The sequence below is a fragment of the Prionailurus bengalensis genome, chromosome E4 (assembly GCF_016509475.1).
Source record: "Prionailurus bengalensis isolate Pbe53 chromosome E4, Fcat_Pben_1.1_paternal_pri, whole genome shotgun sequence".
Lineage (NCBI taxonomy): Eukaryota > Metazoa > Chordata > Mammalia > Carnivora > Felidae > Prionailurus > Prionailurus bengalensis.
Window position 1 is genome coordinate 41,941,812 of NC_057360.1, and position 59,283 is coordinate 42,001,094.

General features: G+C 42.0%; 2 protein-coding genes and 1 non-coding gene across 24 annotated transcripts; all 3 read left to right on the plus strand.

Moving 5' to 3' along the window:
* The first annotated feature begins 11,119 nt into the window (after window positions 1-11,119).
* ZC3H11A (zinc finger CCCH-type containing 11A) lies at window positions 11,120-55,166 on the plus strand. 22 transcript variants are annotated; one of them, XM_043567628.1, is made up of 21 exons: window positions 11,151-11,283; window positions 11,797-11,858; window positions 11,953-12,104; window positions 17,148-17,201; window positions 18,623-18,682; window positions 26,143-26,341; window positions 27,456-27,575; window positions 35,551-35,674; window positions 36,648-36,851; window positions 36,969-37,085; window positions 37,349-37,429; window positions 38,253-38,363; window positions 39,443-39,505; window positions 40,611-40,709; window positions 42,633-42,701; window positions 47,342-47,845; window positions 48,172-48,251; window positions 50,390-50,720; window positions 52,138-52,304; window positions 52,668-52,735; window positions 53,173-55,166. In XM_043567628.1, the coding sequence occupies exons 6-21, from the start codon at window positions 26,288-26,290 to the stop codon at window positions 53,429-53,431; spliced, it is 2,451 nt and encodes an 816-aa protein (XP_043423563.1). In that variant the 5' UTR covers window positions 11,151-11,283; window positions 11,797-11,858; window positions 11,953-12,104; window positions 17,148-17,201; window positions 18,623-18,682; window positions 26,143-26,287; the 3' UTR covers window positions 53,432-55,166. The 22 variants fall into 22 exon arrangements, with proteins under 22 accessions (XP_043423578.1, XP_043423557.1, XP_043423566.1 ...); XM_043567635.1 differs by having other exon boundaries at window positions 11,153-11,283; window positions 18,220-18,682; XM_043567626.1 differs by having other exon boundaries at window positions 11,158-11,302.
* ZBED6 (zinc finger BED-type containing 6) lies at window positions 12,111-16,183 on the plus strand. The gene has a single exon (XM_043567618.1). It carries the CDS (start codon window positions 13,037-13,039, stop codon window positions 15,977-15,979), a length of 2,943 nt encoding a protein of 980 aa, XP_043423553.1. The 5' UTR covers window positions 12,111-13,036; the 3' UTR covers window positions 15,980-16,183.
* On the plus strand, window positions 51,108-51,212 carry LOC122476682. The gene has a single exon (XR_006295594.1). It is a non-coding gene; the product is annotated as a U6 spliceosomal RNA (small nuclear RNA).
* Window positions 55,167-59,283: the final 4,117 nt, after the last annotated feature.

A 59,283-nucleotide genomic window follows, 5' to 3' on the forward strand; every position in this document is an offset into this window, starting at 1 on the left:
CCTTCCAAACAGCACACCTTTATGAGAGGAAATGCATTCTTGATAATCCCAGATCAAGACATAATTCTTCAAGGGTATTCTAATTTTGCAGAATCTTACATGAAAAGAATGTGTGTTCAGCTGCCATTGAATGGAATGCTCTGAATACGCCAGTTAGGTCAAGTTGATGGACAGTGTGGTTCAGGTCATCTGAACTGACTTACTGACTGAACTTACTGATTTTCCTTCTGCTGGTTCAAGCAATTACTCAGACAAGAGTGCTGTCGTGTTCAAATATAAATGTTGACTTACCCTTTCAGTTGTACTCATTTTGTCTTCATGTATCTTGAAGTTCTCTTGTCAGTTGCCGGTACATTTAGGATTGTTATGTCTTCTTGGTGAATTGACTTCCGTTGTTACATAATGACCCTCTTGATCACTGATAATATTCTTTGTGCTGAAGTTTACTTTATCTGACATTAAATAGCCACTACCCCTTCCTTCCTTCTTTCCTTCCACTTAAAAAAGTTAAACCCTTTTTATTTTGAAATAATTTACAACTTTCCGAAAAGCTCCAAAATTAAGGCACCAATTCCCCACATACACTCCTCCAAACACTCCCTAATGTTAACGCCTTACATAAATAAATGATAGGATGATGGAAACGGAGCAACTGACATTGGTACAGTGTTATTAACCAGCTTATACGCGTTACTGGGATTTCATCAGCTTGTACCAATGTCTTTTCTCTGTTCCAGGATCCATCCCAGGACCCCATAGAACATGTAATTCTACAGCTTCTTCACCTCCTCCAGTCAGTGGCAGTGTCTCCTTTTTGCCTGTCTTTTCTGACCTACTATTTCTTCTAACATTTTTCTGCATCAGTCTGTCTCTTCTCTTCTTTGGAACTCCAACGACATACACATTAGAACTTTTTTTTAAAGATGTTATTAATTTTTCTTTTCTTTTAGAATTTTTTTTTAGAGAGAGAGTGCGAGTGGCGGGCGGGGTGGTGGGCACCTGGGTGGCTCAGCTAATTAAGCATCCAACTCTTGATTTTGGCTCAGGTCATGATCCCAGGCTCATGGGATCAAGCCCCATGCGGGGCTCTGCACTGAACCTGGATTCTGCTTAGGATTCTCTCTCTTCTTCTATCCCCTGTTTTCTGTGTCTTAAGGCCGATTAAGTTGCACCGTCTGGGTGCCTGGGACCACTGGGACCACCAAGCAATTCATTAGGCACTCAGTTTCTTTTCCTGGCTTTTCATCTCTCCGACTTTCAGATGTTGGCACCCCAGGGCTGGGACCTGCATCTTTTTCCTCTGCTCCTTTTTGGTACGTTCTCTGTACAATGGCTTTTATTTTTATTTTTTAAATGCTTATTTATCTATTTTTTAATGTTTATTTATTTTTGGAAGACAGAGAAACAGAGTGAGAGTGGAGGAGGGGCAGAGAGAGAGAGGGAGACAGAGAATCCGAAGCAGGCTCCAGGCTCTGAACCGTCAGCACAGAGCCCAATGTGGGGCTCGAACTCGCGGACCTGACCTGAGCTCGAACATGCGGATCATGACCTGAGCCGAAGTTGGACACTTAATCGACTGAATCACCCAGGTGCCCCTATTTTTTTTTTTTTTTTGAGAGAGAGACTGAGTGAGCAGGGAAGGGGCAGAGAGAGAGAGGGAGAGAGAGAATTCCAAGCAGGTTCCACACTCTGTGTGGGTCTCGACCCCATGAACCGTGAGATCATGACATGAGTTGAAACTAAGAGTCAGACGCCTAACCTGCTGAGCCACCCAGGTGCCCCTGTACAGCAGCTTTTAAAGCAGAAATCGAATCACTCTCCTGCTTACAACCCTTAAGTGGCTTCCTTCAGCAACTAGAATAAAACCCAAACCCAGATGTCTTTTTGTAGTCTAAAAGGTGCCACGTGCCCTGGGCCTGTCTCCATCCTCCTTTCTCACCGTCCTCCCATGTGCCCTGGGAGGAAGACCAGGAGAGTCTGCTGCCACAGAAGCCATGTGGAGAGAGTGTTTCCAAGAAGGACTGGTCACTGCAGCCAGTGAGGCTGAGAGGCTGAGTGAGAAGGGACATACACACGGTCTCTGGATTTGCCCACACGGGGACGTAGTGACTTCACTTGCTCCATTAGCAAAGTGGGTTGTTCTGGGGAGTACGGATTATGGAGAGACTGTATCCAAGACATCATTAGTCTGAATGTAAATAATTCTACTTTGGTAGTGATATTCTATTATTAAAATACAGGTTTTCTGATTCATTAGGATTGAGAATTTGCATTCCTAACAACATTCCAGGGATCGCCGAGCCTCAAGCTGTTGGACACACAGGAAGTTAACAGTCTTTTCCAGGAATTACCTTCTTCTCTTTTTTTTTTTTTTTTTGAGAATCCCCATGGTGCCTGTGTGTCCACGAATAGCCTGGTCACTGCTCGCTACTTCAGTGCCCTGGTGAAAAGGAGACCAGAATACCCTTTGAGCTAGGCTCTGCAATTCCTGGTCCCTGATAGCTCCCTGGAGATGCCACTGTGACCAAGTCACCCGTGCCTGCTGGCCTCTGCCCAGCTGTGGGCAGCCAAGCACCTGCTGCCGCTGCTAATAATGGAACCACAGATCCACCACTCAGGAGAACTAGAACTCTGTTAATGTCACTGGTGTCAGTTCCTTGGCTTAAATCCCAGGAGTCCTGAAGGAATAAAACTCCAGTTTTCAGACTCCTGCAGGCCTTACTATAGGCATCTGTAGGTTTCCCTGGACAGTAAACTCTGGTGCCATGGGAAGGAACATGCTCTGTCTCCTGTAAACCCAGTCAAAGCCATCCCACTGCAGAGCTTCCCGGCTTTCCGAGGTGTGAGCTCACTCAGTTCACACACATACACTACTCGAGGGTCACCTCCCTCTACCTCCAGCTGAAATCACTCTCAGGGCACACAATATACACTCTTAAAGAGGCTATCCCAGGGGCGCCTGGGTGGCTCAGTCGGTTAAGCGTCCGACTTCAGCTCGGGTCAGGATCTCACATTTCATGAGTTTAAGCCCCGTGTCAGGCTCTGTGCTGACAGCTCAAAGTCTGGAAGCCTGCTTCGGATTCTGTGTCTCCCCCTCTCTCTGCCCCTCCCCTGCTCGTGCTCTCACTCTCTCTCAAAAAATGAATAAACATTAAAAAATTAAAAAAAAAAAAAGAGGCTGTCCCATAGGGTGTTGAGCTGAGTCTGGGTCACTGGCCCCAAATCCATTTTCCCTCATAGGGATTTTTTTTCTTGAGAAACTGACCCTCCTTTCCTGAAGTCTGACTTTGGCTGGGCCTTCCCCACCCATCAGTCATGTCTTTGTAGCCTTAAATCTCGGGGGGGGGGGGGTGGTCAATGTTCCTGGTCCCTCTCTTTTGTGGGATGGGTTAGTTTCTGTGTAAATTTGTGGCTGCTAAAAGGCACAAGGGATTGCACCACAATTCACTGATGACAGCAAAGAAGCCCCCAGAGCAAACAGACACAGCGGAGGCAGGGCACAAAGTCCACCTAGAACATTCATCCTTCCCCCCAACCCAGTTTCCCCCCAGGTTTCCCCGCCCATCCCAGGGCCACAACCTTGATCTCCACTCTCATTTCTTCACACCTGGATTGTGCCCAACACTTGACTACCTAATCTCTGTCCCTCCAGCATCTCTCTCCCCAAGTCCATTTCGTCCTGCCCTTCCCTTACACAAGAAACAACCCGTCCCTATTTGTCATCATCCAAACTCCTCTCTCTGACCTTCGAACTCTGCTCCCTTAACTCTCCAGTCTTAGCATGTGTTCCCCCAAACTCATCCAAACACATATCAAATGCCTTCACGCACTGCAACTATAAGCTCTTCTTTTGATTTTTTTAAATGTTTATTTATTCTTGAGAGACAGACAGAGAGACAGAGCACAAGCAGGGGAGGAGCAGAGAGAAAGGGAGACACAGAATCCAAAGAAGGCTCCAGGCTCTGAGCGGTCAGCACAAAGCTAGACTTGTGTCTCTAACTCATGAGCTGTGAGATCATGACCTAAGCCGAAGTCGGAAGCTCAACTGACTGAGCCACCCAGGCACCCTTAATCTTTTTTTTTTTTTTAATGCTTATTTATTTATTTTGAGAGAGAGTGGGAGAGCGCACACAGGCGCACCTGCAGGGGAGGGACAGAAAGAGAGGGAGAGAGAGAATCCTAAGGAGGCTCAGCTCTAACAGCACGGAGCCTGTCTTGGGCTCTATCTCAAGAACCTTGAGATCATGACCTGAGCTGAAATCAAGAGTCGGACGCTTAACCGACTGAGCCACCTAGGCACCCTGTAAATTTTAATCTTAATATACAGGTTTGGAATTGTTCTGATTCACAGATAAGTCCAAATTAAGGGACATGTTTAAAATGTGTTCTAGGGGCGCCTGGGTGGCTCAGTCGGTTGAGCGGCTGACTTCGGCTCAGGTCAGGATCTCACGGTTCGTGGGTTCGAGCTCCCCATCGGGCTCTGTGCTGACAGCTCGGAGCCTGGAGCCTGTTTCAGATTCTGTGTCTCCCTCTCTCTCTGCCCCTCCCCCACTTGCGCTCTGTCTCAAAAATAAATAAACAAAAACAAAAAAAATGTGTTTTAAAGGTCTTATAATATAGAGACATCATGTATTTGTGAACATGGAAGAAAAGCTAAGAGGAGTGACCAGTATAGTTTCAATTATACCCTATGTGTCAGGCTCTGTCCTACATAAAACAATAGTTAGGCAGTTCATCAGGGAATGCAAGAAAGTCATTACTTGTACAGTCTCTCTTCATTTTTCATAATACTGTATATCTACAAAGAATCAGTATTAATTCATTCATCACAGTGATGGACAAGCTTGAAAAGCATTATGGCTTCCAGTCAGTGTAGGACAATACAAGTAAACTCTGCCTCCTCTCATGAGATGGATTATATTACCTATTCACATTATATGCATTAAAAAAAATGAGTAGATTAGTTCGTAAACACAGTATAAAATTCGAACACTAAAAGCCAGCGAAAAGTAAGTTTCTTCCCATACCTGTTCCCTTGACCCTCCCCAAAGCAACTACTCTTCTTTTTTGTTGTTGTTGTTTTTTTTTTTTATTTTATTTTTTAAAAAAAATTTTTTTTTCAACGTTTATTTATTTCTGGGACAGAGAGACAGAGCATGAACGGGAGAGGGGCAGAGAGAGAGGGAGACACAGAATCGGAAACAGGCTCCAGGCTCCGAGCCATCAGCCCAGAGCCCGACGCGGGGCTCGAACTCATGGACCGCGAGATCGTGACCTGGCTGAAGTCGGACGCCCAACCGACTGCGCCACCCAGGCGCCCCTGTTGTTGTTTATTTTTGAGAGAGAAAGAGAAATTGTGTGTGTGAGCAGGGGAGGGGCGGGGGGGCACAGAGGATCCAAAGCAGGTTCTGCACTGCCAGTACAGAGCCCGATGCAGGGCTCAAACTCACGAACCATGAGATCATGAGCTGAGCCGAAGTTGGATGTTTAACCGACTGAGCCACCCAGACGCCCCAGAAGCAGCTACTCTAAGAAACCCTTCCAAAGACCATTCTATATATACAAATGGTAACATTAAATAATGTTCTTTTGCATGCCTATACACATTAATACACAGTATAAAGTACATAGTATAAAGCACATCATTGTTCTTCATGACAGCATAGAACTGCATTATAGAGCTGTACTACTCTAAATTTAGCCATTATCATACTTATAGGTAGGTGAAGTCATATCCATGTACATATGTCATTTTCACGTGTAAGTACAAGTATGGGATAAACTTCTAGATGTAGAATTGCTGGGTCAAAGTATAGAGGTGTCTTTTTGAAGCTAGTTTTTATAACAAAAGTAACATATGTACATATATATATATATATATATACAAAATTCTAACTAGTACCATTTTGTCTCTCCCTCTTGCTGACCCTCCACAACATCAGGGCAGAGCCAGATGCTGGGCTTGAACTCACGATCTATGAGATCAAGAATCAGATGCTTAAATGTGCCAGCCAGGTGCCCCTAGTGTTTATTATTGAGAGAGACAGACAGAGCACGAGTGGGGGAGGGGCAGTGAGACAGGAAGACACAGAATCTGAAGGAGGCTCCAGGCTCCCAGCTGTCAGCGCAGAGACAGAACTCACAAGCTGCGAGATCATGACCTGAGCCAAAGTCGGATGCGTAACCGACTGAGCCACCCAGGGGCCCCATAATTTTATTTGTTTATTTTAAGTGATCTCTCCACCCAACGTGGGGCATGAACTCGCAACCCCGAGATCAAGAGTCGCACGGTCTTCTGACTGAGCCAGTCCGGTGCCCCTATACTTGCATTTTAGAAGAGAATTCTGTGGTTGTTTAGAAGGGAGACATGAGAGGGCAAGATGGGAAGGTAGTAAAACCAACGAAGAGGTGTGGCAGAGATCTGGAAAAGAAGCAACAAGCGATAAAAGCCTCAACTAAGCAGAGGCAGTGGGAATGGAAAAGAAAAATGCAGATTTGAGAGATAGCAGGAGGTAAAGCCAATAGGATTGCTAAGTATTTGGATATGGAAGGTGAGGAAAAGGGAAGAGTCCTCGTTAACTCCCAGATTCCTGAGCTCAGTAACTGGGTGGATGGGGGGTGATGCCATCTGCTAAGAGAAAGACCTCCGGAAGAGGAAGAGACGTTGGAGAGGTGATGATTTCGTTTTGGTATGCTGAATTTCAAGGGACTCAGGAACATCCAAATGAAGATTCCTGTAGGCAGTTGGACAGAGATCTGGGTCAGAGATACAGATCTGAGAGTCGCAACATAGATCTAATTCCTAGTTGAAACCAAGGAAATGGAGGGATAACCCAGAGAGAATGCAGAGTGAGAAAAGATGAGGGCACAGGACTGAATCCCGGGGACCATCAATGATTAAGTGAGGGATAGAGAAAGAGGGAAATGCGACAAAACTAGACCACAGGCAGCCAGAGAATTTGGAAGAAAACCGATAGAATTTTGTCCTTTAAACCATGGGAGGGGGAGTTTAAAGAGAGAAAATTGGCGAACGAAGGTCAAATGATTGTATAATGATTTGGAGTTGGACAGATGTGGGTGTGGTTAGTATTGCCACATACCAGCAATGACCCCTTGGACTCATCAGTCGAACTTTATAAATGTTTGTAAAAAAAAAAAAAAAAAAAAAAAAAGGTTAATAATATTCCTTAACTGGGGCTCCTGGGTGGGTCAATTAAGCGTCCAACTTCAGCTCAGGTCACGATCTCATGGTTTGTGAGCTGAAGCCCTGCATTGGGCTCCGTGCTCACAGTGTGGAGCCTGCTTGGGATTCTCTTTCTCTCCCTCTTTCTCTCTCTGCCCCTCCCCCACTCGCTCGCTCTCTCTCAAAAGAAACAAACTTAAAAAAAAATAGTATTACTTAAGTAATAGTGATAATAACCGTAATCCCACAGAGTTATTTTGAGTATTAAATTGGATGATGTATATAAAACCATTGGCATAGTGCCTGGCAAATAATAATGACAATAATAATAATAGTCTACTAATAATATAAGTTGGTTGCAAAGAAGAAGGAGAAGAAACACTGAAAAAGAGCCATTCGATTTAAGACGAATGAACCCACTGCAGTAATTTCAGAGAAGCCGTGAGGATATAAATCTAAATGAAATACATTGAAGAGTGTATGTGAGGTGAAAAAGTAGCCAAGGAACTTGGCAATGAAGATAAGGTGAGAAATTAGGTGTGCCAGAGGAAAATAAGGAATTGAGCATAACACTTCCTCACCTCCCTTTCTTTTCTTTTTCCTTTCCTTTCCTTTTTTTTTTTTTTTAATTTTTTTCAACGTTTATTTATTTTTGGGACAGAGAGAGACAGAGCATGAACGGGGGAGGGGCAGAGAGAGAGAGGGAGACACAGAATCGGAAACAGGCTCCAGGCTCTGAGCCATCAGCCCAGAGCCCGACGCGGGGCTCGAACTCACGGACCGCGAGATCGTGACCTGGCTGAAGTCGGACGCTTAACCGACTGCGCCACCCAGGCGCCCCTCTTTTCTTTTTTTTAAATAGAAGGGAGAGTCTTATATGTTACTCGGCTTTGGAGAACAACTATGGAGAGACAGGTTTAAAATACAAGAGACCGAGTATCACCACTATTACAGCCTTTCTGACACAATTTTGCAAACTTCCTACCTTTCTACAAACTTTCTACCTTTTTGTTCCTGTTCCAAAGCCTAGGGATCCAAAGGGATCCCTACTATGTAGGCAATAGTATTCAAATACCTTCCCAACATTCAGGGTCTTCTAGAATCTTGCTGCAACCTACTTTTGCGGGGTTTTCTCTTTCTATAACCTGGAGACTCCTCCAGCTGATTTTCTCTCCTCCCCCCCCTTGAGGGGTTTTCCCTTGTCTTCACTTACCTCTCACCTCTGGCCTCTTTTCCATTCACTCAAGTCTCACTCCCTCCAGAAAGCATTTCCCGAGAGACCGCACTTTTCAATGGTCACCTCTGCCTTTCTAACCCTCCTAGAACGAAAGTAGAAGGTGCAGACCGGCCCACAAAGTGGTTGGTTGTTGTTTGTTCCATTGGAATTAGCTTCCAAATTGACAAATCAGAAATTTTCACATAACACCCTAAATTTCTAGTTTCTCTTAAACAATCAGAAGATGTGGTGACACTGTGTCTGCATCCCCTCCTGGCAAGAATGGGCGGGAGCTGAGTGGTAAGAGCTGGCCCTTTTGCTAAGGCGTGCATTCTCAAGTTTTATCCTTACAGCCACTCGCCATACTCATATACACATGCGCCTGGCTCATGTAAGTATTTACGCTTGTAACCCCAAGTCTGAACCACGGTTGGACACTTGGGGTGCACTACCTGGTATTTACCTTTATATTTATCATGTCTTCCAGGAAAGTTCCATATTGGCCTTTCCACATCTTGGGCCCATTTGGGATGCCCCACAATGCCTAGCACAGCAACTTAAACTTAGGAGTGCATTTGGTGTAAGGTAAATGAGGATGGTGATAATAATGAGAAGTAGTCTGCCTTTTCTTAAATAATCCATCACCCAATAGCCCTATTACCCACGATGTGGACTCATCTGGCATTATGACCCAAAGCCATAGGGCCTGAGGTCCCATCTTGATGTAAGTAGCATGTAGATTGCGGAGGAGAGACAAGGTTTGAAATGTATGGAGTTAGAAGCTAGTCTGTGGAAAATTCAGTCATCACGTGTAAAATTGGAAGGGAAAAATTCAGTTGTCACTAATACCTACAGTAGCAGGCGTCCAAGATAGACCCCGGTGATGTCTGCCTCCCATTATTCATACCCTGCTGAAACTTACCGCAAAACAGCTTTACAGAGGCATTGGGAACTGTTAAAAAGAAGCCAGGCCTCTAAGCGCTGACAACCATTAAAAAATATTCAAGATACATTGTAAAGTGGGGGGGAGAAAAGCAAACTGCAAAACAATATGCATAGTGTTGGCTTGTTCATGTCTCAAAAATACTGTGTTTCACTCATTCTAAAACATATATCCTTTCAGCTGTTCATATCTCTGATCAGTGGCCGGTCAGAGTTTAATTGGCAGGTTTTTTTGTCTTAGAGTTCCGTAAAATAAGATGTGTCTTGGGGCGCCTGGGTGGCTCAGTCGGTTAAGCGTCCGACTTCGGCTCAGGTCAGGATCTCGCGGTCTGTGAGTTCGAGCCCCGCGTCAGGCTCTGTGCTGACAGCTCAGAGCCTGGAGCCTGTTTCCGATTCTGTGTCTCCCTCTCTCTCTGCCCCTCCCCTGTTCATGCTCTGTCTCTCTCTGTCTCAAAAATAAATAAACGTTAAAAAAATTAAAAAAAAAAAAGATGTGTCTTACAATCAAGGATCCCTTAGATTTGATGAAATATGATATAACTATATATAGTATACCAATCAGACCAGGACTGGAGCTTGTAAAGCCCTAGCCTGAAAAACCCTTCAGCTGTGTGGCAAGCCTTCTGCTAAGTTGAAAAACCCTAGGTGTTGTGGCACAGACAGGAATTGGTTACCAGGCACCTGCTTGGCAGGCCTGGTTGACATGGCAATCAGAGTATTGTCATGTAAGGCAGGGATGGGACTGGGATTCTAATGTGCCTTCTCACTATGAAAGGAGATTAAAAGCCCAAGAGCGAGGAGCCCCCGGACTGCTCTGACCTGGACTGGCTGAGGCTCCCACACCAAGCTGGTAGCTGGCAGAACAAGCCTAAGAGGAAATAAAAGGTGCCTGCAGTCCCATCCCTTTACTGTCAAACGTATGCTTTCTTAGTAGCAGCACTGTATCCTTTACCCAAGTTTGGTAAAATGTTGCCATCAAAGGAAGTTCTGTTGAGCCACCAACCCAGAGGGGATCTTGGGCTCCTACTGTATCAAGAGTAATGGATTTAGATATATTTGCACACAAAAGCGTTAGAATATATGCTAAATTAGTGAGAGATGATTTTGCAGGAATGAAATTAACGGAGAGCTAAACGTTCTTCAGTTCTGTGTTATTTAAACATTTTAAAAACGACTCATATGTATTTCTTTTATAATCAGAGAAAAAAAGGTAAACACATTCAAATTGGAAAGTAAAGGATAATGTTAATAATGAAGTGGCCAGATGTTTTTTCCCTTTCCATACTCCAACCGTCATGAACTTTGTAATGAGCATGAATTATTTTTTCAATATAAAAACATAAAGAAACCCACCCAAACTCAATTTCACCTCTTCAAACAAAAATAAATGCACAGATGCTTCCACGCTGCGCGGGGCAAGTAGTTTATTTCTAAATTAAAACTATACACGGTTGAGGCGATTTATTCATGAAGCAAATTCTTTGGTAAGAATATACTGAGGGCCTACTGTCTATAGACACAGTTCTCGCGGCTTTCGCGCTTATTACCTCACTGAATTAAAAATGAAAAGAAAAACTTTTTTTTTTAAACCAAAGACGGTTTCAAGAAACCCGTAAGTAAGTTCCTGAAACGCGTTCCTCGCCGGGGAAGTTACCCCGCGTCCTAGCGCCTCCCCTCTCACGTGACCCTGCGACTCGGGGAAGCCATCTTAAGCCTCGCCTCACAGAGGAAACTACATCTCCCAGAATGCTTTCTCTTTGCGTCGTGCTGGCACTTTTACTGGCCGGGTCCTAGAGCTGAGCCTGTAGCCAGGCGCCATCTTTGACGCTGGCAGTCTTGGATTTCTGCTGGTGTTGCTGCTGTGAGGACGGCGGGCGGTAGCGGCTAAGAAAGAAGAAAGACGTGGCAGCAAGCGGGAGTCGGGGACAGTGTCGGCGGTTCGGTAAAGTTTCTGTTCTCTGGTAACTAGACCCGTTTTTTGATTCCCGGTGGCTCGGGGCAGGGGAGGTGGGGGAGAGGGCGAGGGGAGTGGCCGCGGCCTCCCCTCGCCCCCGGGTTGCGGCCTAGCCCGGGAAGTCAGAGCGGGTCCTTTGGCCCCGCCGTAACGACCCCCCCCTTCCCCCACCTCCGGCCCGCCGCCCTCGCCGGGGCGAGCTGGGAGCCTCGGGCTCCCGCTCACAGTTCCCGTCCACCCCACCCCCACCCGCTGCACCCCACCCCCACGGCGCCTGCTCCTTTCCCAACAACCTTCCTCCCCTCCCCCACATCCGGTGTTGGCGAAACCGTAGGAGCCCGCCGCAGCCCCGGAAAGCCGGCTTGTTCCCGACTCCCGAAGAGAGAACTGACACTAGATCGCTTTCTTCGCGACAACAGTTTCCCCAGTTTAGCGGTTCCCCACTGCCTAAATCAAACTGAGTGCCAGGAGCTGAATTTACCTACTCTCATTCCTCTCCAGGGTCCCACTACTTGGGAGACACTCTCAAACTCCACATACAGAAAGCCACCGACCTTAATCCGGTATCCTACACCCCTTCCTTACCTTAATTAACTCCCACCCCAGCCCTCCGCATCGGAGTCAAGAACAACAGGGACACTTCCGTTCTCCTTGTAGGATTGATGAAACCGTAATGAAGAACACCCCCTAAGCTCCCATAATCGGTGCGGATTCCTATGGGGAAGGCCCATGTTGTTGACATCTTGCAGGCCTTGGTTCTGGACCTTGAGAAGGAGGCTGTGGAACTAGTGATAGCGATGCTTTTTAGGGTAAATGTATGTAGGTATTGGGGGCAGGGGAGGGATCAACCGAAAAGCAATGAAAGTGGTTTACAGCTCAGATTTCAGTTCTTGCTGCTCCCATAGAGTTCAACTCGTGAGTTACTCCTTTACAGGCAGTAAAGCTTCCCCAGTCTAAAAATGTGGCAGAGCGAAATTTGGATTAACTCTTGATACAAACAGTAAATTGAAAATGCAGCTTGTGAACCTTACAAATTTATGCTCCCAAATCCCTTTTTTTTAGCCACCCGCATTTTTAAAAATTGAATTATTGTTATTTAGAGCTGAAAGAGCTCAATTAGCGTATGCTGTTAATGACCAGTATGTGGAGTTTGCTTTATATTTCCCGGATTTGACTTTCTGGGTTGTATTGTCAAATCACAGTCCTAAATGATGAATGTTGAATGATGCACTATGTTTTTGTTTAAGTGAGGTTTCCTGAAATTAAATAATTTCAGAACTAAGGGAAATTGATGTTGCTACCATGACGCATCCTAAAAATACACATTTTAAAAGCTGAAGGCATTTCAAGCAGAGATAGTTCTTGATGAACCAGAGAGAACATGGACCTGGGATTTGGAAGACCTGGCTTCTAGCTGCTGCTAACTCTATGACTCTGGGAAGGTGGCCCTCCGTTCCTTTTTTCTATAACACGAAGAGATTGGACTGTTTGAATTCAGATTCAGAACTCAGAAGCTGGAAGGGATCATAAAGCCCTATAAGAAAGAGTTTGGGAATGTTCTCCATTGCTGTCACTTTTCTTCCAAAAATAACCTGGCTTGGAAGTCATTGTTCCAAAGGGAATTTGATTCCCCATAGAAATTGGAGACAAGGTAATGCGATTAGAGAGGAACAGCTGTATTTCTGCTTGAGTGATAAACCCACTAAGAGATTCTGGTACGAATTTTGGAGACATAAAGAGAATGAGTGTATGTACCTTAAGCGCACCAGTTTCCTCGCTCTCTCCTGGCCGAAGATGCAACACTTTTAGCGGTGCTGGGATTCTGGGATGTGTTCCTATTAATTCTAACACAGATGAAGATGATGTAGTAGAGGGGAAGATGGTGGCCGAAGGAATGGATAAGGAGGCAAAATTGCCTGCTAAAAAGAAAAGGAAGAAGGGTTTACGGATTAAGGGGAAAAGGCGAAGAAAAAAACTGCTCCTTGCAAAAAAGTTTAGTAAGGATTTGGCATCTGGGAGGCCTGTTGCGGATGCGCCTGCTTTATTAGCTTCCAGTGCCCATGAGCAGGATGAAGAAAGTCTTTTCGAGAGCAACATAGAGAAACAGATCTACCTACCCAGCACCAGAGCCAAGACCTCCATCGTGTGGCACTTCTTTCACGTTGACCCCCAGTATACCTGGCGAGCTATTTGTAACCTCTGTGAAAAAAGCGTCAGCAGGGGTAAACCAGGCAGCCATCTGGGGACCTCTACTCTACAACGACATCTGCAGGCAAGGCATTCACCTCACTGGACCAGGGCCAACAAATTTGGAGTCACTAGTGGGGAGGAGGATTTTCCCTTGGATGTGCCTTTATCTCCCTCTTCTGCTGGAAGCAGTGGAAGCTTTGAATATATCTCTACTGATCCATTAGATGAAAACAGAATGGGTAAGAAACGTGATAAATCGGTATCTGATGCCCTGAGGGCAGAAAGAGGGAGATTTCTCATCAAAAGTAACATTGTCAAGCATGCCTTAATTCCCGGGACAAGAGCCAAGACATCTGCGGTTTGGAATTTTTTTTATACTGATCCGCAGCACATCTCAAGAGCTGTGTGTAATATATGTAAACGGAGCGTGAGCCGGGGTAGGCCAGGTTCTCACTTGGGAACTTCAACGCTTCAACGACACTTGCAGGCCACACATCCCATCCATTGGGCCGTTGCCAACAAAGACAGTGGTGCGGTTGGGAATGGATTAGATGAGACTGAGACTGAGAGAAATGATCTCTTAAGCGATCCTCTGCATGGAGAGAAGTCTACAGGCAGCCACAGTTTAACAGCCGAGGACCTTAGTGACTCTGATTCAGACGAACCTCCTGTATTAGAGGTGGAAAATAGTAGAAGATCTGAGAGTCCTAATCCTGTTGCAGAGCAAGACACTCTGACCCATGCACAGGAGAGAGAGACAACATATTCTGAAAATTCAGTCTCAAGTCAAATAAGTCAGGCAATTATTCAGATGATTGTGGAGGATATGCATCCTTACAACTACTTCTCAACCCCAGCCTTTCAGAGGTTCATGCAGATTGTGGCCCCCGACTATAGATTACCATCTGAGACTTACTTTTTCACGAAGGCTGTACCTCAATTGTATGATTGGGTCAGAGAAAAAATTTTCTTAACTTTGGAGAATGTTCAAAGCCAAAAGATCCACTTGACTGTGGACATCTGGACCCACGACCCATCCACGGACTATTTCATTGTGACTGTACACTGGGTCTCTTTGGAAACTGCACCTTCTAGTAATGGCAGGACCCCCAATTTTAGAAAGTGGGCAGTACTTTGTGTGACAGGTTTGGCCAAAGACTGTTTGATAACCAACATTTTACAAGAACTAAATGACCAGATTGGTCTGTGGCTTTCTCCTAATTTCCTCATTCCTAGCTTCATTGTTTCTGACAATTCTTCTAATGTGGTACATGCAATCAAAGATGGTGGTTTTACCCACGTGCCGTGCTTCCTGCATTGTTTAAACATAGTCATTCAGGACTTCTTCTGTGAGCACAAAAGCATTGAGAATATGTTAGTAGCTGCTAGGAAAACCTGTCATCATTTTAGTCATTCAGTCAAAGCCCGTCAGATACTGCAAGAGTTCCAAAACGATCACCAACTCCCGTGGAAGAATTTGAAGCAGGATGAAACTGGCCATTGGATTTCTACCTTTTATATGTTAAAATGGCTCTTGGAGCATTGCTATTCAGTTCACCATAGCCTTGGCAGAGCCAGTGGAGTTGTGCTCACCTCCCTTCAGTGGACTCTAATGACTTATGTTTGCGATATTCTGAAACCATTTGAGGAGGCCACCCAGAAAGTGAGTGTCAGGACCACAGGATTGAATCAGGTGCTACCCCTAATCCATCATCTACTTCTTTCTCTGCAGAAACTCAGAGAAGATTTTCAAATAAGAGGTATTACTCAGGCGCTCAATCTGGTGGACAGTTTATCTCTGAAACTTGAGACTGATTCCCTCCTGAGCGCCATGCTCAAATCCAAGCCTTGTATCTTGGCTGCTTTGTTAGACCCTTGCTTTAAAAACAGTTTGGAAGACTTTTTCCCTCAAGGTGCTGATTTAGAAACTTACAAGCAGATCCTTGCAGAAGAAGTTTGCAACTATATGGAATCTTCAGAGGTCTGCCATATTGCGACTTCAGATGCTTCTGGTCCCTCAGGCATCGTAGGAGCTGATTCGTTTACCTCATCTATAAGAGAAGGCACCTCCAGTTCAGGGTCTTTTGATAGCTCAGCTGCAGATAATGTTGCCATTGGAAGCAAAAGCTTCATGTTTCCTTCTGCCATAGCAGTAGTGGATGAATACTTCAAAGAGAAGTATTCAGAGATCTCAGGAGGTGGTGACCCTTTGATTTACTGGCAGAGGAAGGTGAGCATATGGCCAGCTTTGACCCAAGTTGCCATTCAATATCTAAGCTGCCCCATGTGTAGTTGGCAATCTGAATGTATCTTTACTGCAAATAGCCAGTTTCATCCAAAACAGATCATGAGCCTGGACTTTGACAATATAGAACAGCTGATGTTTTTGAAAATGAACTTGAAAAATGTTAACTATGATTATTCTACATTGGTTCTGAGCTGGGATCCTGGGAATGAAGTTATTCAAAGCAATGAAAAAGAAATATTACCTTAATTTCTTTTTCCTTTTTCCATTTGAAATGGGCAACTTGTTGCTATGTTACTGTATCCGAATTGCTATAGTTGTTAAACATAGTTACACTAATTATTCTTAATACACACATCTGGGGAAACCTGAAAACACAAAGAGTGCTGAAAATTCCTCAGAGGTAATAATGTTGACAAAGTGAAGATTAAAAATTTCACAGTAGTAACTCAATATAGCTGTCACTTGAAATTTTGTTTATACCAATTAAGAGAGAAAAGGTATTTTTTAACTTAAAAAATATAGTGCAGCATTGAAAGGCTTTAGGCTATTTCTGGCTGGTAGATTGAATTGTAATTGGTTTTAAGTAAAAAAAATTTGTCCCATCATGGGAAATTTGATTTCTCTGAAACCAACGAAATTGAAGGGAAAACATACTAAGCTGGTATTCCTCCCCGTCTCTCCCATTTTTCTGTTCCTTTAAAAACCCTCATCCATACTTACAAGTTGGCAAAAACAAAACTCAAGAAATTTGGAAATTTCTAATTGCCTCCTCATACTGGTCAGCTTTATAATTTCAACTTACTGAGTGTGATAGAGTTACCCTTTATATTTAGGGATTGGATCTAAGTAAAAGGGGAACATTAGAAAACAATTGGGAAAAATTACTAAAATTACTTTTAGTCTTTGAGTTGCCTTTTTTAAGCTTTATAAAATAGTGGGAAAACAATAAAGATTGTATGGGTACTTTTTACACATACGGGCAAATGACATAATAGGTTTACAGAAATTGAGAAAGATTGAATGGGAATTGGAATAAAAGCCCCAGGAGCATACTTTTGACAAATGCAGTGTCCGTGTCCCAAAGAATGTTTCTCATTGTAAGTGATCTTGAGTGTCTTAAAATACATATGCTGAATGATCCATAATACTGTATTCTTAACTGTGAGATTGGTTTTTGGCTTTTAATCTTAGCTAAACATAAGCATTCAGTATTTTCAGGTGTTAGGAATCACTGCCTCACTGGTAAAATAAGAGAATTGATCTCAGTGACCTTTAAAGTCCCTTTCCACTCTCAAAGTATGTTTCTGTGGTTGAGTGGGAGGCCAGAGAATGATGACTTTTAGTGAAAGTCTATTACAAGTTTCAGACTGAATAACTAATGTAAGATCCCAATTTTTCCTTTTTTTCATTTTAGATTTGGGGATATTCCCTGCCCAAAAATTTCCTGGAAAATTGACTAGTATTAAGTGTGAGTAAAAGGTGTCCACTTTTTTTTAAGTTTTGATTTTAGTTTTGTCTTGGATAGTATTTGGCAAGATTTAGCCTAGAAACTATGTAGTACTTATTACATGAGAATCAAAATTGCTTTGTTACGGGGCTGGTTTCAAAATTTAGAACTCATTTCTCTGTATCAAAATTGTTCTTTTTTTGTTTTTGGGGTTTTTTTTTGTTTTTTTTTGTTTTTGTTTTTTTTTTTTAATTCTTAAATGGTAAATGTACCATTGTGCAATGAAATTTCAACTCCCAAAGTTTACCCTTTTACTAACTGGAGTAAATGAATAATTACAAAGTCTTTAGTTGTAGCCATCATTTGTAAAAAAAAAAAAAAAAAAAAAAAAGAAAAGAAAAAAAAATGAAACCGGGCTGCATAAGCAAGCCTTTGCAGGGCCAATATTGAATGTCATGCCAGTGACACTGGTGTTGCTGTAAAAGAAGAAAAAAAAAATCTTCCCTCGGATAGAAGCTCTCTGTATTTTGACAGTCCCAGTTCAGGATGGCTATAATGCTGCTCTGCCTTCTACAGCTTGCTGCACCACTCTGTAGTTACTCGATAACTATACGTTTCTATCTTTTTTGGTTAAACACTCCCTGAAGATGATAAAGACGATAATGATGTACATACATCCGTATTAGTATTATACACATTGATACATGTGTAAGGATCTCCCTTCATGTTTACTCTGTGGGCTGGGCGAAATTTAGTGTAACATATTGGTACACATCATGATACTTTGGTATAAGAGTAAGTTCACTATTTTTATAATGAACCCAAATCTGAAGGCTTTTATAGTGTATTTTAAAAGGGAAAACTTACCCAAATGTTTTATTTCTACACGTTTGTGTATATGTGTGTGTGTGTGTATAAGCCAGTTAGTATGTATGTATATGTATATTATATACATAAAACACTATATTTTTTCATACAAGTATGCTTTTATTATACAGATAATAAAGATGGGGGAAGGTTTCTGTTTTTTTCTTAATAGGTGAAGAAATCTTGAAGACCAGAAATTGGATCTTATTGAATTTTGGTGTTCTTTTTCTTTTTTCTTTTTCTTCTTTCTTTTTAAATTCTATTGTTCGGCTATGGAAGATGGATTTTTTTTTTTCCCAATAATCTTTTGAATCTCAAGTTCATCTTTAAATGAACTCTCTTTTTGTTGGTTTTTTGTTTTTGTTTTTGTTTTTGAGGAGATAACTAACCCTAGCTGTCTCCAGTCTGGCAAAGGTTATTCAAATGGACTTAATCTCCCAGTAGTTGGGAGATGTTTTAAAAACACCTCCTGTGTTTGAATTGTGGCTGAGAGGTTTCCTTGGCAATGTGAGGAGGAAAATTCTTTCTGCCTCATTATTATTAATTCATGGATTGAGTGTTGGTTCGACCTACAGGCGTAATAGATTGGAACTCAGTGAAGACACAGAGGTTCCTGTTGAGAGCAAGCAGCTAATGTAAGTGTGGGAATGGGGTTTTTCTTATTAAGGGAGTGAACATTTTTGTAATTTAAGGCATAATTTTCCTGGGTCAGTAAGAAATTAAAAAGCCATTGTCAAGCCATTTTTTCTTGTAATTATTTACAAGCTTTTGGTTTGGGGATGGAAAAACTCCCCCCCCCCTCCTTTTTTGATAATACATGCACATTATTAAAAAAGTAAAAACAATATACCACCTAATAGTAAGAGGTGATTCCATGTCCTCTTAAAAAAGCACTATCAGGGGTGCCTGGGTGGCTCTGTCGGTTAAGCGTCCGGCTTCGGCCTATGTCTCCCATCTCGCCGTTCCAAGTTCGAGCCCCGCTGTGGGCTCTGTGCTGATGGCTCAGCTTGGGGCCTGTTTCAGATTCTGTATCTCCCTCTCTGCCCCTTCCCCACGCATGCACTGTTTCTCAAAAATAAAATAAACATTACATTTTGTTTTTGTTTTTGTTTTTGTTTTTAATAAAGCACTATCAAAGGGTGCCTGGGTGGCTCAGTCAGTTAAGCATTGGACTCTTGATTTCAGCTCAGGTCATGATCTCATGGTGAGATCAAGCCCTTCATCTGGCTCTGCACTGGGTATGGAGCCTGCTTGAGATTCTCTGTCTCTCTCCCCCTCCCCTTCCCCAGCTTGTGCAAGTGCTTTCTCTCTCTCTCTCTCTCTCTCTCTCTCTCTCTCTCTCTCTCAAAAACACCATCTGTAGTTTATCATGACATAGTTCCATGTCCCTGCACGTAGATCTGCCTCATCTGTTTTTTTAATGACGTGATAGTGTTCTTTTATATGGAAGTGCTGTAGTTTAAGATCTCTCACTGATAGACATTTGGGGCTTTGCCATTAAAAAAAATAATAACCGTCCATCCAATTAATGGCCCTGTACACACATCTGTGTAAACTCTTTCCCTAAAAACAGTTTTCAGATGTGAATTAATACAATTCTCTAAAGAGGGTGTACTAGTTTACGTGAATAAAGATGTTTTTTGAATTTGTAAAAGTTCTTTTTTTTTTTTTAATGTTTATTTATTTTTGAGACAGAGACAGAGCATGAACAGGGGAGGGTCAGAGAGAGAAGGAGGCACAGAATCTGGAACAGGGTCCATGCTCTGAGCTGTCAGCACAGAGCCCGACGCGGGGCTCGAACTCACGAAGTGTGAGATCATGACCTGAGCCGAAGTCGGCCGCCCAACCGGCTGAGCCACCCAGGCGCCCCTAAAAGTTCTTGATACATCCTTTTAACTATGGTGATGCTAGGAAAGGTTCCCCCCCACCCCTACTCCAGGCCCAACCTGAGCCTATTAAAAACATATCACTCATTTAGGGGCACCTGGCGGCTGGTTAACCGTCTGACGTCAGTTCAGGTCATGATCTCATGGTCTGTGAGTTCGAGCCCCACACTGGGCTCTATGCTGATAGTGTAGAGCCTGCTTCAGATCCTCTGTCTCCTCTCTCTGCCCTGCCCTTGCTCGCTCGGACTTGCTTTCTTTCTCTTTCAAAAGTAAATAAACATTTTTTTAAAAAATACCATGCATTTATTTTCCAGTGCTTGGTTATATTTTTTATATTAATAATGTAATCTAGAACTAGCCTATGATCCAGCGATCACACTACTAGATATTTACCCAGAGAACACAAAAATAGTAGTTGAAAGGGACACATGCACCCTAATGTTCATTGCAGCATTATCTGCAATAGCCAAATTATGGAAACAGCCCAAGTGTCCATTGATTGATGAATGGATAAAGAAGATGTGGTAAATGTATACAATGGAATATTATTCAACCATAAGAAAGAATGAAATCTTGGCCATTTGCAACAACATGGATGGAGCTAGAGAGTATTATGCTAGGGAAAATTAGAGAAAGACAAATACCATGTGATTTTACTCGTGGAATTTAAGAAACAAAGGTGGGAAGAGAGACAAATCAAGAAACCAACTCTTAACTATAGAGAACAAACTGACGGGTGGGGGAATGGGTGAAATAGGTGATGGGAATTAAGGAGTGCACTTGGGATGAGCACTGGGTGACGTATGGAAGTGTTGAATCACTTTTGTATACATGAAACACTGTTCATTGACTAATTGGAACTTAAATAGGAACTTAAAAACCAAAAATGTAATCTAGGGATTATACTAATGTGGCATTGCCTCTCCGTCCCATAAACAGGGCAGCTGTCCTTTTTGCCGAGCACAGTTATCAATTTAGAATCTTTATTAGTATAGAGCTTTAATTAGCGAGCTAAAGCCTCTTAGGTCTCTTTGCTTTTATTACCCTGGAACCTTTTTGTATAAAGCAGAAGGTTTTTTTGTTGTTGTTGTTTTTTCAAATGGGAGGCCAAAGTTTTTTAAATTTCAAGTGCCACTTTTTTCATAAGTCACATTTATCCATGGACTTGCTTGAATTCTGTGGATCTTACATTCACTTGTTTGGGAATATTACATTTAAATGTTCTGTTTCACATCTGTAATAGCAATAAGTCTTGTTTTTTCTTTTCTTTTTAACGTTTGTTTATTTTGAGAGAGAAAGAGCACGAGTAGGGGAGGAACAGAGAGAGAATCCAAGCAGGCTCCTTACTTTTGGAGACTTACTATCTAAAACTTCCAAGTCCCGAGATCTTGAAATGTACTTTGAAAGGACATATCTATGGTCATAATCTTCCTTTTAAATTCTGGTGCATAGCATTTTGTCTTTCGTCATTTAGAGATTCAGATGATGTCATGTCAAGTATGATTTTCTTTGTTGTCAGTCTGCTTTTTCCTAGAAATCTGTGTGATTCTATCTTCACTCCTTGGAATTTGACATTTTCAGCTTATCTCTGGTACAGTAGAGATATCTTTAAGTTTTTTTTAAGCAATCTGTACACCCAGCGTGGAGCTTGAACTCACAACCCTGAGATCAAGAGTCACACACTTCACTGACTGAGCTAGCCGGGAGCCCCAGTAGAGATGTCTTTAAGGAAATTTTCTGCCTGGCATTTGATGAACCCCTTTTAATTTACAGACTCAGGTTCAAAAAAAAAAAAACAAAAAAAACTCAAGTTTATTCAGTGTAGGGAAATTTTACTGTATTTTATCATTAATCTCTACCAATTCCATTCTTTTTTTTTTTTTTTTTTTTTAAGATCTTCCATTGTATAGAAATTTAATCTCCTGGAATTATTTCCATGTTATATACATTTTCTTGTGTTGATGTCTTTCCGCATTCTAGAAGATATCCTGACGGTGATACTGTACAATTGAGTTGTGTTTTTCATCAGTGTTTATTCTGCTTCCTGTTCTTCTTTTGAAATCTCGGGGGAAGAGGCTAGAAATTTGCGTTTTCTTATTTTTTGCACTTTCTTTTGCTTCTCCTCTGTTTCATAGCAATATATTCATTTGTATCAAGCTGTGTCCTTAGCATGAAGATTTTAAAAGAATTTCTTTTTCCTACATTAATTCAGGAGTAGGATAGGAGAGTTACTCCTCTTGGCTTCCTTTCACTATTGAAAAGTAACCAGGTTTTTCTTGGCATCATGAAAAGTTTTTTTCTTTTAAAACTTAAGAAATTTGGGGGCGCCCGGGTGGCGCAGTCGGTTAAGCGTCCGACTTCAGCCAGGTCACGATCTCGCGGTCCAGGAGTTCGAGCCCCGCGTCGGGCTCTGGGCTGATGGCTCAGAGCCTGGAGCCTGTTTCCGATTCTGTGTCTCCCTCTCTCTCTGCCCCTCCCCCGTTCATGCTCTGTCTCTCTCTGTCCCAAAAATAAATAAACGTTGAAAAAAAAATTTTTTTAAATAAAACTTAAGAAATTTATCAGTGTGCATCTTGGTTTTAGGTCCTTGCAAAGTTGGGGTAGTGCTGATTACTGTCAAGTTTTGTTTTTTTAATCTCTGGAGATGGTTTTTGTTCTGTTTGGGGCTGTTTTCTTGAATAGCAGTTATATTCTTTTTTTTCCCCCTAGTGAAAGTTACAGAAGTTCAGTGTGTAAAACAGATATATGAAGGAACTGTTCTGTTGAAACATTAGTAAGGCAGTGCCCATCTACTCAACGTTCAGTCTCCGTGCTCTGTGCCCCTGTGAGGGAGTTTTGCAGAGCCTAACTAAAACAAACAAAAACCACTGTAATTTGCAACAATTCATGCTGTTTTGCTATTACTTCTTAAGTACCATTTTGTTTGATTGGGATGTTTTCAGGAATGAAATTGACCCCTGAACCTTTTATTTTCCTTTCGAAAATTTTTTTCTTTTGTAAAACATTGTTATTCTTGTCTCATTAATGCTTTCTCTTTTTGTATATGTATCATTGTAATTATTTGGATATCCCTTAGAGACTTGATCCCATTTGAGGTAGTGTTTTAAATTACCTTTTGGTGTACCTGCTATGACAGAATGCACTCCCCATGTTTAGGGTCAGGGGAATCCTACTAGTGGATCAGTGAGGTGCTATGAAAGGTCCAATCCTTGTCCAATTCTGTAGTGGATCTGTGATGGGCAGGCCGGTTAGGACAAGACTTAAATTTTTTATTATGTCTGTGTTGCATTGTATTAGAAAATTTAATGTTCTTATGAGCATAAAATAAAATATAATAAATAGCCGCCTGTAATCCTGCCAATCACCCTGGTGGTAACTACTGTTAATAGTTTGGTCTGTGTTCTTCCAAACTTCCTGTTGCTTCATCTTCACCGACATTTAGTGCTGTCAGTGTTCTGGATTTTCACCATTCTAAAAGGAAGTTGCAATTCCCTAATGATGTATGATGTTGACCATTTTTTTGTGTGTTTATTTGCCATCTGTGTATCTTCGGTGAACTGTCTTTCTAGATCTTTTGCCCATTTAAAAAAAATACGTATTTTTTTTGAGAGACAGAGCCTGTGTCCTTGAGTAGGGGAGGGGCAGAGAGAGAGGGAGAGAGGATCCCAAGCAGGCTGTGCACTGTCAGCACAGAGCCTGACACGGGGTTCAATCCCACCAGCTGTGAGATCATGACATGAGCTGAAATCAGAAGTCTGACACTTAACTGACTGAGCCACCCAGGCACCCCTTTGACACTTAACTGACTGAGCCACCCAGGCACCCCTTTGTGCCTGTTTATAATTGGTTTGTTCATTTTCTTATTGGTGAGTTTTAAGTGCTCTTTTTATATTTTGGATACCAGTCCATTGTGAGTTATGTATTGTTGCTTTTTTTAATGTTTATTTATTTTTTTTTTTTGAGAGAGAGACACAGTGTGAGCAGGGGCTAGGGAGCAGAGAGAGAGAGAGAGAGAGAGAGACGGAGACACAGAATCCAAAGCAGACTCCAGGCTCCGAGCTGTCAACACAGAGCCCAGTGTGGGGCTCGAACTCATAATGAGATCATGACTTGAGGCAAAAGTCGGCCGCCTAACCAACTGAGCCACCCAGGCGCCCTTCAGTTAGTTAATGTTTTGCAAAGATTTTCTGCCAGTCACTTGTCTTCCGTTTTCTTTTCTTTTATGTTTATTTCTGAGAGTGAGAGAGACAGAACACAAGTGGGGGAGGGGGAGAGAGAGAGGGAGACACAGAATCTGAAGGAGGCTCCAGGCTTCAAGCTGTCAGCACAGAGCCTGATGAGGGGCTCGAACCCATGGATTGCAAGATCATGACTTGAGCTGAAGTCGGACACTTAACCGGCTGAGCCACCCAGGCACCCCCTTGTGTCCCATTTTCTTAACGGTGTTTCCACAGAAGCCTCACCAGAAGCACCTTTAACATTCATATTTCCCGCAGCAGTTTCTTCTAGGCTTTTCTATGGCGTGCCTCCAAACTCTTCTAGTCTCTATTCATGACCCAGTTTCAAAGCTTCTTCCACATTTGTAGGTGGTTTTTCAGCCACACCCCGTTTCCCAGTACTCAAATCTGTATAATGCTACATATTATCACGTCACGTGGAAATACTATAACTTTTTAAAACGACTCCAGTTTTTGAACATGTGGGTGTTTTTTTTCATTATTAAAAGCAAAGTGATGGTGAACTTGATTGAATATTTATCTCGGGATAAATTCTAGAAATGAAATTGTGCATCACAGCATATGCACATTTAAAGGTTTTAGTATATGTTTAGTGGCATTCTTAATTCCTAACCTAGGTTGCTGATTTCAAGGCTGGTTTTTATTGTGGTCTGCTATTCGTGGATTAGGATTATTAGTGGGAGATATGATTGAGTTTGATTTCATTTCAAGTTGTAGATCAGTGTTTCTGAAACCTGGTCTTCTGGTGTATATGAATTTATAGAAACCCTTTCCGAATTCTGGCAGGTGCTCTTACCGTGTGTTTTTATTTCTGTAGAAGCTTTCTTGATTACTTCACTGTGAGGGCCAGGGTATGGCAAGAGCAGAGGGTGGGGTGTTGGTAGTTTTGTGTATTTTATGGAAGGAATCCCAAGGACGACTTGCACCTTGTTATAATTGGTGTGCAACTCTGTTTTTGTCAACCATGATTTCTTTTTTTTTTTTTTTTAATTTTGCCTAATTTTTTTAAGTTTATTTTTGAGACAGAGAGAGGCCATGTGTGTGAGTGGGGAAGGGGAAGAGAGACTCCCCAGCAGGCTCCACGCCATCAGCGTGGACCCTGATGTGGTGCTGGATCCCACAAACTGAGATGATGACCTGAGTTGAAATCAAAAGTTGGATGCTTAACCCACTGAGCTACCCAGGCGCCCTGGTGTGCAACTCTTTAGCCATCTTAATTCCATAAGCTAGCTCTACAAATGTATTCAGGGGTAATTGTTTCATCAGTTATTCTAGTGAGACAGCTTTTCCCACCTACTTGTATACTTTTGAATTAAAAATGCTTGTGAAAATATTGGGACTTTTGTCAGATGAAAAAAACCTAGTTTGTCAGACACATAGATTTAGCAAATACCTTGTGTAAAATAACGTAAATCCCATCAATAATCTAAAATTAGATTATTGGGCCACCCGGGTGGCTCAGTTGGTTAATCGTCCACCTTTGGCTTAGGTAATGATCTTGCAGTCTGTGAGTTCGAGTCCCTCATCGGGCTCTGAGCTGACAGCTCAGAGCCTGGAGCCTGCTTCGGATTCTATGTCTCCCTCTCTCTCTGTCCCTCCTCTCTTGTGCTCTGTTTCTCCCCCCCCCCCCCACCAAAAATAAATAAACATTAAAAATAAAATAATAAAATGTAGATTATTTATTGAGTTAGCAATGCTTATTTTATGCTGAAGTCATGTAATGAGCACCGTAGAGAATACGAAAGAAGGGCATGGCTATCCTTAACAAAAATTTTACATTATAAATGAGAAAGTATAATATTCACATAAGAATAAAATACTAACCAGTGCTCACTAAGCCCTGCACAGGTAAGGACATATTCATGCAGTTAAAATTTGGTTTTAACAGTGTGATCTCAGTCAAGGTGATTTGGAGGAGGAAGTTGGCAGAATTTATCTGAAGTACTTTAATTCGTTGTCCCCTCATTTTAGGATTGCATTTTAAAGACGATTTCTGTGATTGAGTGGTCTTTTGGAAGATTAAACCCATTTCAAGAGGACTTGGAGCTGGTCCTCGCCTTGAGGAAGCAGTGGCTTGTTTTCAAGAAGCCACTTCTAGTCTGAGGATCTACCCAGCATGCCTAATCAAGGAGAAGACTGCTATTTTTTTTTCTATTCTACATGTACCAAAGTAAGAATTGGCATCTCTAAATCAGTTCTTTCTACAGTTTCTCTAATAAAATTTGATAAGATTTACCCAGTATACTAAGTTTTTATGTTTTGTTTTCCTCAACTGTTTATTGTCTGCTGCCTGCTACCATTGTTTAAAAAGAGAATCGCAGTCCTGGGAGACTTCATCGTTCGTCCTTGTTTTTTCTCCTCTCGTATGCTCTTCACTGCCCTTCACGTTCTACAAAAGTGGAAACGTTTACAGCGCATAGGCGTCACTCACTGTTCTCTTATTGATCATTAATCTGTTCGGGGCGATTTCGGAATGAGGAGCGCTTTGGCCCAGCTTGCAAACTTTGATTTTATTTACTTTGCGTTAAATGAATGTGTGGGTTGTATTATACTTCTAGAAACTATCGTGGGTTGAATTTGACTTTTTTTCTTCAGATTTCCTGCTGAGTCATCAAGCCATTCTTCTAAATACGCTTTTGCAGCATTTTTTGCTTTTTCTGTGTCCAGACTTCCTGTTTTTCTGCTTTTCTGCGGCTTCATTGAGATCTATCCACTTTTCTGCGCCTTTATGACTAATTCTATAATTGTATATGTTGTTAAAAAAAAACTTTTTTAAAATCATCTTGGTGCTGTGTTTAAAATGATCAGTTTTGAGCAAAGCCCTGATCACATAGCAGGTTGCACAGCAGTAGTGTTCTGTTTAAGATATTACCGTTGTATAAAGTATATAATGAAGCATAGAATTAAACTGAAATCCTAATCTATTAACTTTCTGATTTTCCGTCAAAAGCTAGTTACACAAGTCAAGATGTATGAAACGGTTTTGAAGAACTGTGAAATGTATTTTTAAAGTGTACCACTTTAAATACTCCCACTTATCTTTTTGAACCCCATCTCTCAGCTTATGTCACTTATGTTATAAAATCAGATGAAGGGTACTGTCAAGGAAATGATAAATTTTTTGACCTCAGATTGTTCTTGTCTTCCCCCTGCACTGTTTTCTACCTTGCCTGTCTCCTTACTCCTTTGTGTTTGTTTAGATGCCAGGAAACTGTTACAATGAACATTTCACGTAGGCTCTGTTTTGGTACCACAGTTCTTTTCTGTATTCTCTTTGTTTACAGGGTGACAGCTGTCCATTCCGTCACTGTGAAGCGGCACTAGGAAATGAAACTGTTTGCACATTGTGGCAAGAGGGGCGCTGTTTTCGACAGGTGTGCAGGTTTCGGCACATGGAGATTGATGTAAGGTTTCGGTTTGTACTGTAATATGTAGTCTGGTGTTGTGATGGGCCAATGCAAAATACAGGGGGGAAATGACATTTTATGTAATATGCAGGTTACATTTTTTTTTTTGATGAGATAGTGAAATTTCTGTCATAATGCTCACCTAATAACTTGATATTTTGGAGTATTGGTATCATTTTCTAGGAGGCAGTTTGGTAATCTGTCGAAAGCGTAAAAATTTCGTATGTGTCACTGGGGAGTATTTTTGTTTCTGTGTTTATTTTAAAACCACCTCAAACTTAGAGGAAAGCTGCAAGTACAGTATAAAATGTTTTTCTGAGCCACTTGGGAGTAAACTGTCACCTCCAAATACGTTCACGAGTATTTCCTACAAACAAGAAGGACATTCTCCTACATAACCATAATACAGCCATCAAAATGAGAAAATTGGGGCACCTGGGTGACTCAGTCAGTTAAGCATCTGACTTGATTTCAGCTCAGGTCATGATCTCGTGGTTCATGAGACTGAGCCCCGCATCAGGCTCTGTGCTGACAGCGTGGAGCCTGCTTGGGATTCTCTCTCTCTCCTTCTCTGTCTCTGCCCCTCACCTGCTCTCACATACACATGCACATGTGCTCTCTCACTCTCTCTCAAAATAAGTAGATATCTGTTTTTTAAAAATGAGAAAATTAACATTGGTCTATTACCTTCATTTAATCCAGAAACCCCATTCATGTTTTGCCATTGTATCAGTTACATCCATTAACGCAGAAGGAGCAAGTCCAGAATCTAGTGTTGTATGTAGTTGTCCTCGCTCTCATTCTCCCTCAGTCTAAAACAGTTGTTCAGTCTTCTTTACTTTTCATTTGCCTTGACATTTTGGTAGGTATAGGCCAGGTATTTTCTAGAATGTCCTGCAGTTTGGGTTTGTCTGGTATTTCCTCATTACTAACTTGAAGTTATGTATCTTTGACAGGAGTATTAGTTCTTCTCATTGCATGTCATTAGTGACACAGTCCTATAGTCTTTAATTATCCCATTACTGGTGATGTTAAATTAACCCTGATCCCTTCATTAAGGTGGTACCAGATTGCTTCACTATAAAGTTTTTCTTTTTGTAACTAATATGTATTTTGTGGAGAGGTACTTTGAGACCCTGTCATTGCCCCATTTCCTACCAAACTTTCCGTTTTTTCCACTTAGTTACCCATATTTGTGTGAACTCAAGGTTTTCTCTTTTATTCAATGTGTCACACTCCATTACTGTCATTTTTTTTGATCAAGTTGACCCAGATTTGCCCTTTAAGCTGACTTTTGTGTCCTTTTGATATTCACATCATTCTTTGAACACCTTTTTGCTTTCTAGCCTAATAAGATTTTTTATTAGGCGCATCCTGTATTTTTCCTCCTCCAGCCCTGGAATCAACCATTTCTCTAAGGAGCCCTGGATCCTATTAGTGAAGAGTGCTATATGTATATAGAAATAAGATTTGGGTAGCTCCTGGAGTCTCACTGCTTCCAGGCCTGCAATGGACAGAACAGGGGAGTATATAAGTGTATTCATATAGACACATTTACCTCATTATTTTTTATGTCTGTGTATTGAATCAAGAGTTCACAAAGATGCCTTCAGTTCACCAGCACTGCAGGGTTTATTTAGTCTAGGCTCTCCTTTTCCATACTTGTAACTCTCTTTTCCAAAAGTAAGAAAGTCGCTTCCCACTGTCCTTAACATCAGCTGATTTTATCAGTGCCCTGGTTCCGTAAGCCAGTGTCATATCACAGCCTCCTCCTTCCTCTCAGGCTCTGACATCACACATGAGGCTGCTGTTCTTCCACAGGGACATCTTGCTCACCTTGTGTTGGTTCCGACAACCCTGTAACAGGCCTTGTTCCTTGCTCCACCGTGAGGACCTCATCTTCACCATGCTTGGACCCCAACATACTGCTCCTCTCCCCGCGGATGCCCTTTTCACACCTTTGGTCTCTGATATCTGTGTTGGAGAGCCCTCCTATGTGAGATGCCTACTTTCTCACCCTGTGTGTATTCGGACTCTGTAGCAGGTCCCCACTTGGGAAGAACCTACCTTCCTTACCCTGCTTGGTCATTGCCCATTCTCCGCTGGCCCTCCATAAATATACACTCCCTATCCTACCCTGGGATCCCTTCTGCACGGAAGCCTTGCTCACCCTGCTTGGGCTCCATCACTGTGCTGGCCACCCTCCCAACTGCTTCTGGGTTCTGACACCTTAGGCCAGTTCCACCTTGTCACGTGATGCCTTCCTCATTCAGTCAGGCTCCAACACCCTGCTCTGGGCCACATGCCCAGCGTGAATGCCTACCTCTCATCTCTCGGCCTCACCTAATGCCCTTGGACTACATTGTTTGAGGGGAGGTGGAGAAGGAAGGAAGACTGACCATGCACTTTATATGCCTGGGGTTACAGAGATACTCCAGGTAGGTTCTAGATTTATGGCCTCTTAACTGCATTCTGTGCTGCCTATCTTCCAAAGAGCAGGGAATTCACTAAATAAATTCAGAGAAATACTCTGCAGCTTTTGAAAATTAATGTAGTACTGGCAAAGTATAAATTGGCACAACTCTCTAAGAGGCGTGGTGTGTCAGAGTCTTTAAGAACATCTACATTTAGAGGGAAACCTGGGTGGCTCAGTTGGTTAAGCGTCAGACTCTTGGTTTTGGCTCAGGTCGTGATCTCACAGTTTGTGGGTTCAAGCCCCACTTGTCATGCATGCTGACAGCACGGAGCCTGTTTGGGATTCTCTCTGCCTCTCTCTCTCTCCCGTCCCCTGCTCATGCTCTCTCTGTCTCTCTCAAAATAAATAAATAAACCTGAAAAAAAAATTTACATTTAGATATACTCTAGAACTCATCAGGAGACTAAGCATATAGTTGTATTTCATGGCTAAGATTTATTACAGTGATGGGGAGGTACACTGATTATAAATGAAAAAAAGACACAGGCAGAGTCTGGAGGAATCCATGTGCGGTTCTCTTTAATGATCTCCCTCTCATGACGGGTCACACAGAGCACACACTTCCCTGGCAGTGAAAGTGCAGCACTACGTGTGGGATGTTCCTGCCCAGGGAAACCCATTAGAAACTCAGCATCCAAGATTTTTAATGGGGCTAATCGTGTAAGCACCCTCTACCTATCACATTCCAGAACTCTAGACTCCCAGAAGGATGGCAGCCTAAGGCATGTTATTTGCACAGTCTAGGCACCGTGATCAATTAACTGACTAGAAACATTCCAAGAGCCAAGTTCCCACATGCCAACCAAGGGCCAACTTAGCAAGCAGGCTACTTAGGGATAGCAGTCTTTGGGCTGTATCTTCAAAAACACTGTATGCTGGGGTTTTGTTTTGTTTTGTTTTGTTTTTGTGTTTTTAGCTTTGTGTCATCTGTGCTCATATGTGCAAAAGAAGATAGATGCAGAATTACTCATAATTTGTAATGATAAGATATGTGAAACAACCTAACCCTCATTTAAAATAAATTTGCTACAATTAGGAGCGTCTGGGTGGCTCGGTCGGTCAAGCGTCTGGCTTCAGCTCAGGTCATGAGTCTCATGGTTTTGTGGGTTCGAGCCCTGCGTCAGGCTCTGTGCTGACAGCTTGGAGCCTGGAGCCTGCTTCGGATTCCGTGTCTCCCTCTCTTTCTGCTTTTGCCCCATTTGCACTCTGTCTCTCTCTCTCTCTCAAAAATAAATAAAACATTAAAAAAATTTTGTTAATAAAGTAAATTGCTACATTCATACAGTGGAGTATTGGACACCTGTTAAAATTTTTTAAAAGGGAAACTTTATTGATAAGGAAAGATTGAGATATATTGTCAGTGAAAAAGCAAGGGGGTAGAATAAGGTGCATAATATGCTACCATTTGGTAAAAAAAAAAAAGAGAAGAATTTATATTTGTTTTTCATTTGCATATGTATTTTTTAAATCTCTGGGGGTATAAAAGAGAAACTTAAAACATGGGTCGTCAGGGAGTGGGGACAGGAATGGAAAGGAGAGTTTTTACTGTAACCCCCTCTACATGCAGTTGATTTTCATTATTCATGGGTTCCATGTTTGCAAATTCACCTACTTGCTAAAATTTATTTGTAACCCCCAAATCAATACTTGTGGTGTTTTCATGGGCCATCTGCAGACGTGTGCAAAGCATTGAAAAACTTGAGTCACGTGACCTACACACTCCCAGCTGAGATGGAACAAGGTGACACTCTGCTGGCTTGTTTTAGTTCTCGTACCACTAGCAAGTGTCCTTTTTGTGGTCTGTTTAAAGCCACGTGTTTTGCATTTTTGTCCTTTTTCTTGGTGATTTTGCTGATTAAAACGGTTCCCAAGTGTGGTGCTGAAGTGCTGTGTAGTGTTACTAAGTGCAACAAAGTTCTTAAAGTGCCTTATGTAGAAAATACCTGTATTAGATAAGCTTCATTCAGTTGTGAGGTATAGTGCCCTTGGCCTTGAGTTCTGTGTTAATGAATACACTAAAAAAGGTGTCTTTAAACACAAACACCCGTTCAACCGTGCTATATTGATTATTTGATAAAAATGTGACCAGAAACTTGCAGGAACCTGACTAACTTAAACTCTGTATTTCCCAGAGGAGCAGTCGGGTTCACTATTAGCTAATTTAGTATTCGCAGTGACTTCATAGAATCAGCTGTATGTCTTTGGACCATGTGCTGTATTACCTTTTAAATATTAAAAAAAAAATCTGTACGAGAATGTTACTAGGGAGGATCTGTTGCTAAGTGAAAAGTGGGTACACTTAACATGGAATACTTTTAAGTTTTTAAGTATACATGTAGACATTTATAATTTTTCTTCTTCTTTTTTATTTTTAAATAATAAACTCTAGACCCAACATGGGGCTTGAACTCATGACCCCAGAATCCAGAGTTGCTCTACCAACTAAGTCAGCCAGGCACACCTTTAGTTATAGATACAGATATAGATATATATTTGGAGAGAGAATTCTGTATTTCTTTTTGGGTAATAGCATAGCAAGCATCTATTACCATTTTCCAAGTGGTTTTCATTGTGTATTACTTTTCATTTAGAAACAAAATCCAGTGGGGTGCTTGGGTGGCTTAGTTGGTTAAACATCCAACTCTTGGTTTCAGCTCAGTTCTTGATCTCGAGGTTCATGTGTTCGATCCCCACATTGGGCTCTGTGCTGACAGCTCAGAGCCTGGAGCCTTCTTCACATTCTGTGTCTCCCTTTCTCTCTATCCCTCTCCCGCTTGTGTGTTCTCTCTCTCTCTCTCTCTCTCCAAGATAAATAAACTTTAAAAAAAATTTTTTTTTTTAACGTGTTATTTTATTTTTTAAGAGACAGAGAAGGACAGAGCACGAGCAGGGGAGGGGCAGAGAGAGAGGGAGACACAGAATCGGAAACAGGCTCCAGGCTCTGAGCTGTCAGCAGAGAGCCCGCCGCGGGGCTTGAACTCATGAACTGCGAGATCATGACCTGAGCCAAAGTCAGACACTTAACCGACTGAGCCACCCAGGTGCCCCATAAATAAACATTTTTAAAAAAAGAAACAAAATCCAGTAAGTGTGTTAAACAGAGCAAGTAAATGTCATGTGACTATACGCATGTGTCATGTATATAGAGGATATCATTACAGAAGTCATCCAGTAATTTGAAAACTGCTTCCAGGAAAGAAGTAAAAACTTAAGCAAAGACAGACCCAGGAGCATTAGGTTCTGCCTTAAGGAAGGAGTAATTGAATAATTGTTGCTTCTAAAAGAGAATAGTACTATTATGCTTCCCTTTTGCGTGTGCCAGGAGACTAATAAATTCTGTCCATTTCTTTGAAAGGTAAAGGTTTTTGCTGTACTGTTTTTTTTTTAATTTTTTTTAATGTTTTTATTTATTTTTGAGACAGAGAGAGACAGAGCATGAATGGGGGAGGGGCAGAAAGAGAGAGGGAGACACAGAATCGGAAGCAGGCTCCAGGTTCTGAGCCATCAGCCCAGAGCCCGACGCGGGGCTCGAACTCACGGACCGCGAGATTGTGACCTGAGCTGAAGTCGGACGCTTAACCGACTGAGCCACCCAGGCGCCCCTTTGCTGTACTGTTTAAAAATAGGTAATTATAGGGGCGCCTGGGTGGCTCAGTCAGTTGGGTGTCCAACTTCGCCTCAGGTCATGATCTCATGACTCGTGAGTTTGAGCCCTGCATGGGGCTCTGTGCTGACAGCTCAGAGCTTGGAGCCCGCTTCAGATTCTGTGTCTCATTCGCTCTCCGCCCCTCCCTGCCCTTGTGCTCCGTCTCTCCCTCTCAAAAAATAAATGTTAAAATAATAAATAAATAAATAAATAAATAAATAAATAAATAAATAAATAAAATGAAAATAGGTTATTATACATGTGGCAGTAAACTCATGACATCAGTTTTGTAAGTACTTTTTTTTTTTTTCTAACCGAACTGCCTTTCAGAGATGTTGAGCTAATTTTCATTTCCATTATCGGTACACAGGGCTGTATGATTCTTCCAACATTCCCACTGACACAGTGTATTATCAAATAATTTCTCAAAATCATCAATTTTTATCTTTGCCCTTTTTGCTACATTTAAGGATCTTTTTATAATGGTAATTGTTTTTGTTTCTCTCTCCCATATTTTAGCTTTCTGAAGCAATGCTGCTATTCTTTCCTAGAATTTTTTTAAATTTATTTGTGAGAGAGTGAGCACACCTGTGTGCATGCTAAAGGGGGAGAGGGGTGGAGGGAGAGAGAGAAAAAGAGCCTTAAGTAGCCTCCCTGCCCAGCACAGAGCCCGATGCAAGGCTCCACCTCACAACCGTGCGATCATGACCTGAGCCGAAATCAAGAGTCAGATGCTGAGCCAGCTGAGCCATCCAGGAGCCCCACTCTTCCTACAATTTTAAACCTTAGGTTACTTATTAGGATGAGCGATCCGACATAATCCAACAGATGCAGTTCTGTGTTCCCCCTTTATCTCTTGACTGTCGCCAACTGTGCCCTCAAAACTTCTCACTAACCTGACTGCTCTACCACGGAGAAATTTTACCTCTTTTGATCTCTACATCGGTGCAGCCACACAGTGTGTACTCTTCTTGTGTCTGGCTTCTTTCCTTTTGCACTGTCATGTTAAGTGTAGCAGTGGTTTATTCCTTCTGTGTACTGGGTGGAGTGCTCTTGTATGAAAAAACTACAGTGTATTTATCCATTCTGGTGTTTGTGTACATTTGGTTTTCCATTTTGGAGCTGTTAACAAACAGTATTGTTTTGAACCCAACGTACACATCTAGTGTATGCATTAGCAGTAATGTATGTATTTCTGCCGAGCATATATCCTGTGACCCAGCAGTTTATTCTTGATGTGAGGGTATTTCTTTTCTCGTTCCCCTTCAAAAGGGTGCGGTAGCTTGCGAAGGAAAATACCAATCCTTAGTGTGTTACATGTGCCTTCCTTGGAGAAGTCACAAAAGGGAAAATCGATCTCAAAGCTATGAACTCGCAGCTTCAAATGATAACTGCAGTTTAGTGAGTCCTTTCTACGTGCTGTTTCGTGTACATTATTTCATTTCATCCTTACACGAAACTTAAATAGCTACTCTTATTGCCATTTTATAGCTGAGGATACTAAGACTTAGAGGCATTAAATTACCTGTCCACCATCACATGGCCAGTATGTAGCATAATGGTATCTTTGATTCCATCATCTTAACTAATATATTATCCTGCATCTGTAAGTTAAGTGTAGGCATTTAGAGGTTCTAGGATGAGACAACAGCAGAGGAACTACTTCCCTACCCACTTCCTCTCCCCATCAAGCATGAAGAGCGTCACTTTCAGCAACCCTCGTGCTCACAGCTCACATACCTCAGAGTTTTGAAGCCTGTGATGAACTTGATTATTCAGAAAACAAATGGCCAAAGTAACACAGGTCACAACTCCTTTTTTATTTGAAAACAATGTGTTTTTTCCTCTAGAAAAAACGTAGTGAGATTCCGTGTTACTGGGAAAATCAGCCAATGGGATGCCAGAAGCTGAACTGCGCTTTCCATCACAACAGAGGACGTTACGTTGATGGCCTTTTCCTACCTCCAAGTAAAAGTGAGATGTGTTTTTAGTTTTAAAAGAATAGTTGCTATTTAATGAACACCTGCTGTGTGCAGTATATAGAGTACTTTACATACGCGGCCTTTTAGTCCTGCAAGAGAACAGTTTTATTTCCACCTTATAGATGAGGGAGCTGAACTCTTTAAGGTTAAATGACTTATACCTAGATAGCCCTGCTCATAAACCAGTAAGTATCATAAGCTTTTGTCGCCAAAAGCCATGCTGCCTCACAAATGTTTCTCGGCATGACAGTTTACATTACGATAGCTTCATTTCCCATTTTCTTATCAGACCCAATGAGTTTTCCAAAAGAAACTTGATTCTCCAGGCCAGGGTTCGACAGAACTGGCCCCCCACCTGTTTTATAAAATAACCTTCTATTGGAAGGAAGCCATGCCCATTCATTCACATATTTTCTATGGCCAGATTTTATGCTCCTGCTGCAGAGTTGAATAGTTGGGACACAGCAGTCTGCAAAGCCTGAAATACTTACTGTCCCAACTGTTTACAGAAAGGGTTTGCCAACCCTGCTTAGGTGATTAAAATTTGATGGCTACACATTTTGGCCCCCGTTTAAGAGAAAAAAGTGGCTTTGCTCCTCTCTGGTTTGGTTCAGAAGTGTTATATCTACTATCTCTTATTTGCTGAGCAAAAAGCCTCAAATTTCAGTATTAAAATTAAATGTCTAGAATTTGCAACCAGTTTTATACGTCTAGTCTCCAGATTAGTCTGTGTTTTGAACACCTACTTTGAGTGTGTTTATGTACGGTGAGGAGTTACTAGCTAATAGCCCTGTTTTCCCTCCCTGGGAGTGTGCAACTTAATTGTTGAAAATGGGGAAATCGGGTATAAAAGGACAGAAGTGCTCATAAGGAAAATGCACCCAACTTCTATGCGGTTGGAGATTTTTTGATGAAGTGGGACTTTATCTTCTATTTTTAACTTCTGACTGATGTTGTGTATCTAGCTGTGCTCCCCAGTGTGCCTGAGTCACCAGAAGAGGAAGTGAAGGCTAACCAGCTCACAGTTCAACAGAACAAACTATCTGTCCAGTCTAATCCCTCCCCTCAGCTGCGAAGTGTTATGAAAGTAGAAAGTTCGGAAAATGTTCCCAGCCCCACCCATCCACCCGTTGTAATCAATGCTGCAGATGATGATGAAGATGATGATGGTGAGTTTTCAGCTCTTTCTTTAAGGCAAATAAGTGACTGGGGGTCATTTAGTGAGTTAGAAATCAGAATTAGAGCCTGTTGTTAATTGTACCTTTGCCTTACATGTTGATACATAGATCAGTTTTCTGAGGAAGGCGATGAAAGCAAAACGCCCATCCTGCAACCAACTCCCGAAGTTCACAATGGATTACGAGCAGCTTCTGCCCGCAAACCTGGGGTCACTTTGAAGCAAGGTAAGAAGAGGCCGTCTTGTTGCTGGTGCCTGCTCATGAGCCTTGCAGCACTGTTGAATGTGCCCGAACTCTTTTAAATAACTTGGGAATGGATCACGATCACCGCCACCTCTCTCTCCTCCGCCCCCACTGTACGCACAAGCAGGTTTACACCTACTTTCTCTTATTTGTCCAGAAAACATTTGCCTGCTTGCTGTGCACAAATAAAACACAGAGGGCGTGAGGTGTTCTTTCCTCATGTGGTTTCTGTTTGGGTTTCTCAGGTGAATGTTTGAATTTTGGAATAAAAACCCTTGAGGAAATTAAGTCAAAGAAAATGAAGGAAAAATCCAAGAAGCAAGGTGGTAAGTCATCAGTTTTGACACAGGTGGTTGGATTTTACTACAGGAGAATAACAAGAACCTTCTGATGAGGACACTTGGCAGCAGCCAGAATGAGCACATGTGGTTTGTTTGAAGTAAAGCACAGACTTCTTGAAATCAGGGCGGCTTTTTTAACTCAGAGCTAGACGTGGACAACAGTGTACTGGGAAGAACTGCTCTGTCTTGAGAAAGACAACTCCAAAGAGTGGCATATAAATCACACTGAGGCGAGAAAAACTTTATTTTGAATTATTTGAATTCTTCTCAGGAGCTGTTGTCTTCTAGAGCTTGCCTCAGCCTGGTTGGCCTATATTTCCAACCCTAAAAACTACAGATCCAGTGTGAAAAGTAGTATTTAGAGAGGATCAAATGGTTGGTTCTAAGTACTCCCTTGCTAAGGCTTGTTCTTGGAGTTGTGTTTTGCAGATGATTAAAAGACAGATTTTAAAAGGTTGAGTTGACACACTTGGTGGCTGGCGTGCTTCTGAGGTTCACTTTAGGAGCTAGCCTTCTTGGTAAATAAAAGATTCAGTGCCCGAGTCGCTGGAAACAATCCGAGTCGCTGGAAACAATTTTATATTTTATTTTTACATTGTGACCAAAGCAGAGAAGAAATAGGGATTCTCTCCCCTCTCTTGCCCCACCCTAATTCACCAAAGGCAACTAGGTTTGCCTCTACAAGACTGGCCCGTAGTCCTCCAGTGGTCTGTGTTGAACTTAACTGGTCACAAAAAACAATTTCTTGGCTTGTAATGGCTTTATTTTTTCCTAAATTATTTGCTGCTCTCTGACTTGCTTTATTCAGAAGGTTCTTCCGGAGTTTCCAGTCTTTTACTCGAACCTCAGCCCATTCCTGGTCCTGAAAAAGAGAATGTCCGGACAGTAGTGAGGACAGTAACTCTTTCCAGCAAACAAGGTGAGATATAGGTCGGTCTGGGTTGAGAGTTGTCAGGCTACTACTACCGTATAACTGAAAGAGCTAAGTCCTAAGGTGTAGTGTATCTTCGATGGATTTGCAGGAAGACTTTAGTATGTTGGTCACATAAAAGGATGAGAAGAAAAATCAGTGCCTTTGACTCTGACTTATAAAAGGTTAAAATTCTTGTTCAAGCAGCTCTCACATTTATGTATGTTTCATTTTTACATTTACGTTTATCTGTATCCATTCAACAAATTTATTGACTGCCCATTGTGAGTAAAGAACTATAATAAAATCTTTAAGCTGTGGAAAAATGGAAGTCTTTTCTCTCAATAGTTTTAAATGTGGTAAGAGATAATGACTTAAGTAAGTGTAGTGTAGATACATTTAAATGTGCTGTTGAAACAACAAAGAGCTAGAAGAAAGAGAGCTCACTTTTTGCTGGTAATCAAAGTTCTGTACAAGGGTTAGCAGTGGAGTAGAGTGTGGTTTCATTGAGCGTATCGAGGTGCACAAGCAAAAAGAAGAGCTTGGGTTTTATAATCAGCTGGTCAGAACACAGCCTGTGTTCATATGCTTGGCTACTGTTAGAATTAGGACTGTGTTATTAATTCCCTTTGGGCTGCGCATTTGGCTATTTAAATTATTATTTAATAGGGCACCTGGATGGCACAGTCAGCTAAGCACCCGACTCTTTGTTTTGACTTAGAGGTCATGATCCCATGATTCATGAGTTCGAGCCCCTCGTCAGGCACTACGCTGACAGCGCAGTCTGCTTGGGATCCTCTCTCTCTCCCTCTCTCTCTGCCCTTCCCCTGCTCTCACTCTCAAATAAATAAACTTTTTAAAAAATTATTTAATAGGTTAAATCTTTTTTTCCCAATGCGATATAGTCTTTTTTTTTTAAATAATTAATTTATTTTTTAATTCCGGTGAGGTATAGTCTTAATACTGAGACCTGACTTTCAAGAGACTTCCTGGGTGGACTTATCAGAGCATACGTTGTAACCCATTATTAGTTACTGAATACAGAAAAATGGACTAATGGTAGAGAAATCCTGTTTTTGCCATTTCAGGAGAAGAACCCTTGGTAAGATTGAGTCTAACCGAGAGACTGGGAAAACGAAAATTTTCAGTAGGTGAGATAAATTTGGGGCAGATCCTTTGTGGTTTTCTGTTTGTGCATTAACATGGTATGTCCTCCAGAACTCCCTTTGCATGAACGTCCTGTCGATACTGATTTGCTGGTCCTTCTGAATTCTTGGCTGCAAGAACTTACAGAATTTCTTGATGTTTTTCACGTATGCGTTAATACCTTTTATTGATTACAGAAATTTGTAGTGTTACAATTTAGACTATAGCCAGCTTTTTAGAAGGTACTGTGTGGAAAAAACCGTAAAGAAGATATCTCTTTGTTTCTATGGACAGATTGGAACTTGAGTTTTTTAGCTAAAAAATATGACTTTTTATTTAAATGTCAGCATACATGTAAACTTTGTGATTTTATGGTTTCACATTTAAATTACAAATGAGAATGGAGAGAAAAATCCTACCTTGTGTCTAGTCTCTCCAGTTTCTAATGGGACCCTGCAAAGATGATACCTTCTGTCGGGCAACCTGAAAAACAACTTTCAGCTGGTGACACGTAGACACCTTGTGTAGAGCAGTACAAGACAGCAAACCAGGGGGCGGGAAACCTGGTTCAGGTCTTGGCTCTATCACTAATTGGCGACTTCAGGAACCTACAGAATCCTTCATAACCTTAGATTTCTTATCTAGAAGAGAGGGCTATTTAGTCTTCAGAGTCTTCATGTCACAGGAAAATGTAATGATTGCTTTGCTGGTCACCTAATCATCACAGGTGCATTTAACCCCAGATATGCCTAGAATTCAGCAGTTGGCCAAATAAGATTTTTGTTTGTATGTGTTTTTGTTTTTGGTTTTTTCCCACATAATCCCAATTCTGAATTTTGGCCTTAATCAGTGCTTATCATTCAGGGCCATTTGTAGTTTTAGTCTATTATTTGGTAGGTGTTGATTTGTGTGTTCTAATTTTTTGTTCCTTATTTTTTCTTTCTGCTACCTTTGTATTCTCTAACACTGAATTCTAAGGAAGCTAGTGAATGAACACACCATATAAACGCAGAAAACTTAACAATTATTCTGTGTTGTCTGTTTGCTTATAGTTCTTTACCTTGTTGAAGATGGATTTAAACTCTTAAACTAAGTTCTGTCTGTTTGTAGGTGGTGACAGCGATCCTCCATTAAAGCGTAGCCTTGCACAGAGGTTAGGGAAGAAAGTTGAAGCTACAGAAACAAACACTGACAAAGCACCAAAGAAAGGTACCTTCATTCTAATACACGTGTGCGTGTGTGTGCGTGTGTGTGTGTAATCATGACGCTTCTCTCTTGTAATGTTATCAAGGATGGTTTGTATTTTTTGTGGTGGTTGTTCAGGTAAATCAGATTATCTGTATTCAACAACAAACATTTGAGTGTTTACTCTGCTAGATTCTAGGTAGATGCCACTGGATAAAATAAATACCATCACAGTCCTCAGAAGTTTATAGTATAATGGCAGACGGGAATATTTCTATATATTGTGATAAATTCTGTGACAGAAAAAGTACACGGTGTTGGGCACCTGAGTGCCTCAATCGGTTATGTGTCCGACTCCTGCCTCCCACACACCCCCATATAAAGCTTTTTAAGCCATTGTAGAGCCTTTGGGCTTAGTAGCAATCCATGGGAAGGTTATGAAGGAGAATCAAAAGCTCAGATACGCATTTTAGAACCATGACCCTGCCTAAAATACGGAGAAAGATTAGAAGGAGACAAGAATGCTGTCCAGAATATTAGTTAGCAGGATGTTAAAATAATCTGGAGGAGAGGAGTTAGTGACATAGATATAGTGGTCCTGGAAGTTGGTACGGAGAGATATGGACTAACTTGAGGATGTTTGGGAGTTAGAGTGATTACCTAGTTGAAGTTCTAATTATGGAAAGAAATCAAGGTTGGAATTTTTTTTTCCTTTTGTGACTTAGCAATGAAACACTGGTGTTAATTACTAAAAAAAAAAAAAAATTTTTTTTATTGTGTTTAGTTTTAACTTCTCTCTCTTTTTTTAATGTTTATTTTTGAGAGAGAGAGAGAGCATGAGCAGGGAGGGGCAGAGAGAAAAAGGGACAGGAAATCTGTAGTGGGCTCTGCAGTGACAGCACAGAGCCTGATGCGGGGCTTGAACTCAACGAACCACAAGACCATGACCTGAGCCAAAGTTGGACGCTTAACCAACTGAGCCACCCAGGCGCCCTCCAAGAGGCTTTGATGGGTAGCTGTTCTTATTTAGAGTCTTCCTTGCATTCTCAGAGCGAGTAGAAGTTATTCTTTTTCTATGCAGCTATACCCTTTTTCTCCTGGCCTATTGATCATATTGAAAATTTTCATAACTAAGAAGCCTATTTTAAAATAGATTTGAGGGGCATCTGGGTGGCTCAGTCATTTGAGCATCCAACTTCAGCTCAGGTCATAATCTCACTATCCATGAGTTCGAGACCCCCGCCGGGCTCTGTGCTGACAGCTCAGAGCCTGGAGCCTGCTTTGGATTCTGTGTCTCCCTCTCTCTCTGCCCCTCCCCCACTTATGCCCTCTCTCTCTCTCTCCCTCTCTCTCTCTCTCTCTCTCTCTCTCTCTCTGTCAGAAATAAATAAACATTAAAAAAAACTTTTTTTTAAATAAGTAAAGTAGATTTGAGGGATGGGAGCCTTTTGATGCCACTAAGACTTTAGAAGGCTGTACAATAACAAAATTATTTCCCTGAATTCAGTAGTTTTTGCTTTTCAGATCTAAGAAAAAATTTTTTAACTTTCTGGAATACTCTAGGGAATTCATGATTCACATAGGTCTGTTTTGTGGAAAAGAAAAATTTTAAGATCTTAAGAGGGTTTTTTTTTGTTTGTTTTTTAAGAATTTGCATTAGAAGAGAAGCATAAGCCCAATTTGTAAACTTTGGGGGGAAAAGTTCTGGGGCACCTGGGTGGCTCAGTCAGGTATCCAACTCTTAATTTCAGCTCTGGTAATGATCCCAGCATCATGGGATCAAGCCCTGTGTCAGGCTCTGCATGGAGAATGGAGCCTGCTTAAGATTCTCTCTCCCTCTTGCCCACTCACGTGCACATGCTCTCTCTCTAAATTAAAAAATAATAGTAATAATAATAATGAAGAAAAAAGTCTGGGTTCAACTTTTTTTTTCTTTTTTCTTTACAGTTCACGTTTCCAAGTCTCTGAAGGAGCGATTAGGCATGTCAGCTGGTCCAAACAGTGAGGAGGCAGCAGGTAAGTAAACTCTAAAACCAGCTTCTGTTATTTTTTTTTTTCCTTGCCGTAACAATCTAAGTAATTAATTACTCACTGGTATGAATCCTCTTCTTAAAAGATGGCAAAATCATTAGTTCACCATAGCATTAGTAGTAAGAAACTGGAAACCACCTAAATAGCCAACAAAAAGAAATCCAGTTCAATTAAGGTAGTTATGTACTAACGTAATTATTGTCATAAGTCATGTTCTAACAATGATGATGTGGAAAATTTCTCACATTATATTGAATGAAGAAAGGTTACAAAAGAACACATAGTGCTTTTGACTTTTTGATGTAGGGTAAGAACCTTATTTTATGGGAGTGATGAAATTTATTTTCTTATTCTAGGAACTTATTCGCGGGAGTAGCATCCATATATATGAGATGACTCCAGTTTTGTAAAGATAAAAGTATATGCCTACAAAGAACACTGCAAAAAATACACCAAAATGTTAACGTTTGTTTTATTTGGGTGTTGAGGTTTTAAGTATTTTAATTTTCTTCCTTATATTGAGATTTTAATTTTTAAGTAATCTCTACACCCAACATGGGACTCAAACCCACAACCCTGAGATCAAGACACACATGCTTCACTAGCTGAGCCACCCGTAATTTTTAAACCTTTTAAATTTGAAAGTCTAACTACTTAGCATATACATGTATACAGTTTAATGAATAGTAAAATGAACATGTACTCTAGCCCTTCAGCTTTTTTATACATTGCTAGATTCAGTTTGATGTTTGGTTGTTTTTGTTTTTTGTTTTTTGTTTTTTTAAGTACTCTCTGTACCCAAAGTCGGGCTCAAACTCTCAACCCAGAGAGCAGGAGTTGCACACTCTACTGACTGAGTCAGCCAGGCGCTCCTCACTTTGATGCTTTTTAGTTTTTATATCTGTTTATGAATCGTGTTGGCATGTGCTCTTTTTTCATACTGTCTTCATCTGGTTTGTGTGTTAAGATTTTGCCAGCATCATAAAAAGGGAGTCTGATGTCAAACATTATTACCCTTGTAAAGAACCTGAATTTATTCTTCAGAAACTTTTAGTTGGGATTTTCTTTACCCTTCCCTACTATGCTGTGACTTTAGTATGGTGGCTCTAAACGTGGAACTTTTTGTTCATTCAGACCAGTATTCAGGTGGGCCCTTCAAATCTAAGGACTTATCTTTTTTTAGTTCTAGAAAACATTCTTCCAATTTCTTTGAGTATTCCTTTCCCACCCTTCTTTTTAGTTTTCTCTTTGTGGAATTCTTACTAGACAGAGGTTGGAACTTTTGGACATAGGCTTCTCATGTGTTTTAATCTTGTCTTCATATTCTCCATTCCTTTGGGTTTTGGGGTTTTGCCTCACCTTCTATGGTCTTTGCTTGGCTTTATTTTCTAGGTCAGGAATATAGTAAATATTTTAGGCTTTGCAAAGGTTTGTGGTCTCCATTGCAACTACTCCACCCTGCCGTTGTGGTGTGAAAGCAGCCTTGTACAATATGTAAATGCGTCCGTGCAGCTATGTTCTTTTTTTTTTTTAATTTTTTTTTTCAATGTTTTTTATTTATTTTTGGGACAGAGAGAGACAGAGCATGAACGGGGGAGGGGCAGAGAGAGAGGGAGACACAGAATCGGAAACAGGCTCCAGGCTCCGAGCCATCAGCTCAGAGCCTGACGCGGGGCTCGAACTCACGGACCGCGAGATCGTGACCTGGCTGAAGTCGGACGCTTAACCAACTGCGCCACCCAGGCGCCCCTGTGCAGCTATGTTCTAATAAAGTTGTATTTATAAAATTGAGATCATGGCCATATTGGGCCCAGCAACTATAGTTTGTTAAACCTGTTCTAGATGGCTGATTTTTGACCAGGTTGGTGGGGTTTTTTTTATTAGTTCCTTCTGTTGGATTTATTTTTGCACTTGTGTTTTTGTTTTCCAAGACCCTTTTTTGGTTCTCTGATTTCTCCGTCTTTTACAGCCTGATTTCAGGCTGCTCTGGAGTTTCTAATTTGAACCTTTTAAAAAATGTGTGAGTATATTATTTGGTCATCTTCATCGCTTCTCTCTATTTTGGTTCACTGTTTTTTTTAATTTATTCTTTTAATTTTAGAGAGTGCACAAGCAGAGAGAGGGGAGAGGAGGAGAGAATCTTAAGCAGGCTCCACGCTCAGTGCAGATCCAGACATAGGGCTCTGTCCCCCAACGCTGGGATCATGACCTAAGTCCAAATCAAAAGTCAGACACTCAACCAACTGAGCCATCCACCCGGGCGTCTCTGGTTCACTTTTAATGTTACTGCTTTTTCATAGCTGTAAGTTCCTAGCCTGGGTTTCCTGTGTGGGTTCTAACCAACTTGTCCTCAGGTGATCCTCCCTCCTGACTGCGAGACACAAGTAAGGTCCGCCTAAGTGGGGAAGGTGTACTTACTGAAAGGCAGTTGTGTGGGTTGCAGGCTAGAAGACTGGGGGCTCATACCATTGCCACAGTAAGAAGTTTCTTTACTTTCAGAGCACAGCCACTTTCTTTCCTTCCCTAGCTGTACTTTTTCTTCTTGTCCCCTGTTCTTTTTCTGCTTGTCATTTGTTTCATCTTCTCCCTTCAGCCCCGACCTCCTAATGTGCTCCCCTCCCCAGCGGATTCTCCTCGTTTTAGGGAGCAGTTCTCAGGAGAAGGTCATGACTGGTCCAGCTGTTCTATAAGTCATCCTTAAATTTCTTTTTTCCTTTTTTTTTTTTAAGTTTCATCATGAAAGTGCCTTTTTTTTTTTTTTTAAGTTTATTTATTTTGAGAGAGAGAGCGTGTGAGCGTGAAAGCAGGAGGGTTAGAGAGGGAGAGACAGGATCCCAAGTAGACTTCGCACTGTCAGCACAGAGCCCAGTGTGGGGCTCAATCTCACAAGCCTTGAGATGATGACCTGAGCTGAAACCAAGAGTCGGATGCTTAACTGACTAAGCCATCCAGGTGCCTCCCATCCTTACGTTTCTACCCACTGTTGCTTTTCCTGCTAGTTTGGCGGGTTTTCTTTGGCTCTGCTGGGAAGAACAGATCTCACTCCTACAGTTTTTTTTTTTGTTCTTTTTCTGTTTTTCTGTAAATTCAGACAGCTGCTGTCTTATCTCAGAAATCCCTCAAGATTTATGCTCTGCCGGTGGTAGCCTTGTTTTCCAGCGCTGTGGATTTCTTCTACTTTTATTATCTTCTCTGTCGTTTTGATAAAATGTTGGTAGAGTGGAGAAATAAGGTCTTCATGTCCCCGTTCACGCGCTCCCTTGGAGTGGTAATTCTGAGATCAGCCCACTGTCTTCAAATGGAAGAATTTGTATTCGAGACACCTAAGGAAGTGATTCAGTATCTGTTTGAGTGCTGTCTATGTACAGCTACTGTACTGACATATTTCAGATAACTAAATATAGCCCCTTTTCATGAAGTATCTATCTGGTGTGGTTGGAAATACACACACTTGAAGTACTGTGTGAGCAGTGCTATGATCAGAGAAATCAGCTAGATTGGAGGGTGTCAGGTTCTAAACTGAACTCAGTTAAAACTAACGAGGCAGCAGGAGAAAGACCAGTAGGGAATATTCTGTGTAGAAGGGACGGCACATTCAAAGGTTCAAAAGGTGAAACCAAGTGTGATGTGTTTAAGGTTGTTAAAGGATATTTTTGGGTTTTGATCTTGCATGAAGAGCTGTCATTCACTTATCAAATGTGTGTGTACAGTCTCCAAATTTTCCCACATTACATCATTCTTTATTTTAGCCCTTCAGTAGTGAGGACAGGCATATCTGTCAGTGTGAATTTGCTCTTCAAACAGATGTAGAGTGATGAATGTGTCATTAAAAATAGCTCTTCGGGGGCATGCCACTCTCTGAGCCTTTCCCATTTCTCTTCTGTCTTGGACCCCTCTCACCTCCTTTTCATCCTTCACATATCACTTAAATATTACTTCCTCTGAAAAGCTTCCCTTCACCGGTTCCTGGGCAGAGGTTGGGGTTCTTGCTGTCCGTTCCTATGTGTTAGCATCACACTTCCTGTATCAGATTATCATTGTTGGGGCGCCTGGCTGGCTAAGTCCTTAGGGGAGGGAGGGTGACTCTTGATCTCAGGGTCATGAGTTCAAGCCCCCGTGTTAGGTGTAGAGCTTACTTAAAAAACAACAACATATCACAACGTTATTATCACACTTTGTTGTTGCCTGTTTGGTCTCTCTGAGTTTAAATTACATGTGGGTAGATACTGTGTTTTGCTTACTGTTCTTTTTCTAGCACGGTGTCCAGCACGTGTTTAGATCCATAAATGAATGGAAGAATTAGTTCATTACTAGTTTGGTGAGATTTACAATGACAGATTTCTCCAGCTAGTAAGTGGCTTTGAGGTTCTTCGGGAATAAGTTTCTGAATAGAACTCTAACAAATCAGTAATTTTTGCCACCTAAGAGTTTTCCTTGAGGGCCACTTCCTGAAACTTGGAGTCTTCTGAAACTGAAAATGAGACTAATACTTTGATCATTTTAATTACCTGCCTAAATGATACTACTCTGTCAGGACTCTGTCCTGATCCAAGAACAGAAAGATCGTAAGTTGTTAAGAGATAAACTCCAAATACAGTGACTTGTTTTTTCCCCCATGAAAACAGAGAGAGTTACTAAAGTTGGTGAGATTCACGTGAAGACATTAGAAGAAATTCTTCTTGAAAAAGCTAGTCAGAAACGTGGAGAATTACAACCTAAACTCAAGACAGACGGACCTTCAAAAGTCGATGATTCTACTTTAGGAACAAGAAGCCCCTCCACTATCCGAATCAAAACCTTCTCTGAGGTCTTGGCAGAAAAGAAACATCGGCAGCAGGAAGCAGAGAGACAAAAAAACAAAAAGGATGTAACTTGTATCAAGCTGAAGGCCGACAGCGAAATTAAAAAAACGGTGGTTTTGCCACCTCTAGTCATCAGCAAAGTAACGTCGGAGGAGCCCGCAGGGAGAACCAAGTCTATGCAGGAAGTGCACATCAAGACGCTGGAGGAGATTAAACAGGAGAAGGCGCTGCGCGGGCAGCAGAGCTCAGAGAGCAGCATCGGTTCCCAGCAGCAACCCGAGGCCACCCCCGGGGCAAGGCGGCTTCTCCGAATCACAAAAAAACCAGGTAAGGACACAGTTCGGTCTGTGGCGCCATTTCCCCAAGTCGTGTGTCAGAGGGCGGTGGTGCGCGCTGTGTTCGTAGGAGTTCTGCCAGAACTGTACTCGGATAACTTTGAAGACCACTGGATCCGATGAAGTTAAGCTGTTTCTTTACAGGAGCGCCTGATATTTTAACAGGCATTTCTAAGCTTTATGAGGACGATGGGCTTTATCTACAATTTTAGTTGTCCTATCTTATCTTTATTTTTATGAAGAAAAGTTTTGCTTTAATCTGTTACTGAAGTTGCAGCCTAAGTGAGAGAATTGATGATGTGTTTAATATGAATATAGGTATAAAAGAAGAGAAGAAACTTCAAGAAGGAAATGAAGTGGTTTCTCAGAGCACTGTTACTAGAACAGAGGCTAAAGAGGTGAGTTTATTTTAGATCATTGTATAGTTTTGTTCATGGCAAGCAAAGGCCAAATGAATGGTAAAATGTGCCTTTTAGTTTTAGCATAATAAATTTCTATGTAACATTTCACTGATAAGTTAGGGAAACAAGCTTTCACTGTGCTTATAATTTTCTGTGAGAGTTTTCTGTACTTCTCTGTATCTCCGTGTTCTCTACCCCTTTAAAGTTGTTTTTAATTGGTCGCTTAATATTTTTTTAATGTTTATTTTGAGAGAGAGAGTGTGGGAGAGCTCACACAAGCGGGGGAGGTGGGGCGGGTAGAGGATCTGACACTGGCTCCATGCTGACAGCAGAGAGCCTAATGAGGGGCTCTCACTCATGAACTGCAAGATCACGACCTGAGCCAAAGTCGGATGCTTGACCAACCGAGCCACAGGCACCCCCATTTAATATTTAAAAAAATTTTTTTTCAATGTTTATTTTTGAGAGAGAGAGAGTATGATCCGGGGAGGGGCAGAGAGAGAGGGAGAGAGAGAGAAACAGAATCTGAAGCAGGCTCCAGGCTCTGAGCTCTCAGCACAGAGCCCGGTGCGGGGCTCGAACCCACAAACCATGAGATCATGACCTGAACCGAAGTCAGGCGCCTAACTGACTGAGCCACCCATTTAATATTTTTTAAATTAAGCATAATGTCACCCATTGTACAAAACTTGGGAACTTTTATTTTTTTAATAAAGAATAATGCTTATAATTCCACAACTCAGATGTAGTAACCATTAGGTTTCTTCATGGATTTCTTGCAAGCCTTTTGTTTATATACACATGTATATGTGAACTTGTTCCGTGTTTAACTCATGTTTAGAAAATGGTTGAGGGGCTCCTGGGTGGCTCAGTTGGTTAAGCATCTGACTCTTGATTTCGGCTCAGGTCACATGATCTCACAGTTTATGGGTTTGAGCCCCGCATTGGACTGACAGCACAGAACTTGCTTGGAATTCTCTGTCTCTCTCTCTCTCTCTCTCTCTCTCTCTCTCTCTCTGTCTCTCTTGCCCCTCCCCCACTCTCTCTGTTTCTCAAAAATAAACATTAAAAAAATAAAGTAATTGAGAACTCTACAGTGTATCATTGTGCAGCCTGCTTTAATTATGCTGTATTCATAATTCTTCAAGACATTAGTTGGCCACATAATGTTCTATTATGTCAATATAGTCTGTTTCTGGACATGTAGATGTAGTTTTATACAGTTAAGAGGATGAATATCATTGAACATAAATCTTTGTGCCAGTGTCTGATTAGGAGGCGTTTGTAGTTGACTTAGGGTCAAGATCATCTATCCTATAACATTGGGGTTTTTGTTGTTCCCCACATTTTTTTTTTTTTAATGTTTATTTTGAGAAAGAGCATGCAGACACATGTACGGGGGAGGGACAGAGAGAAGGGGAGAGAGAGAATCCCAATCAGGTTCCGTGCTGTCAGCACAGAGTCGGATGCAGGGCCTAGTCCCACCAATCAGGAAATCATGACCTGAGTGGAAATCAAGAGTCGGTCGCTTAACTGACTGAGCCACCCAGGTGCTCCTTGTTCCGTGTATCTTTAACGTTCATCTTCAGCTTGGCATTTTCCGTTTAATATCAGCTCTTGTGTTCTAGATCACGTCAAACTCTGCTAGACTTAGAGGTCAGCCTAGTAACTTATAAATAAGATTTTCTTAATTGAAATAAAATTGACATTATATTAGTTTCAGCTTTAGTTTTTTTCTTTGAAACAAGTTTTTTGTTTTGTTTTTTTTTAAGATTTAAATTTTGGGGTGCCTGGGTGGCTCAGTTGGATCTGGCTCTTGGGCATGAGTTCAAGCCCCACGTTGGGCTCTGTGCTGGGTGTGAAGCCTACTTTTAGATAGATAGATAGATAGATAGATAAAGATTTTATTTTTAAGTAACCTGTATACCCAATGTGGGGCTCAAACTCACAGCCCTGAGATCAAGAGTTGCATGTTCTACTAGCTGAGCCAGCCAGGTGCCCTAAGTTTTTTGTTTTTTGTTTTTTGTTTTTGTTTTTGAGATCTAAAGAAAGCCTGGTAACTTACAAATAATAATTATCATACAGATTGTTGGGGGTACTAAGTTTTCAAATCTGTCATTTAAATTTATCCACAGGCTTCAGAAGAGACCACGGGAGTTGGCATCCCTAAAATTCAAGCCAAGAGATGTGAGACCATGAGAGAGAAGCACATGCAGAAACAATTGGAGAGGGGAACGACGCAGAAGGAAAAATCAGTTTTGACACCCCTTCGGGGAGATGTAGACTCCTGCAACACTCAGATAGCAGAGAAGGCCCTGCTCGCGGCCGCGCCAGGCATCACACGGCACCTGACAAAGCGGCTGCCCACAAAGTCGTCCCAAAAAGCAGAGGTAGAAACCTCAGGAATTGGGGACTCAATATTGAATGTGAAATGTGCAGCACAGACCTTGGAAAAAAGGGGTAAAGGTGAGTGGTTTTGCTAAAGTGTGTTGCTTTAGGATTTCACAATTGCCGAGTTTCTAGTAACTCCTGGCAACAGTTGAGTCAGATTCCGGTTGTGTTGTATGCTGGTCACGCAGGTGGAGAGTAGGATTTTTGATAATTCTATTTAAAATAAAGACAAAACTAGAGGAGTTCCTTTCTCAGAATTTAAAGTTGCTGTTAGAGGTGCCCGACTCAGTCAGGTTGAGCGGTCGACTTCGACTCAGGCCGTGATCTCACGGGCTGTGGGTTCGAGCCCCACATTGGGCTCCATGCTGACAGCGCAGAGTCTGCTTGAGATTCTCTCTCTCTCAAAATCAGCTAATAAACTGGAAAAAAAAAAAAAAAAAGGAGAGAAAGAGCTTTGTTTAAAGCTCGCTTCGGCAGCACGTAACTAAAATTGGGACGCTGCAGAGAAGACTAGCATGGCCCCCAGGCAAGGATGGCATGCAGATTCGTGAAGGATTGCATATTTTTAAACAAGTCATGGGACGTAATGTACCATAGTTAACTACTACTGTGTTGCAGGGGCACCTGGGTGGCTCAGGTGGCTAAGTGTCCAACTTCAGCTCAGGTCATGATCTCATGATTCATGGGTTCGAGCCCCGCAAAGGGCTCCCTGCTGACAGCCTGGAGCCCGCTTCAGGTTCTGTGTCTCCGTCTCTCTCCGCCCCTCCCCCACTTTTACTCTCTCTCTTAAAAAATGAATAAACGGGGGCACCTGGGTGGTGCAGTCGGTTAAGCGTCCGACTTCAGCCAGGTCACAATCTCGCGGTCCGTGAGTTCGAGCCCCGCGTCGGGCTCTGGGCTGATGGCTCAGAGCCTGGAGCCTGTTTCCAATTCTGTGTCTCCCTCTCTCTCTGCCCTTCCCCCGTTCATGCTCTGTCTCTCTCTGTCCCAAAAATGAATAAACGTTGAAAAAAAATTAAAAAAAAAAAACCGTATTACATATTTGAAAGTTGCTAGGAGAGTAGATCCTAAAAGTTCTCACACAAAAAAAATTGTAACTGTGTATGTACTAAGTAGACTTACCATGGCCGTCATCCGATCACAGTATATTGAATCATTATGTTGTATGCCTTAAGCTAATATAATGTTAATATGTCAGTTACATCTCCGTGGGGGAAAAAGCTTTCTGTGGTGTTATCTTTCCTCTGGTTTTGAAGAAGGAAAACACCAGGGAATGGAAGAACAGCAAATTCAAGAGCCACTGGAAGGGATTATTTGAGTATACATCTACATTATGCCCACATGTATAGTGCAGATCATTCATGGATTGTTTTCATTTTGGGGTGTGTGTGTTATTTCCAGTATCGTGAAGGAAGGTCGATATTGTAAATTATTCTCCATGTGAAAGAGGAATTATTCTAGCTCTTAATCAGATATTTTCTGTCCCTTGTAGCTAAACCCAAAGTCAACGTGAAGCCATCTGTCGTTAAAGTGGTCTCATCCCCCAAGTTGGCCCCCAAGCGCAAGGCGGCGGAGGTGCACCCTGCTGTCATTGCAGCTGTGAAGCCACTCGGCTCCAGCAGCGTCCTACAGGAAAGCCCCACCAGGAAAGCAGCTGTGGTAAGCGTAGATCCAACTAGATGCTGCTGTGAGCGGTGTGGGAGGAAAGCCGGGAGAGGAGCTCTGCCAGCTCCCTGCCTCTGCCGCTTCTGCCGTTGCCTCCGCATCTTGGTAGTTTAGGTTGTTACCGTAGTCTCCGTCTGCAAGCACACCTTTGTGGGGAGGCAGAATGGGATTTTTTTTTTAAAGCGAATTCTTGGGCAGCAAGATATCTTGCCTGTTTCGGCACTCAATCTTGGGACTATTTATTCTTGGATTTCCAGAATAATAACCAAGATTCTGAGAAAGTGGCAGAAGAACATGAGTATGTTCAAATAAAAAAAGCCTGCCTCCCACTGAATCGCCTTACTTTTCCTTTTGTAGGCTGTCGTCCCACTCCTCTCTGAGGACAAGTCAGTCGCTCTGCCTGAGACAGAAAAACCCAGAGACAGGTAATACTTGCGATTCTTCCTAAGCAGACTTTAGGCCACTCTTCTTATTTATGCTCTGGAGAATAACACTGCTTCATAAACATTTGAACATTGCCGATTTGGCCACGTCTAAGTAAATGTAAGCTTCCAGTTAATCGCAAGAAAACATGATACTCGGGGTTGCTGTTCTCCTTTGGTGCCATTGTTTATATATTGACTGTATTATTTTTTTTTTGATGTTTTAAATATCTGTTTGAATTCCGCTTCTTTAAAGGATGAAAATGCTTTGTCCCAAATCAGTAAAACAGTTCTGTGTTACGTTTTTTATCAGAAACAGCTCTTTGCTAACTCTTTGTGTTCCTGAGACATTCAGTGGGTGGGACCATTGAATGGTGGGACCATTCAGCCAACCACTGACAAGGCAGTTTTCTAATAATCTTTTGGGTTTTTTCTTACAGTCTTGCGCTGCCTCCGGTCCAGTCCTCTTCCGATCCCTCCCCACCGGAAGTATCTGGCCCTTCTTCATCCCAGGTGGCTACGAAAACTCGCCGACTCAGCTCTGCCTCAACAGGAAAGCCTCCGCTTTCAGTGGAGGATGATTTTGAGAAACTAATATGGGAGATTTCAGGAGGCAAATTAGAAGCTGAGATCGACTTGGATCCTGGGAAAGATGAAGATGACCTTCTGCTTGAGCTGTCAGAGATGATTGATAGCTGAAGGCGGTAGAACACTTAAAACAAAAAAAAAAAAACACACAAAAAAACAAAAAACTGGACTTAGTTTCATCTATTATAACATTTACCCAAGATGATCATTTCTTTAGTCTAGAATTTGCCCCGTATCAGAAGTATACCTCCGAATTACCTGTCCTGGATTCCTTGGGGTCAGATTTTTAAAGTCCCTTGATAACCATTGTCCATTCGATGCCATTGTCTAGCATCTATAAGAAAAATGTCTTGTCTTACACCTCTCCACAAAAAAACTGAGAGGGAGATCCAAGTCGAAGGGTGCGAGAGAACTTAGTGACTCCTTGAGGTGTTTGTCAGTTTGGGCTTTTTTCCCCTTTGCTGTATATTTCTTTTATGTCTTGTCTTAATGTACTTAATGTTACCTGAGTTTGAAAAGGATGAAGACAGCTGCTGCCATTAAGGACCAAATTTCACACTACCACTAAACAAAAAAATCACTCAGTCTGTGTTAAATTGTATGTCTTTTTAAAGGTATTTGGAGATCCAACTAAGCTTTAGAGAGGGCTGAGCAGCTCAGAAAGCTTGTAATCTGGACATAACTTTTTCAACCTGATTTTCATGCTTCTGCTGCTCTGTAAGCCTCTAAAGAGCAATAGCTAATTTATTATTACTGTAATTTTTTAAGGCTTTAAAGTGCCTCAGGGGTCCTCTGAAACTAATTTTCTCTTTCTGGGATTCCCTGGATTCTTAACAAGAGATGGTGACAGAATGATTAGAGGAATTCTTTTTTTAGTATGAAAGTTGTCCCTTCTCTTCTTCAGTACTTGCCTCCTACTGGCATTGAATTATCACAGGGATAAAAATTGGTTAATTTTTTATTTCTAACTCTCCCAGCAAACTCGTCTCGCCCAGTATTTATTTGGTACTCGCTAACCGCCAGGGGGAAAAAAAATGGAACTCCTCCAAGCTGCCAATATTTATCTACGAACTGTAGCAGTATGCCGAACCGTACTGTAGCAGGGATTATTGAGATGCTCTGGGGGTGTATTGTATACCTTCCAGTTCTCTTCATTTCGGAATTGAATTTTCTTTTCTTGATGTCGGTCTCCTTCGTATCACCTCAAGGTTTAGACGTGTGAAGGAACAAGCGTGATGGGGAGAAGAGTCTTAAGAGGAGACATGTTGTACATAATCGGAAGGAAGAGGAAAGGAGGACTTGTCCATTTTGATACTTTGCTGTGGGTGGCCAGTTTGTTTCTCATAGGGAAATCTGACCCACCTGTCGTGTTGGCTCCTAAGGAACTGCTGTTGTAAGCGGCTCATCGAGAGTTGAACTTCATGTAGCCTTGTTGGGAATATGGAAAAGGAAGAAAGCCACAGGACTGCCCATTCAGTCTTGGGAAGATCTGGATGATTCTGCACAAGCAAAAATGACTTGAAACTTATGTATAGACACCTCTCTACCAATCCTTCTTCAGCTGACTGAATGTTGTATAATAGCCCTTCTCCAAAGCAGGGGTGGAATGTTCTGGTTTCACCACAGATTTTCTACTCATTTCATTTTTGGAATCAGCTTAAAGATTCCAGGTCCCTTTTGTATATAACCTTTATTCTTTTGCTTTTTTAAAAATAATTTTGTTTCATATTTAAAGTCCTTGTATTAGTCAATGATTCATGTTCAGCATTATTTGAACCATTTGCCATTACAAGAAAGAGAAATACTTATTTGTGTTTTAAATAAAGCCGGTGTAGGAAAGTCTGGACCTTGTGAGTCAAGCGGTCATACGTCACTTCAGCCTAGGGTCTGTCTCGACAGGGTCCCCAGTCACAACGTCGTTGGCCTCTTGTTTAAATGCTCCAATTTCACAGATGACTGTGTTGCTTTAGAAAACTCTCACATGGACGTATTGCCAAACTTCCCCACAAGTATGCTCAGTTTTAGCTGCTTAGGGTTTCCCAACATTAATTGAATTGAGTTCCATTAGCATTGTAACTCAAATAATGCCGTTTGGTTTTTTTTAAAGAGAGGGTTTAGAAATGATCTTAAATGGGTTCCATTAAGAATTTTCGAGCATAAGAAAAAATTTTTTTTCAAGCATGAGGTCCTAAAAATTTCAGACAAGTTTTTTCATATAATATGCCAATTTTTTGGTCAAGGGAATACACATAAGCTTGTTACCAGAGAACATAGATTTTTTTCTAATAGTCTAAAAGTAGTTCCAACAAGTCCAATCAACTTTTCACAAATAGCAAACAGATTGTGTGTTGAGGTTCGAGTGATGATGGTTTGCAGTTTTAACAGAAGAGGGCCCAAATGTTGCAGAGTTTGGCCACAGCCAGAAATTTCAAGATGGGCCCCACCCATCTGACTTCATTTAACCTTAATTACCCCGTTAAGGGCCTGTCTCCAACTACGGTCACATTCTGAGCTGTGACCTGCCGTTGGGGAGTGGGTAGAGCTTCAACATAGGAGTTTCAGGGGGCACGCTTCAGCCCATGACAAAAGGCATAAAATAAGTGGCCAGATGAATGAAAAAGCTCTTGAGCCGTATCAGGGGCTGCTGATCTTTGCTAGACTGCCCCTGGCTTTGCAACCCCACTCTTAGGAATGCTCATTCGTCCTAGTCATTTAGCAAGCTGTGAGGCTTCTGGTGGAGACGCAGGGAAGTTGAGCTGAGAGGAAGGATGCTGTTGACTATTGAGGCCTGGAGCTGACTCTTCACTCAGGGTGTGTTTCTCTGGACCAGTGTTTCTCAAGCCCTCTTTGCAGACACTTGGGGAGCGTTGTGAAAATCTCAGCGTTTTCCAACATTACGATTAGCTGTAATTGAAAACATTAGTTGTAATTTAAAAAGGGAAACAGGTTTCATAGTACTTTCCACTATTTAATGAATTGATGGAGTTGGTGATACAGTTGACCCTTGGACAACACTGGTTTGAACTGCACAGGCCCACTTATACGTGCATTTTTTTTTTTTTTTTTTTTGACAGCGAAAGCTACGTGGCATTTATTTACAGATGCCCACCCCGGTCTTCAAGGGACCCATGAAAAGGCCACTGATGCAGAGATTGAACCTGCTGCCCTTCCTGGGGAGGCCTCCGGGGCCCTCCGTGGCCTCGGGGAGCCCCAGAACTGGGCAGGGTGGCTGGTCACCCTGTGTCCCTACAAGGTAGTCAGGTTGAGCAGGGGGCTGCTAGCAGGCAGGAGGCTGGGCTGAGGCAGAGGCCCAAAGGGCAAGGATGTTACTGCATAGGAGCCCTGGCCACAGAGTCCTCTGTGCACTGGGCTCGGGGAGGCAGCTGCTGGCGGCCACGGGCCCGTGGTACACACCTCCAGGCGGTTGGGGCAGATGTATTGTGCACTCAGGCCCTTGTGGCCACCCACAGGCCCCCCACCCCACCCAACCACCACCGCCAGTGGCTACCCCTGTAAACCAAGGCCACCAGGCTGCAGAATATCACTATACCAAGGCCAGCCTGCCACCACCCTATCCCCTTCTAGCCTAGCCAGCCTATACTCTGGGTTTTTTCAGTGAATGTATGCACAGTACTGTAAGTGTACTTTCTCTTTCTGGTGACTTTCTTCTTTTTTTCTTTCTTACAACTTGCTTAACTCTCCTTTTCTCCAGCTTATTTTAAGAATTCAGTATATAATACATAAAACAGAGAAAATATGTGTTAATAGACTATTCACGTTATATATATATATATATATATATATATGCATATATATATGCATATATATGCAAATACATTTACATACAGTATCATTTAAATCCATGATCTGCACCTTGCTTATTATATTTTTTCCTATGAAATTTTAAATTATGAATTACAAATTCGTGACAAATCCTGTTTCATCTACACCCATACCCACTATCCACCCCTTATTCTGGGCCCCAGGGCTGAGACTAAGATGAGGCAGTTAAGGTGCCTGGGCACAATTTAAGGAGGTGCTCGCTCCCAGGGTTATATTTGCATGTGTGAGTGTGAATCCTTAAATGTTTCTCTTTAGGGGCACCTGGCTCCCTCGGTTGGTAGAGCATGTGACTCTTGATCTTGGGGTTGTTTGAGCCCCACATTGAGGGCAGTGTTTACAAAATAATAATAATAATAATTGATTACTTATGCTCCTTAGGCTTACCCCATCTGAGATTCAGCTCTGCTCACTCCATGGGATTATCATTTTTCTTTAATGTTTATTTTTGAGAGGGAGTGAGAGAGCGAGTGCAGAAGGGGCAGAGAGAGAGGGAGCGAGAGAATCCCAAGCAGGCTCTGTCCTGTCAACCCAGAGCCGGACGCAGGGCTCAAACCCATGAACCGCAAGATCATGACCTGAGCCGAAACCAAGAGTCAGACGCCGAACCAACTGAGCCACCCAGGAGCCCCCGTGGAATTTTTTTTTTTTTAATTTTTTTTTCAACGTTTATTTATTTATTTGGGACAGAGAGAGACAGAGCATGAACGGGGGAGGGGCAGAGAGAGAGGGAGACACAGAATCAGAAACAGGCTCCAGGCTCTGAGCCATCAGCCCAGAGCCCGACGCGGGGCTCGAACTCACGGACCGCAAGATCGTGACCTGGCTGAAGTCGGACGCTTAACCGACTGCGCCACCCAGGCGCGCCCCCCCCCCCCCCCCGTGGAATTATTTTGAAATAAATCTCAGATATACCATAGCCTGATTTTTCTCTTTACTGTATATGGGGTACCATTTCATATCAGGACACAAGGAGCTTCTTTGATCTTAATTACAGTTGCATAGTATCATACTATATGAATGAATATGCAGTGATTGAGATACTCCCTGTTGATAGACATGATGCTGCTGTGATTACATTACATCACACATGTAAGTTTATCTATAGGATTAAATACCTAATAGTGCAGCTTAATGATTGCCATTACCACCACTCTTTGATCTTTGTCTATGCTTCTCAGGGGAAATTCGTGTGCATATCTCATAATGAGTGATGTTGGGCATCTTTTCATATGTGGGAAGATCATCTGTATTTCCTTTACTATAAACTAATTGTTCACTTCTGCCAATTTGTATTTCGGATCTTTGGGTCGGATTGGGGCTGCAAATTCTTTAGCCTTTAACAGAAGTGGGTTCTATTTTTCCAGCCCTTGAACCTGACCGGGGGTGTGGACCATAAACTCGTTCCGGGTCTGGCCTTTAAAAGATACTGTTGGCTTCAGCCTTGGTTTTTTTAGAGGCCTGAATCCTCATGTGAGAAAGCCTCCTACTCTGCTAGGGGTGCCTGGGTGGCTTAGTTGGTTAGGCATCTGACTTGATTTTGGCTTAGTTCGTGATCTCACAGTTTTTGAGACTGTGAGCCCTTGTCGGGCTCTGCACTGAGCATGAAGCCTGCTTGGGGTTCTCTCTCCCTCCCTCTGTCCCTCCCCCACTCATGCTTTCTCGCTCTCCCTCTCTCAAAATCAATAAATAAACTTTATTTAAATTTTTTTTAATGTTTATTTTTGAGACCGAGAGAGACAGAGCATGAGCAGGGAAGGGGCAGAGAGGGAGGGAGACACAGAATCCGAAGCAGGCTCCAAGCTCCGAGCTGTCAGCACAGAGCCCGACGTGGGGCTCGAACTCACGGACTGTGAGAACACGACCTGAGCCAAAGTCAGACGCTTAACCGACTGAGCCACCCAGGTGCCCCAAATAAACTTTATTTAAAAAAAGAAAAGGAAAGAAAAGAAAAGCAAAGAAAGCATCTAGTCTGCTAGAGAGACCATGTATGAGGCCCCGAGGCTACACAGACATGGAGGGGGACCCAAGTGAGACCAGCTTTCCAAATACACACACCAAGCCCTTGAATATGTCTGTCTTCTGAAGCAAAAAAGTTGCCCAGCTGAGCAATGCCCAAATTC

Excerpts from the sequence above, each read along its gene's own strand:
- ZBED6 (XM_043567618.1), top strand. The coding sequence starts at position 13,037 with ATGAGTGTATGTACCTTAAGCGCACCAGTTTCCTCGCTCTCTCCTGGC.
- ZC3H11A (XM_043567643.1), top strand. The coding sequence starts at position 26,288 with ATGCCTAATCAAGGAGAAGACTGCTATTTTTTTTTCTATTCTACATGT. Across the intron at positions 39,506-40,610 it reads AAAACGAAAATTTTCAGTAG|GTGGTGACAGCGATCCTCCA; the intron begins GTGAGATAAATT and ends GTCTGTTTGTAG. Across the intron at positions 42,702-47,341 it reads AAACAGTGAGGAGGCAGCAG|AGAGAGTTACTAAAGTTGGT; the intron begins GTAAGTAAACTC and ends CCATGAAAACAG.